The following is a 72,089-nucleotide window of genomic DNA, read 5'->3' as shown; positions in this document are numbered from 1 at the left end:
TGTTGTGCTCATGCCATTGTAGCCATTCTCAGGCCTTTGAAGCCTTTTTCTAGCGTTGTCATCCCAATTTGCACGTTTCTTCCACCTTGTGCTCAATTCACATCCAATCAATCCGGTCTTTCAATGTCATTTTCAAGGTATCATTCAATGCATATTCGAGAGATCTTCATAAACTTTTATTCCAAAGTAAATGCTCTATCAAGCTTTTACCTTGAGTTTTGAGAGAAAGTTTTAAAAATAATATTTTCTTTGGGTTTATATTAGTTAATTATGTAATGGTCCAAGAGTCTTAATTCTGGGCTTGGCCTATGTACCTAATCCTAACTCCTTTCATCTCTATATATACCTATCATAGTTTATTGTCAACACACTTGAGCATATAATAAAAGATGTAGTTGCTAATAGCACTAGCATTGGGGGTTGTAAACACCCCCCCAATTGCTATTTCACAAGCAAAACCACTAAAAACATGCTCCATTCGGGTTGGTATATGTAAAAAATTATACAATCCGTGAACAGTAAGTTTCTACATATACAACCCAATGTTCATAGGTTATAAACTTAAAATTTAATATTTTATTCTCTCTCCCCCTCTTTTCTCTCTTCTCTCTTCTCTAACTCTCCCCCACTTCTCTCTTCTTCATTTTCTCTTCTTTCTTACTCTCATTATCTCTTTTTCCTTTTCTCTTCTCTTTGGATTTGTGTTGTGGGTTTGTGTGGTGGTGGGTTTGTGTGTTTTGTGGTGATGGTGGTGGCATGGGCTGCAGATGGATTTTGTGTAGGTGCTATGGTTGCGACTAGGGTTGGTGTGGTGGAGGCTTGAAGGCAATGGCGACCGTGGGTCGTGGATCGTTGTTGGCTGGGTTTCAATCCCTAGGTCATTTCAGTCGTGGATGGTCATAGGTTATGGATTGTGGAGGCTTGGTGGTTGTTGGGTTCGGTGTTGGCTGGGTTTTAGATCCGATTTTGAATCAACGTGGGTCCTTTCGATGGTGGCTAGGTTTGAATTGGTAGTGGTCAATTGGATGTTGGTTGGGTTTGAATCAATGGTGGGTTTTGCTTCAGTGTGGGTTTTACTTCGATTGGGTTTTGGCGAGGATGGAGTTTTTTAGTGGTGGGTTTTGCTTTGGTGGTGGTTGTTGGCTTCTTGCTTCGGTGGTGGGTGTTGGGTACTTGGGTTAGGTTGTGGGTGTTGAGTTTGGTTTTGGATTGGACTGATAGTGAGGATGGAGTTTTTCAATGGTGGGTTTTGCTTCAATGATGGTTGTTGGCTTGTTGCTTCGATGGTGGGTGTTGGGTACTTAGGTCGGATTGTGGGTGTTGGTTCAGTGGTAGGTTTGTGGTTCAGTGGTGGCTAGCATTTTTGGTGGCAATTTATTTTGGTAATTTTGGTGGTGATTTTGGTGAAGAAATGATGGTGGAAGGGGGAGTGAGTTCACTAGAGAGAAAAAGGAAGAGGGGAAAGAGAATTGAATTTTTTATATTATTTAATGTTGTAGTTTATATTATTTTAATGAGTTAGATGTAAAAATAGAAACTAAAATGTGAAATGAATTGTAAAATAAGATGATAAAATAAATAAAGTAGATTTTAAAAATGTAAAATATATATTATTTTACATCCTCTAGGCTTTATCTCTCTTTAACATATGTCTGGTCCTCGTGTTTTCTCTCTCATTATGGGCCTCCACATCTTCTACAATATTTTCAATTTCTCCTTTAATTTCAACCATTCAAATACTGACTATCGTAAATAGAGATGTTCAGTGTGAACCATTTGTATCTAAATGGTCAATTAAAAATAAACTGGCGCTTCTGACATTGAAATAGTTTCTCATCTGACCTATAGTCCTCCAATGCAAAGGACTAGTTCTGCAAATTCAAATCCACGAGTTAGATAATCCTAAAGTTTCTGTCAGATGGCTAATATAAAATTTTAATTTGTAGAAATTGTTGTTGACTTGCAAGAAAAGTGGGTAAATCATGTGGTCTCATTTTCGTGGGATTTTAGGTGAGTTCTGGACCTGTTTTTCTCCTCTCATCCATGGCAGAATAATGTTATTATCAACTGTGGTCAACATCTCCAAGACTTTGGTGAACAATTAAACTTAACCAACATCCTACTCCTTTTGTCTTCACTTTTCTTTCCATTCTTTTTTATTTTGGAGGGTTGCATTTACTTCAATTTTTTTCCCACATGATTCCTCTCTTCACTCACTTTGTTTATTTCGTAATTTACCGTCTCTCTCTTCAATTATTAGATCTCAATTTATTTTATAGGTTATGTTAACGGGTGCCGTTAGGAAAATTGTTAACAAACTATTTTAGGAAAGTTTTAACACAACTTTTATGGGAAATAGAAAAAATTGTCAAAATATTAATTTTTTTTTCCCTTATTCTATAGAACCTTTTCTAAAATGATTTATTAACAAATGCCCTTAGGGCATCTGTTAACATTTTATTTTTTATTTTTTATATAGAAGCAATAGAATTTTAATTTATGAAGTTCACTTTATAATAATTGCTCTTTATTATCAGGTCCAAGATACCAATTATTCTTTAATGTAGGCAAGGTTAAAAGTTAGAAGTTAGAACCACAGATCTCATTAAGGGTCCGTTTAAAAATTGTTTATTTTGTCGAAATTGAAAATTTTTTGCTAAAAGTAGATAGACAAAAAAAAAAAAAAGCTAAAAACTGATTTTTAGAGGAGTGAGACCCATCTAATAGTGCAATGAAACTCTAATTATAAGAAAAAATAAGTTAAAAAGTAAAATAAACTAACTTTTTTTCAAATTTTAAAGGCACCCTAAGTCTGAAACTTAAAGATATAAAAGCTACGCACGCATACAAGGCTCAGCTAGGAGACCAGTGTATTTACTATTTAGTATTTACTCATTATGAATTATATGATGTAGACTTTAAATAAGCATAATATAAAACTCCAATTGGCTGTAGTTCTCCCATTTAATTTTTTCGAAATTCACCCCTCCCATTTAAAAAAAAGAAGACTTTTTAAGGGCTTAGCACAAAAAAAAAAGAAAAAAAAAGAAAAAAGAAGACTTTTTAAGGTCTGAATACAAGTAATCCCATCCCATTGGAAAAAAAAAAAAAGAAAAAAAGAAAAAAAGGTAATAATAAAATGAAATGAATTAAATTAATAAACCAACGGAATCAACTTGCTTGAATTTGTGCATTCCATCAAAATTAGGCTTTATATGTATAAATTATGGGTGGTGTATTGTTTGACACTTCAAAGTTACCGGGATTGCAGATCGCTACTGATAATGACTTCAGCATTAATGATGGTATTTTGGCCAAATAGCATTTTAAAACAACAATTTTCTGGTCTTTTTAATATCAAATAGCTGGGCAAGGACCGGTGAAATAATCTGATCTCTCTCTCTCTCTCTCTCTCTCTCTCTCTCTATATATATATATGTATATATCAGGTATATGAATGTCAAAGAAACAGTAGAACACGACTTTAAATATACTACTTTTTAAATCTAATTGATTTCATAAACAGTTCAAGGAGAAAGTTGACAAATGGTGCAAACAAGAATCATCAGTGGTCCGAACCTCACCTAGTTATTACTTAATTATCACACGAAACCATCATATCACTAAATCAATATAATCATATTTGCTAGAAAATGAAAGACTCTTAAACTTGTGTTGTGTGTGTGTATTTGGTGCATAAGATTTTGTAACATTACCATTTCCTACCGTATGTCCGTATGTTGATGGACAGTTCAACAAATTAACGCCATATAATAAAATAAAAGAAATCTGTTGTAAGGAATTAAGGATTAATTTGAATGCTTTTGGATTTCACTTTTCAGCAATAGCATCGCAACAAGGACCAACAGCTCATTCATTTTGAGCAATGTAAACAATTTGAGCCGTATTTTTAAAACTAAGGGAAACTAAATTCAGAAAAGAATAGAGGGAAATATATATTAATCTGTATAGCCATTTTCAGGCAAACATTTTCCATTCTTGTATAATTAAGCGCCGTAAAACTTGGGTTTAAATTGGATTTATGACTGCAAAAGCACTCAGCTTAGTTTACAAGTTCAAGTTGGATATATTGGCCACTAGGCCCCAACTTTGCGTGACAAAAAATATTCCAACCATGAGAAAGTACATGTTGAAAGAGAGAAGAGAATTATTCTAGTGGGACCGATGATTTATAATATCTGCATCACTAGTTTCCATCGCCAACTAAAAAGGTAAACATATGAAATAAATGCTCGGAGATATCGTAGCAGTGTTTGCGGTGGAGAAGCTTCTTGATCTCGATCCTCTCGTTGGTTTGGCTGTGCTATGCAAGTATGCAACACAGTGCAATTAAATTCTATTTAGCCTGTACACAGAGTCACATGGAACCCGAGTGTGTGTGAGAGGGGCTCTCAATGATAAGCCTCCAAACTTCATAAATGTAAGGGTGGCTTATTGTCTCCTATTGTGAATAAGAGCAACCAAAGCTTGACAGCACCAAGCTACGTAAGTTAGCCCAAATGTGGTGGTGGCGCATTGTCTCCTAGTTATAGGAATCTGATGATGGAGTACACAGGGCAGACCATAGTAGGGATTCTAACCACACACATATATCAAACGTAATTGCATGGGAGAAGGGTTATTAACTGGGGAAAAACTTAGGTACAATACTTAGGTGTAATACTTAGATGTTGTTCTTTAAGTTCCCTTTTTAAAATTCTGTCATGTGGATTTTTCCTCATAAATGGAAGTGTATTTTTTCAGTTAAATAGCCACATGGCTGACTCTTAAGAGGGGAACTTAAGAAATAGCACTTAAGGTACTGTACCTAAGTTTTGTTCTATTAACAATTGTGTTTTACATTACCAAATACAATTTGTATATATGGGCTTTGATTCAATAACTATAACTTTATATAAGTTTAATTAATTACAAAGACATATAAGGACATTAATTATATAGGCATACATTTGGCCTTGATTCAAACTTAAGCACTTTGCAAGCAGATTAATGCTATTGCATGTTAGCCTCTAGGTACAAACATTTTTTTAACACTGTGAGAAATACTAGATGAATATTATTGTATTTTTTAAATAATAAAATATACATGAGTGTCTTTATATAGGAGGTAGAGTGTGTAATATAAGTATATGTGTCATACAAGTAAATAAGGTGGGCCTAAAGCCCACAACCTATTACACATTAATAGCCCCCCTCAAACTCAAGGTGGGTGTGAGACTAACTTGAGGTTGTCAACCAAAGCACAAAGGCGTCCCTTAGGATGTGACTTTGTGAAGATATCTGCAAATTGATCTTTAGATGAGACAGAGAACAACTTGAGAGTACCATGGACAAAATGATAACGGATAAAATGACAATCGATCTCAATGTGTTTAGTCCGTTCATGGAAGACATTATTGTGAGCAACATGAATGGCACTCTGGTTATCACAATAAAGATGAGTAGTAGAGGATGTGGACACACCTAAGTCCTTAAGAAGTTATTGAAGCCAAAGGAGTTCAGATGTGGTACCAGCAAGGGCATGATATTCTGCTTCAGTACTGGAGCAGGCCACAAGGGTTTGTTTTTTGCTTCGCCAAGAAATCAGAGAAGAACCAAGAAGAAAGCAATAACTAGTGGTGGACTTGCGATCAGTGGGATCTCCTGCCCAATCAATATTAGAGAATGCACGGAGAACAAGAGGAGACTGAGTAGAGTAGAAAAGACCATTGAAGAGAGTGTCTTTTAGGTATTAAAGAATGCGTAGAACAACAGTATAGTGAGTTGATCGTAGAAAAGACAAATACTGGCTTACCTGATGAACAACATAGGAAATGTCTAGATAAGTAATAGTGAGATAAACTAGGCTGCCAACCAAGCATCTATAAAGAGAGGGATTAGACAATAATTTCTCCCCTAAGGGAGTCAGATGCATATTAAATTCAACTAGAGTGTCAACAGTCTTGCTATCAGTGAGTCCAATTCGAGATAAAAGTTCAGAAGCTTACTTGGCTTGAGTAATATAAAGTCCATCTATAGAATGAGTGATTTCAAGACCCACAAAGTAGCCGAGATGTCTAAGATCTTTCATCGTAAATTGCTGATTAAGAAAGTCCTTGAGTTTTTGAATGCCACTGAGGTCATCACTAGTTATGATCATATCCTCCACATATAGGAGAAACAAAATAGTGTCTTTGTCAGTGTAATGAAGAAATAAGGTAGAATCATAATGACTAACAATGTAACCCAAGTGAGAGATAGTAGAGTTGAACTTGGCAAGCCAAGTTCGTAGAGTTTGTTTAAGGCCATAAAGTGCACGTTGAAGGTAACAAACCTTGTTTAGTTCAATAGAGAGATCAGGAGGAGGTTGCATATAAACTTCTTCACTTAAATTCCCATTAAGAAAGACATTTTTGACATCCATCTAAAAAATGTCCAATTTACTGGCAGTAGCAACAATTGAGAGGGCATGAATAGATGAGATTTGAGCAACCGGAGCAAAGGTCTCTTCATAATCAATTCCATACTCTCGTGTAAAATCTTTTACAACAAGATGAGCTTTATATCGCTCAATGGACCCATCAGAGCAAGTCTTGATCTTGTAGATCCACTTACAACCAACCACAGATTTCCTAGGGAGGAGAGTCACCAAATCCCAAGTATAGTTTTTAGATAATGTATCAAGTTCTTCTTTCATTGTAATCTGCCATGAAGGGTTAATGAAGGCCTTACGATAGGCGTGAGGTTCGTGCAGTGTAGAAAGGGCAGTGTAACAATGATAGTCAAGTAAATGTGCAGGAATGGATTTTACCCGAGTTGAGTGATGAGGTTGAATGTCTTGTGCAAGATTTTCAGACGGAGCAGGAGCAGGGGACCTAAGTTCAGGGTTGGGTGGCTCATCTTTGACCTGTTCATTAGATGGTGATCTAGGAGAGGTATCAAAAATATCTTGTGGTTGGACAAAGAAGTCTATAAGAGGATCAGGAGTAAGGAATATGTGGCTCATCTGGAAAAAAGATCTAAGACAAAGGAGGTAGATAGGGAGGCACGAAAGTGAGATAGCTCGACAAAGGAGTGATGCTCCCAAAAAACAACATTGCAGGAGATACAAAGACGATGAGAGATCATAACAGCGATACCCCTTTTTGAGTTTCGCCATAGCCAAGAAAACAACAAAGTTTAGACCGAGACTTAAGTTTGTTATGCTCATGCAGTTGAAGAAGAACGAAACAGGCAGAACCGGAGGAGTGAAGGTGGTGATAGTTTGAAGATGACCCAAAAAGGCGCATATTTGGAGCTTGATTTTGGATGATAGGACTGGGAATGCGATTAATAGCATGAACAGCATGAAGAGCAGCTTTGCCCCAAAAATGAGTAAGAACTTTGGTAGAGAGAAGGAGAGCACGAATTGTGTCAAGATTATGGCGAAGTTTTCATTCGACTTAACCATTTTGTTGAAAGGTACTTGGACAAGTTAGTTAATGAATAGTTCCATAGGAATGCTAAATATTTTGGAAAGCATATTGAGTGTATTCAAGAGCATTATCAAATCGAAAATTTTTGATTCATTTGGAAAATTGAGTTTCAACCATTTTTGCAAAATTAGAATATACTTTCAATAATTCAGAATGATGTTTCATACGAAAAATCCAGCTATAGTGGGAATAATCATCAACAAAGACAATAAAATATTAAGATCCACCAATACTAGAGACAGAGGAAGGCCCTAGATATTAGAATGAATTAGGTCAAAGATATCAGTGGACATTGATTCATTAGTATTAAAAGGCAAAGCTGATTGTTTTCCTAACTGACATGAAACACAATCAAAATTTTCTGTTGACATTGAACCTAACAAACCTTAAAAAGCCAAGTGTTGTACCCGAAGGGAAGATGCGTGACCAAGTCGGGAATGCCAAAGTGTAAGGGAAGGAATAAAAGAAACTGTAGCAGCTACAACAGTAACAGAAATAAGAGCAATAGGTGGAAGATGAAGGTTGTCCACGAGAAACATACGCCCAACTCTGGGACCGGTTCTAAACTCATGTCCCGTCTTCGGATCTTACATAATACACCCAGAATAATCAAAGGTAATGCGATAACCCAACTTAGCTAATTGTCCCATAGAAAATAAATTGTAAAAAAGGTTAGGAACATTAAAGACCCTAGGAACTGAAGGGTTAGAGGTTGAGATAGAACCTATATTATGACCAAACATTGTGGAACCATTAACTGTGTTAATATTAAGAGAGTGTGGTGCAAGTTCAAGTTGAGAAAATAAGGATAAGTGAGGTGTCATGTGGTTTCAACAAGCAGAATCCATAAGCCAAGAAGAAGGAGACATACCAGATGAAACTAAAAGAGAAAAGGAATAAGATGCATTATCAACCATACAAATGGTATTAGCGATGATGTTTTGAAGGTCAACTGTGGAAATGGTGATAGTGGATCTAGAAGACTTAAACTTTGCGGAGGCAGGAGCCGTTAGTTGGATACTCTCAGTGTTAGCAACGGTAGCAGCAGAAATGGAAATAACTGATTTGTTGCGTTGATAGCAAGTCTCAATATTATGGCCAAGACATTTGCAAAAATTGCAAAAATGTTTGTTGGATTGTCGAGGATGATTGTTGCAATAAAAAGTTGACATGTCCTTATTCTTTATTTAGAAGCAAAATATGTAAAAATGGACTAAAAAAATGAAATTTACACGAAAAACTGGGTAAAGAGCACTTGGATTGCAAAAAGTCAACTTTAGAAAAAGTTAACGGTCAACGGCGTGGTCAACTAAGTTAATGGTGATGACGTGAGCAAGATGATGCAAGTAGTTGATTGATGCTGACGTAAGCAGCTGACTGGGTGCTGACATGGCAGTGATGACGTGGCGGTAATGACGTCAACTAGGGCTAACATGGCATAGATAACGTAATCGATGACGTCAACAGATGCAGTTCTGGTGCATGGAAGCGTGTGAAGGAGAGTGGTGGCACGTGATGATACTACTAAGACTTATAGTGGCACGTGAGGCCGCGTGAATGGTCCAAAGAAGACAATTTTTCACAGGCAAGTAAATCGAAGAGAGTCCTTTTTGATGTTGCAACTAGTGGTTCGATTAGAGAAGCGAAAGTGATGGTGGCGGTAAGGAAGTGGACTTTGATGTACTATAGTCGCGGTAGAGGCAGCAGTGATACTAATAATGACGGTTGCAGTCATGGTTGTCAAAATCGTGATTTGAATCGTAAGATCGCACAATTTTATGATCCCACCTCACCATCACACAATTTTATGATCCCACCTCACCAAAATGTTTAGGATCGCACTAGGATCGTATGAGATCCTACCAAAAACATAAATTTTTGGTTTTTTTTTTTTATTTTTATTTTTTTTATGGGATAAATTTTTTGTTTTAACAAAGCTTTAAGGGATTTTTTTTTAATTTTTTTTTTTTTAATGTTGTGATGGCATAACTTTTTATTTTATTTTTATAAAATTATATTAACCTAAGCAAATGTTTTCTAATTTCTAGTTCACTTGCAATCAAAATGAAGGAATGCTTCTTCATTTCTTAATGAAGAATTTGATGTTTGCTTTGTTGCCTTTTAAGCTATAATGTTGTTAAATTTTTTTGATCAATATACTAATTTGTGTTTTAGTATTACTAAAATATTTTTTTTTATATATAATTTTATAAATTATGCTTATACAGTTGTATTTGTATATTGATTGATTGATTTTTTTGAGCATGCTCTTTAATTGTTGCTGAGTGGTATAACTTGAATAGTTGAGTGTGAAATTGTATTTTAATGTCTTTTGCAACTCTAGTATACAAATATATAATGTTTATATAAATGATGAAATGGATGATGATAATTAGGCACTTAGGACGGTAGTTATAAGAACCTTAGAATAAGAATAATTAAATGTTCACTTCACCTTAATATTCATCATGCTTTTGGATTTCATATTATAGTTAGCTAGTTTCCATTTACTAACTTATTTTGAATTTTAAACTTAAAACTTAGAACTTGGAAAATATTTTCCATATGTTGTGCTAAATATTTTGGTATTTGGTTGCTAATTATACATTTATTGAACTTTTTAGATACATTGTGTAAGGTTGAATTTATTCAACCATCTAATTGGCTTTATTCCGTGCCAAATTTGCTTGTAATTCAGCATTTAGTAACCCTGTATTTAGGTGGGTTTGTTGTAAGGGTAGTGACTGAGATAGAGTGAATTTTGCTCAAGAGTGTGCAAGAAAACAGAGACTCGCGGCTGGGACTCGCGGGTGGACTCGCGGCTGCAAGCCGCCAGAAGCAGCACACGTGCCAAGCATGCTGGAAGATGAACAGTCATGCTAGTTGGAGCACTACAGGACAAAACAGGACAACTGGCCATACGGTTAACTCGCGACTGGATCTCGCGACTTGGTCAAGCCGCGAGGTCAAGCCGTGAGCCACCCCTGTTTTGTAAAACCTGACGTTTCACATTCCTCTCCCACTCCAGTATAAATACCCCTTTTACCCACGATTGAAAGAGAGCTTCCAGAGAGAATTTTGAGAGAGGAACTCTAAAGAAAAACCAGATTGCTTCACCCACAATCTCTACCTTAGAGTCTCTTCAAATTCCTCAACTCTCTTCCTCTCCATTGTCAAATCCTTGAGAGGCATTATACCAAACCTGGTTCTCACCATCATCTTCACTGTGAGACAGTTGTTTGGATTTCTGGGAAGCAGTTAGGAAGGAGTCAATCTTCATTGGTTGATGCTACGGTCTAGTAGCGGAATCCGGAAAGTTAGAAAAGAAAAAGGTTCGGCGCAACCTCGTTGGAGCAAGAAGCTTGGAGGGCTTAGGTGCACTGGGTAGATTAGGCTTGGAGGGTCTATTGCTGTCCTTGTATCCCAACTGTATTTTCTAGTGGATTGATTACCGCTTAGAGGGCGGCGGAGAGGTTTTTCGCCGAGGACTTCGGTTTCCTCTTCGATAACACATCGCGTGTTGTCTTTGTGTTTGCATCTTCCTTCCTCTCTATCTTTGCCTTTATATTTATCTGCTGTGGATTTTATTTTGTTATGGCTTAGATAGTTTATAACCAATTTCATATTATAGCATGTGTTAAGTTTCCGCACACTAGTTGTTTGACATATTGCTTGAATTGGTTAAGTTGTATTTTGGGGGTCTAAACGTTCAAAGGTGTTTTGTACACGTTTTTTGAACTTTCAATTGGTATTAGAGCCGGTACACTGCTGTTGGTTTCATTACCATTGTGTGATCCTTGACTCCCTTTTGAGATGGATAGGTCTCAATCCCTAAATGCACCTCCATATTTTGATGGTAGTAATAATGCTTTTTGGAAGGTTCGTATGAGAGCTTTTCTGTGTTCTATTGTTGAATCCGTTTGGGATGCTGTTGAGATTGGTTGGACCAAACCTGAGGCAGCCAAATCCACATGGGATAAGGCAGCACTTGCTGCATATAATGCTAACAGTAAAGCACTCAATGCTATTTTCTGTGGTGTGTCTCCAGATGAATTTCATAGGATTTCTCACATTACCATTGCCAAAGAAGCATGGGAGATTTTGGAAACCACTTATGAAGGCACGAAGAAAGTGAAAGACACCAAGTTACAAATGCTGACCACTCGGTTTGAGGAGCTCAAAATGAGTGAGGATGAGTCTTTTGACTCTTTCTATGGAAAACTAAATGAGGTGGTTGTCAGTAAGTTCAACTTGGGGGAGAAAACGGAGGACTCAAAGATTGTAAGGAAGATCCTTCGATCATTGCCGGAAAGTTTTCGTGCTAAAGTGACAGCAATTGAAGAGAGCAAGGACCTTGATGACATCGAAGTACAGGAGCTGGTTGGTTCTCTGCAGACTTATGAGATGTCGCTGGCAAATCAACGGAAGAGTAAATCCCTTGCTCTAAAGACCATTAATGAGAAGGTGGAAGATCAAGACTCATCGGGAGAAGATGTGGTTGACAAAGATGTAGCCTACCTTGTCAAAAATTTCAGAAAGTTCTTGAAATTCAAAAATAATGGCAAATTTGATGATAAAAGAAAATTCCAAAGTTCTGGAAGGGAGAGGAGGGATTTCAAAAAGAAAGATGGAAAGGAATCCCAGCCCACACAAGGTGTCACTTGTTTCGAATGTAACGGGCATGGACACTTTAAGAAGGAATGTTCGAATTATTTGAAATCGAAAGGTAAAGTGTATGCCACGACCTTGAGTGACTCGGATTCGTCTGACTCAGAATCTGAAGAGAGCTGTGATGGAGAGGGAAACTATTCAGCTTTTATGACTATTGCTCATGTTGAGTCTTCGGATGAGTTGAATCTGCTTGTAAGAGACCTTGGAGAACATAGTGATGATGAATCACTAGGAATTGTTGAAGAATCGGATGCTGAAGAAGATGAAAGCACAGTGAATCTTCAAAAGAATTATAACTCACTCTTAGAGAAGTCGGGTGAGTATACAAGGGTAGCCAAGGCTGCTGTTAGAAAAATGAAGAAGGCTGAGGAGGACTACAAAAGTCTCCTAATCCGATATAGGAAGGCCAAATGTGAGATAGAAACACTGAATGGTGAGTTGTTCGAAGCTTACACAAAAGTGAGATTTCTTGAGAATGAGGTTGTTCAAGTGAATGCTAAAATAGAGAGGGTCACCACCAAGAAGCTAGATGATGTTATATCATCTCAAAAGAGCTTTTCAGACAAATCCGGATTGGGATATACCGGAGGAAGTAGTTCATCTGGAAATATCACTAAAGAAGTGAAGTTTGTAAAGGCCAAAGATCCAGTTGTAGCTGACCTTACTGGTGAGAAGCTCGAGGTGGAGGAGAAGAAGAATGTGGTGAACCAACGGATGCTGAATCCCTGTAATCAGTCTGTGGGCAGGTCTGAATCTCGTGCCAGGTCACGTCCACGACCATAAAGAGGTCCTAGAGGAACTTATGTGTGCCATTATTGCGGACTTCAAGGGCATACTCGACCAAATTGCCAAAAGCTGAGAGCAAAGAACAGTGCAACTCCTCAAAGGTCAGGAGGATCCAGAAATGATAGGAGAATTTGGGCAGGTGATCAATCTAGAGATCAAAATGGAGATCCCGAAATGATGAACGTGATGAAGATGATTGGTGCATTCACCAACTGCTTGGAAAGCTTCTCACGAAGGTTTGAAAGCCCTAACTCTCGTACCCAATCCAATAAGGAAATCACCCCAAACGCAAGTGACGTGTGGGTGAAAAAGGGTACTCATGCATAAGCATTACAACATGTCCATGCATTAATACTTCCTATGCTTTGCGATATTGTTTGTTTGGTTTGTTTGCTGTTTTTGATGTTGGTTGTTTGCTTGTCTACTTGTGAATATTTTTAATTTTGTTTTATCAATCTTTTTGTTTCTTGTTTCAAAAATCCAAAAATCACATAAAAATTAGAAAATCAAAAAGCTTGATTGACTTTGTTGAGTTTTGTCTTAAAACTTGTTTTGCTTTGTACCTTTGTGCTAATGGCTTTGTGCATTTTCGAGCATTACTTGTTTTCATGCACTCATATCACTGTGGGAAAAATCTTGAAATCTATGTGATTGTTGTAAATAGATCTTCAAACTTGTCATGAATGATTAGTGAATGGTTATGTTGATCTTGAGACATGCATAGACTTGTGTCTATATATCTTCCCACTCTTTATTTTTGTTTTGCTAAAAAGAGCTCACCAAATGTAAATCTCCAAATGAAAAGAGATATTGAGCTGCAAAAGCCTGTCGCACATTCTAGTATTCGACTAGGAAAAAGGGTAAGCGACCTTATATTAAAGTGATTGTTTATTCAAAAAGCCAAAGGCTTGATCATTAAAGTGAAATGTCAAATATCACTCTCACAATGAGAGATGATTGCCTCAAAAAGATCAAAAAGATCAAATGTTATGACTAAAAGTGGAGTAAAATGTATAGCTCCAAGTTATGTTATCAAGTTGTGTGGGAGGTCATATATACATATTTCTATAATTGAGATAGGTCACATGATCTAGTGCTAATTGTGTATGCCTTGGTTGAATCGATCATTGAAGTTTCACATTAGACGAAGGACTATCTCATTGTTGATATCCACACACAACACACAAGTTTATGTTCATTAAATGCCATATTCATTTGTGTGATTGTACTTGATGAAATGTGTTTTCACATGCTCAATCTTTGTTAATTCAAGCACAAAAAGATTTTTGAATGTTTTAGGTGTTTTTGGAAAGTATTTTGTTTGAAAAATCTGAAAATTTCAAAAATACAGTTTTGCCCTGTTTTGGCGGCTCAGTCGCGGGTATGTCAAGTCGCGAGCCTCAGTCGCATCTTCGCTGGTCATTTTTGGCGACTTGTTCTTGAGTGGAAGGTCCAGTCGCGAGGTTCACTCAGAGATTTTCGCGGTTTAGCTCGCGACTCACTCGCGGGTAGACCTTCCAGTCGCGAAAAACACTTAGAAAAATTTTCAAATTTTTGTTCTTGAGTGCTTTGGCGGCTTGATCTGGCGACTGTGTGGCGACTTAATCAAGTCGCGAAAATCGCGTGTTTTGCAGAAACAGGAGCAGTTTTTAAACCTCTTTTCAGTTTTTCCCTCGAACTTTTGGAACTGTTCATCTTCTCTCTAAACTATCTCCCTCCCAAACACTCCGTGCTCCCATTTCCAATCTCCATTGTTGCATTCTTGTAGCTCAAAATCGTCAAGTTACAGGTATGGGTTTTCAGTTTTGCACCCTTTTATACTTGATTTTGTGCTTTTCCCTTTGATTTTTCGCATATGTTTGTGATTTAGAAATGGGTTTGTGTTTCGGTTTTTACTCCTTGTTCATGCTTAGCTTGCGAATGTTGCTGCTAGTATTTGATGTGATCTTAGTTGTTTCCTTATTGCTCTTCATCTTGTGCTTAGCTAAGTGTTTCTTTTATTTTAATCTGAACTTTGAGCTGTTGAGTTGTTTCTATTTGTTCATTTTGAGGTTGTGAGTTTTACTGTGCTAAATATGCATGTTTTATTGTGTTAATCTGTTGGGAGCTTCTGTTAGTCTCAAAATTCTGATTGTGTGTCATGTCATTTTTTTCATTATATGTCTCAATGACATATATCTACCTTTAGGATAGTTTTCTCCATGTTGTTCATGTGTTTCCTATCTTAGGCTTGGTCTATCCATGTGTTTGATTAAGTAGCTTATTGTTTCAGTGCTCAAAGTTAATTTGTATGAATGATATCTCTTTGTTAATTACATGGTACTGACTGGTTCTGCACATATATTGTTCTATGCTGTTGTGGCCTTTTCTGATTGTTCACAGATGGCTCCCTCACCTCAGAAGAAGAAATCTACTGCAAAGAAGGCTGACAAAAGATTAAAAATGGAGGACTTTCAGAGATACAAGGATAACTTCTTGAATGCAGGAATCATTCAAGAAAGATTTGTAGATTTAGAGGACTTAAGACAAACCTTTATTCCCAGCTGTTTTGAAGGAAGAGGATGGGAAAAGCTTCTGAGTGGTTTCCCTGTTGTGTGTGAACCCCTAATTAGGGAATTTTACTCAAATGCTGTGATAAAGGAGAATGAATTAAGTTGCTGGGTGAGAGGTAAAGAATTCGTTTTGGATGCTCATGTCATAGATGATGCATTAGGGCTTGAAGGATTAGATGATGAGGAATTTGTCAATTACAAGGATAGAAGTGTTTCTATTGAAACTGTTCAACAAAGGATAGGTGGGCAGAGAGAAGGGAAATGTTTGAATACCACTGCCTTTCCAGTGGATATGAGGTGTCTAACAATAATCATGATGTTTAACCTCTATCCCATTAAGAAATTGACTACAATCAATTGTGTTAGAGCTGTTTTTCTGATGGATCTCAAAGAAAAGAATTTCATAGACATAAGTTCCCATATATATGACACCATTGTGGATGAGACAAGAACAACCTCTAGGCCTAAATTGATATTTCCCAGTTTGCTAATGAGGATTTTTAGAAGGAAGGGTGTTCCAATCCCTCAAGACATCAGTCCCATGTCCACACCCTCTGCAATTAACAAGCTTACCTGCAAAAGGATAAGTGTTAGGCTTCCAGGAGAAGAAGATGAAGGTGATGAAGGAGAGGGTGTCCCAATGGAGACTGAAGCAGAGGCAGCAGGACATGCATCAACCTCTACACCTAGGAGGAGTGGCAAAAGACACAGAGCTTCAACTTCTGCAGATACACATCCAGATGCTTTCCAAATCATTCTGGAAAGACTTGATGGGATCATGGCAGTTTAAACTGAGCACTCTGACAGGATGAGAGCCATGCAAGACCAGATTGATGTCCTGTCTGCAAAACTTGACAGCTTCACAACTCAGCATGACCAGTGACCCTTTGGCCATTTCGGTCAAAAAGGGGGAGAAATTATGTCATTGATGATGTAAAGCAGAAAAGCAAATCCTAAGGGGGAGTAATGTGTTGAGGGGGAGTTGTCAAAGTTATCAAATTCAGAAACTTTGTTTATATATGCTTATGTTTTTGGGTATTTTGGTGTATAGCTGTTTCTAACTCTTAACTTATACTCTTGGTTTAAACTTTAATATATTTTGATGATGTTATTCAGAATGCTTTTGTTTTGTACCCATGTGCTTTTGTAAGCTTTTAGGGTTAATGTTTTATGCATAGTTTGTAGGCTTTATGGTATGTACTTTGCTTAGTGCAGCCTTTATGCTATGTTGAAATCAGTACTTTAATCTAAATGTTCTGCATTTTGGTTTATGTACTGTCACTCTTGTGCCCTTGTAGGATTGTTCCTAGATGCATATGCCTTGTGTGTTATGCATTGGTTGAGTGTTGAGCATACAAGTGTCTTGCCTTGTGCTTGTTAACTTGTATGTCCTTGTGTTCATTCCAAGTGTGAATGAGCACTGTGATCACTACCTTGTGGTGTTCACTTGGTTGATCTAGCCATGGTTTGTTTTTTTAACTCCATCTTAGCTTGATCAAATTATTGCCTGTTTCATATGCATTTATAATTTTCTGCTTACAATGATCATGGTGTATTGTTGTGTTTCAGGAGTATTATGTTCATATGATTCAAGTGCTTCACAGCTTCTAGAGTTAGGTGTGAGTGAGTTTTGTTCAACTGTTCCCAACTCACATGTTAAGTCTAGAGTCTGTTTTAGGGTTTTCTCACGGAATAGCCAAAGGGGGAGATTGTAAGGTTGAATTTATTCAACCATCTAATTGGCTTTATTCCGTGCCAAATTTGCTTGTAATTCAGCATTTAGTAACCCTGTATTTAGGTGGGTTTGTTGTAAGGGTAGTGAGTGAGATAGAGTGAAGTTTGCTCAAGAGTGTGCAAGAAAACAGAGACTCGCGGCTGGGACTCGCGGGTGGACTCGCGGCTGCAAGCCGCCAGAAGCAGCACACGTGCCAAGCATGCTGGAAGATGAACAGTCATGCTAGCTGGAGCACTACAGGACAAAACAGGACAATTGGCCATACGGTTAACTCGCGACTGGATCTCGCGACTTGGTCAAGCCGCGAGGTCAAGCCGCGAGCCACCCCTGTTTTGTAAAACCTGACGTTTCACATTCCTCTCCCACTCCAGTATAAATACCCCTTTTACCCACGATTGAAAGAGAAACCCTAAAGAAAAACCAGATTGCTTCACCCACAATCTCTACCTTAGATTCTCTTCAAATTCCTCAACTCTCTTCCTCTCTATTGTCAAATCCTTGAGAGGCATTATACCAAACCTGGTTCTCACCATCATCTTCACTGTGAGACAGTTGTTTGGATTTCTGGGAAGCAGTTAGGAAGGAGCCAATCTTCATTGGTTGATGCTACGGTCTAGTAGCAGAATCCGGAAAGCTAGAAAAGAAAAAGGTTCGGCGCAACCTCGTTGAAGCAAGAAGCTTGGAGGGCTTAGGTGCACTGGGTAGATTAGGCTTGGAGGGTCTATTGCTATCCTTGTATCCCAACTGTATTTTCTAGTGGATTGATTACCGCTTGGAGGGCGGCGGAGAGGTTTTTCGCCGAGGACTTCGGTTTCCTCTTCGATAACACATCGCGTGTTGTCTTTGTGTTTCCATCTTCCTTCCTCTTTATCTTTGCCTTTATATTTATCTGCTGTGGATTTTATTTTGTTATGGCTTAGATAGTTTATAACCAATTTCATATTATAGCATGTGTTAAGTTTCCGCACACTAGTTGTTTGACATATTGCTTGAATTGGTTAAGTTGTATTTTGGGGGTCTAAACGTTCAAAGGTGTTTTGTACACGTTTTTTGAACTTTCACATTGGGTCAAAACAAAAATATATTTGTTTCGTTAGTATAGACTTTGAGATATATGACATGCAAATTACATCATATGATGTAAATCTTAGTTTTTTTTTTTATTTTTTTATTTTTTGTTTTTTATTTTTTATTTTTTATGGATGAATGTATAATTTACGTGATTATTCAACTTACCAAGTTATTATCAATGTGTTTTTTGCTTTAAATCTAAAAATATGTAGGATTTTACGATTCATGATCTGATCCTACGATTTACGATCCCACCTACCTTTAACAATCCTATGTAAGATCCTAATTTTGACAACCTTGGTTGTAGTGGATGACACCTAAGAGGACAAGACTGCTTAAGAGCGGCACACCAGAGGATTAAAGTAGTGACTCTAATACCATGTTAAATATTAGCATTGATACACCATGTTGAATATGCTAGTATGGATGCGGAAGCAAAAGCATAAAGTGTAGAATAAAATAACACACGAGAGTTATGTGGTTTAGCCTAACAACTTACATCCACAGAGAAAACCTTAAAGGGCTACATCAATAATATATTAAAGCGTAGTATAAATCATGTGTTATAATGAACCATAACATGTATATATATATAATAGAGTAAATCTTAGACTAATGAACTTCTAGTACAAGTAGGGGACTTGGCTTGCACACAAAGTAGAATTAGGTTTGGGCTTATGCTAATGAGTTAATATATCTCTAACACCTCCTCTCAAACTCAAGATGGAATTTCTAGATGAAACCTTGAAATTTGATAAGGTCGAGAAGATCCCTTGAATGAAGTTTGGCTCTGTGATAGTGATTTGAGGAAGTAAATAGTCTTGCAGTGTTGATGCAATTTCTAATAATGACATGACTATACCAGAGAGTTTTTATGGCAACAATGCTAAGAAATACTGAGGAAGACAAAGATTGCTGTTAATACACCGTAATGATAGAAAACCATGGCTATGGGAAGGTGGCTTTGATACCATGTTCGAAATACTAAATGAATATTATTGTATTTCTCAAATAATAAAATATATATGAGTGTATATAGGAGGCAGAGTGTGTGCTGTACAAGTAAACAAAGTGGGCCTAAAGTCCACAACCTATTACACGTCAACAAACATAATATTTACATACCTAGATTACTAATTCTAAGAAGATCATTACTCCAAATAGATCAAAAATGAGGTTGGTGCATGTGCCTTGAATTACAGAAACAATCCATGGGCTATTGTTCAACCAATGAAAGAATCTATCCAATGCTCTATATTAATGATATTTTGTTTTCATATTGCACTACTGGTTTGGCACATATGGAAAATTACAAGCTTTAGGAGACGAAACCAAAACAAGTTAACAATATACACCTAAAGAAAAAGTCATCACTATTTCATTTGGTGAATTACATCACATGGAAAAAAGATGAGTTAGCCCATCCAACATCAGCAGACAGGGGAAGAAAATGGCTGTCCCAAGAGTAGCCCTGTTTTAATTTAATTTTTGTAACAAATTAGTACATAGTCTTTTTCGATATGTGATGAAGTGTAAATCTAGCGAAGGCCACCTCTCTACCATTTCCATAGTATGGAGTACTTTGAAAAGATGACTAAGTACAAACAGGAAGGGGTTTGAGGCCCAACTCTAGGTCAGGGCCTTGCTGTAACATGTTGGGCCCTTGTTCACCTCCTAACGTTTTGTTTTGTTTTGTTTTTTTTTTTTTTTTTTTTGGTTTTTTTTTTTTTAAATAATATAGTTTTTTTTTTCTATTTTTTTTTTTTAAAGAATCTTAATCTATGATGTCCGCTTCTAATGATTGTGCTCTTTATCATCAGACCACGACAATAATCGGTTTTTAGTGTAGGTAGAGATTGAACCCCAAATCTCTTATTCAACTATTACAGACTTTACCAATTGAACTAACTAGAACTAAAAAAAAAAAAAAAAAGTTAAACCAATAGATCTTAAGTTGTAAACATTAATAGATCACTAATTTGTTGTGCTCAAGTATACAGCCAAGCATCCAAGAAGGCATGTCCACCATTAGCCCAATGCCCCTTTTTTTTTTTAATTTGTTTAGAAATACATCATTACTAATTACTAAATATACCCCGTTCTAGTAAGAATATTTTGTAGTTATGGGAACAGACTTTTTCTTCTCCTCTTGGTAGGAGTTTTCTTTCTCACGTAGAGTGAGACTTTCTTCTTCCTATCCTACAGTGTGGGCCACAGAAACAAAACTCTCCTCCACTGCTAGGTGTAGGCTTTGTCTTTCATCATCCTTTCTTACTTTTCTTTTCTCAACATGGACTCGGAGTTTATTGCACGTTTACAAAAGATTAAGTTGACAGCAGATGAAGGCGAGGTGATTACAGTACGTGCAGAAAATCGGGAGAAAACATTAGAGGACTGTTCACTTAGTCTAGTGGGAAGATTCCATACGACTAAAAACATAAATTTTAGAGCTGCAAAAAACCTTCTCAGGACAGTATGGAAGATGGGGAAGGATATGACGATTACAGAGGTGGGGGATGGGCTGTTCCAATTTAAGTTTGCAATGGAGAGCCAACTGAAGTGGGTTCTGAATAACGGACCCTGGAGTTTCGAAAATCACATCCTACTGTTGCGAAGGTGGGAAAAGGGAATGACTGCCTTCTCGGTGAGTTTTGAAACACTTCCCATTTGGGTGCAAGTATGGGGATTGCCTTTCGACTTGATCAATGAGGAAGCGGGGAGAGACATTGGAAGGGGAGTTGGGAGAGTCATTGAGGTAGACTGCAAAGCCATGGCAGCAGACCAAGCTAAGTTCCTACATATCAGAGTCGACATGCCGCTGGACAAACCGATTCGCCGTGGGGCGCCAGTCCTTAGCCCGGAGGGAGATACGGTGTGGGTGGCTTTTCAATATGAAAGGCTGCTGGGGTTATGTTTTCGGTGTGGTCTGTTGGGGCATGAAGCAAGGGTGTGTTCAGCGTCCATTGGCAGAGAGGGTGAAGAGCTGTCCTATGGAGATTGGCTACGGGCTGGGTTTCGAAGGCAGAGAGAGCAGTCACGAAAGGAGACACCAAGCCCACCACGCCGGCAGCCAACAGACCACCAACCTCCACGGACGACTAAGTCACCGGTTGTAGATCCTATTGGGTCCGTTACAAGCAAGGCTAGGGACATTAATGAAGGGGTAACGGACTCAATAAAGGCTTTCACTGCACAAAACAGTCATGGCAAGGTCAAACAAACAGTTATGGGGAATATTACTCAGGATTTTATGGAGGAAATAATTCCAGGAGTTATGATAGAAGGAAACTCGGATAATAAAGAGTTTCCTAACGGCAAGGAATTAAAAAGGAAGGAGAAAAACGTGGGAGTGAATGCGGAGGAGTTTATTAACATTCCAATAATGTACGTGGGCAATATGGGAAACTCAGGAATTAATTCTCAAAGTGAAACCCTAGTTCCACACGTTTCTGAGGGGGCACCATGTGCTACACTTCCAGCCCCACGACCAAAGACTCCTAAGTGGACTAAAATTCCTAGGGTTGACTCAACAAACACTACACCACCCACGGGAACAATAGAAACAGGGAAGAAAAGATCTCATGAGGGGGAAGCACAGGATGGGGCAAGGAAAAAGTCAAGGGCAGTGGCAAAAACTGTTGAAAGCAAAACGGTGGAGGCTGAAATTCAGCCCCGCCGAGCACAATGATCGTCCTAAGCTGGAACTGCCGGGGGCTTGGGAACCTTCGTGCAGGAACTGTACTCTCTCATTTGGTGAGAGAAAAGGCTCCCGATATTTTGTTTCTTATGGAGACAAAACAGACAGTTGATGAGATGAAACTTATTCAAGCAGATTTACACTATGCTTCTATGCTAGCAGTCCCATGTGTCCATAGAGCGGGTGGACTCGCAATGATGTGGAAGGCAGGTGTTGATTTACACGTGCAAACTTTTTCTTTGAATCATATAGACGCTCGAATCATGAATAATCAACCTACACCTTGGAGAATAACAGGTTTCTATGGAAGACCGGAGGCACATCGAAAACATGAGTCTTGGGAACTATTAAGGCATCTGCACTCTAGAGACTCCATGCCGTGGCTGTGTGTGGGTGACTACAATGAGATACTGTCATCAGAAGAAAAGCAAGGGTGCCTCCCACGACCACACAGACCAATGGAGGATTTTAGACAAGCACTATTACACTGTGGGTTGAGTGATCTTGGTTTCATTGGGAACATATTTACCTGGAGGAATGGGAGACCGGGAAGGGCTTTTGTTCAAGAGAGGTTGGACCGGGCATGTGCAAACACTAAATGGAGGGAGATTTATCCTTTTGCAAGAGTGCATCATCTTCATGCGGCATACTCCGATCATGAGCCAATCTTAATTAAAACACAGGAAGTCACACAGGTTACAAGTAGAAGACGAAAGCCAAAGAGGTTTGAAGAAAGGTGGGCTTCGGATCCAGCTTGTGAGGGGGTGATCCGTGAGGCATGGGAGGGAGTGAACCTCACGGGTAGTCCTATGTACCAATTATTTGAAAAAATAAAAGCTTGCCGCATGGCCTTGGTGAGGTGGAGCCGAACTTTAGGCAATTCTAAGGAGCAAATTGAATCGAAGTACACTGAATTGGAAGCACTAACCTCTATGAACCTAGCCGAAAACCAAGACCAGATTCACAAAGTTCGGGATGAGATTAATTGTTTGCTCTTAAAAGATGAAATGTTTTGGAGGCAGCGATCTAGGGCTATTTGGCTACTTGCAGGAGACAAAAATACAAGATACTTTCATCAGAGAGCCAGCCAACGAAGAAGAAAGAACCATATCCAGGGATTCCTTGATGAGCATGAACAATGGTGTACATCGGATGCTGACATAGCCAGATTGGCTGAAAAGTATTTTCAGAATTTATTCACAACATCAAACCCAACAAATTTGGAGTCGGTCTTGGACTCGGTGGATAAGGTGGTCCATCCAGATATGAACCATGCACTCCTTCAGCCCTACACACCAGAAGAGGTTAGAAAGGCTTTGTTCAGCATGCACCCCTCAAAGTCTCCAGGTCCCGATGGTATGTCTCCTTTCTTTTTCCAAAAATTCTGGCATGTAGTAGGTGATGATGTCACGAGTGCTATTTTATCTGTTCTACATTCAGGCCATTTTCTGCATAAGATGAATTACACACACATTGTCCTTATTCCAAAAATAAATGAGCCAAAAAATGTATCTGATTACCGGCCTATTAGTCTAGGAAATGTTGTATCCAGAATTGTCTCTAAAGTGATAGCAAATCGCTTGAAATTAATTCTGCCCAATGTAATATCGGATTCACAAAGTGCTTTTGTTCCAAACCGATTGATAACTGATAATACAACTGTAGCTTTTGAGGTGTTACACAGGATGAGGAATAAAAGAACAGGAAAGAAAGGGCAGATGGCAATCAAGCTGGATATCAGCAAAGCCTATGACCGGGTTGAGTGGTCTTTCCTTCGGCAAATCATGCTAAAATTGGGGTTTGATGGAAGGTGGGTGCAAATGGCTATGGAGACAGTTCATACAGCAACATACTCGGTGCTCATTAATGGAGAACCAAAGGGGTATATCTCACCTTCAAGGGGCTTAAAACAAGGAGACCCACTATCTCCCTATCTATTTTTACTATGTGCGGAGGGCCTTTCTTCCCTTATACGAAAGGCTGTGGAGACAAAACACCTACATGGGATTTTATCTTGTAAAAATGGAGTATGCATCTCTCACTTGTTGTTTGCAGACGATAGTTTTATTTTTTGCCAAGCCACAAGGGAGGAGGGGCAACACCTTCTAGATATTCTTGGGAGGTATGCAACTGCTTCAGGACAAGCTATAAATAGTCACAAAACTTCCATCTTCTTTAGCAGAAATACAAGGGATTCGGTTAAGGCAGAAATACAGGCACTATTAGGGGGCAGAATTATGGAAGATTGTGAACCATACCTAGGCTTGCCCATGACCGGTGGAAGATCAAAGGTCAACACTTTCAGAGGCTTACAAGAGAAAATTACAAAGAAAGTGATGGGGTGGAAGGAGAAATTTATTTCAAAGGCTGGAAGGGAGATACTCATCAAAACGGTGGCCCAAGCCATCCCCGCATACACCATGGGAATTTTCAAAATCCCAAATGCCTTATGTGACACTCTAAACTCCACAATAGCTAAATATTGGTGGGGCCAGACGAAGGATGAAAAGAAAATTCATTGGATCAATTGGGAAAAGCTGTGCAGCCCAAAAGCAAGAGGAGGGATGGGGTTTCGAGACATACAAGCTTTCAATTTAGCCTTGCTAGCAAAACAAGCATGGCGACTTATCCATAACACACACTCACTGTTCTATCGGGTGTACAAATCAAGGTATTTCCCAAACTGCTCTTTCATGGATGCTGAGTTGGGAAATAATCCATCCTATGTATGGAGAAGCTTACTTGCAGCAAGAAACATCATACGGAGAGGGTCCAAGTGGAAGGTGGGAGATGGTCGAACTATCGGTGTCAGTACACACAACTGGCTATCTCATGAACCGGATTTTCTGGGTGAACAACAGCAGGGGATGATGGTTGAGGACCTGATAGACGGGCATACGAAACAATGGGATAGGGAGAAAGTTTTCAACCTCTTTGCACACAGGACAAGGATGGAGATTCTGGATACTGCACTGCCACAGGATGGAAGCCGAGACACCCTGATATGGAAGGAGACAAAATCAGGTGCTTTCTCGGTGAAGTCTGCCTATAAGCTAGCTATACGGATGAGGGACATTGTTCGGAGTGAGCACTCAGAAGCCAGAAGAGACGAATCAAGCTGGAGGAAGGTGTGGCGGTTGAACGTGCCACCAAAGGTCCGTATGTTCCTCTGGAGGGCATGCTCAAATATATTGCCAACCAGAGAGAACTTAAACAGGAGAAGAGTGCAGGTAGACCCCATGTGTGGTATGTGCTGCCAGAAGCCTGAATCAGTTGGACACCTTTTGTGGGAATGCCCCCTAGCAAGGAACGTATGGGCTCTCTGTAGTGGAAGAATTCAGAAATGCCCCAATACAGAAGGTGATTTCTTTATGCTTCTCCAAAGGATGGTGAGTAAATTAGAAGAGCATGATGTGGAGAAGTGGGCAGTCATAGCGTGGGCAATCTGGAACGCAAGAAACAAATATTACTTTGAACGGATCCAACTCCATCCAAGAGACATACTGAGGGGGGCTACCGGATTCTTGCAAGAATATCAGAGATTTATGCAGGCACAGCAGCAGAACAGAGAGGCCGAGAGTCAACAGTGAAGCTTATGAAGGGCTGACTGCTACGTAGCAATAGTGGAGTTTTTTATTATGTTTCCTTTTATCCCCTGTTTCTCGGACTTGAAAACAGGGCATATACTTCCCTTGTACTTACAATGTTTTTACTGAATAAAAGTTTCTACCTATTTACCTCAAAAAAAAAAAAAAAAAGAATATTTTGTAGTTGAATAAACAACACGAGGAGAGGAAATCAAGGACCCACAGTATCCCAAAACACTTCAAGAGATCAAGTTGAAAAAAAAAAATCTTAATAAAATTAAATTCTCAATTAATATTAGGGTGAGTTTCGTTCATCTTTTTGAAACCGTGCTTTTTGAAAAAAGTGGTGGTTTTAAAAAGTACAGTATAAAATTAGGTTTTTTTTAAAAAAAAGAATTTTTTAAAGAAAAATTAGAGTGTTTAGTAAAATCTGTCAAAAAGTGAATCTTTTTATTTTTAGAAGATTATTAATGGCTTCTTGTGACTCTTTTAATTTTAATTTTTTTTTGGTAATAGAATACATAATAATAACGTACTACCTAAAATTTGTTGAAAAATATTGTGAACATAGCATTATTCTAATATAATTTATTATATTTTTCATACGACTTACATTTTTTTTTCTTCATATTTTTATAAATTTTATTCACACCCTTGTCCCCACACCCAACCCAACACATTTCTTCCATTTTTTATTTTTTATTTTTGTTTTTTCTTAGCCATAATTACAACCAACCCTTCACCTTTTATCTTCTTTCTTTATTTTCCTCCACATAGTCAGCCATTGCCACACACTTCTCCACCTTGATCTTCTTTATTCTTTTCTTTTTCATTAAATTCCACTACTCACACGTGTCTTCTACGAAAAACAAGCAACTCCTCTCAGATTCCTAACCTCCTATCTTCCAATTGAAAAGCATTGAGACCTAAGGTAATTTCTCTTAATTTCACCCAAAATCTTCAACACCTCTCTCTCTCTCTCTCTCTCTCTCTGTGTAAACCCAAAATCAAATAGGAATTGAAGCTAGATTGGTGCATTAGAGCTCCTTATCATTACTCAACCTTAGCCATGTCGAAAGATTCATTTCGGGTTGTTGAGAGTGAAATTGGCAGTGGAGGTTTAGTTTTCTGTCGCTATGATTCTCTGTGTTTGTCTTTTTAGTTTTCTGTGTGTATTTTGTGGAGTGCATGAGAAAATAAAGGGTAATTTGGAGATAAAGGAAAAAAATATCTCAATGGTATTCTGTGCAATTTGAAATCGCATCTCTTGGGTTGGAATGCGAAAACACAAAAAATTGTGTTTATGGGACTGAAAAGCATAGTTTTAAAATTTTACCAAACACGTGTTTTGGGTTGGCAAACACATGTTTTGGGTCCCAAAAAACAGAATCAAATGGGCACTTAGATTAGTTCATTAATAAAATCTAATGTTCATTACTTGAAATTTTCAAAGAGAGACTATATATATCTCTAATAACAAAAGGTAGAAAATAAGAAAATTCTCTCTCTATCATCTTTCAATCTTAATTCTTGAAGAAATTAAATCCTTTTTTTTTTTTTTTTTAATCTCAATGCCAACTTTGTTTAGCCAGCAAGCATAGGAAAAAAAATCCCCCTGGGGAACATACCATTATTGCTAACCATTAGTTCTAACTTGAAGTTTGCCCTTAGTTGTCTCGAAGTTAGCTGCTTGGCATGAGTAGATTGGCTTGCTCACCTTATTTCTCTCAATCTTTTTTTAATGCAGTTTTCTTTATAACAAATGATTCAGTGTAGGTGTACTGCGCGTGATCCGACCCTATTTTGATATTCAGGTAAGCTTTTATCATTATTTTTTTGTTCTTATAATCATGTTGTTGTGCTTCTTTTAGTAATGCAAATTTACTCTTTTGTTATTGTTGTTAGCTTTCTCTACTTCTATTTATTTTTTTTAGAGATTTTTAATTTTATTTCAAAGACTCAAACTTATCTACACTACATATTATGCATTATCTGTTAACGTCGCGGAAGCTTGAAGAAAGCACACATGATACTCTTTTGATGCAACAGAAACTAAACTGTTAGTTTGCGTAGCAAACCTCGAATCCACAAGGGGTTCCTTGAATCCACAAGGTGATAAACTAGAATCTACCAGAGAAAGAATTTGACAAAAGTCAATATTTTATTACTAATCTCCTTTCCCTTTGACGGTTATAAAACATATAAATACTGAGAAAGTAAAACCCTAAGATGATTAGGAAACGTCTAAAACCCTAATTCGCACTAATTATGCAATTAGGTGACAAAATACCAAAATTTACCAAAATAGACAAAATTGAGTTAAATGCAAAATCATAAACTACTGACCTTAGGGGTTATCCCAAAACAAGTAGGACCTTATTCTGACTTTTGATTAAAATGTTATTAAGGAAACAAAAATTACTATAAACGGCAAAATTGCAGTTTTTAGGGTCAAAATGGAGAAATATGCCAATTTCAGGGGAGACCTTGTGGCAAAGTAATGACTATTGCTCAGAAGAAAGTTTTGCTTCAGCTTGCTAATTTTTATGCAATTCTAACTCCAAGGCCCATGATTTGCACTAGTGTTTTTTTGCCTTGCGCGATAACTTCAGGCATGGGTGAGAGTCTAGAAAGACCATTGCGGTGTATTCTACATCATCTGTAGCCTACACTTTAGTTCCTTCGTTATAGGTTGTGATTGACACGTTTACAGTTACAACTTATAACTAGATTAAGTGGATTAGCCATTTTAACAATTGAAAAGGAAATGTTAATGTAGCTGGAGTCTAAAAATTTATCAGTAATTTTGCATATCTATAATCAAGAAAAATAGAATTTAAATAAAGAATATATATATATATATATATATTAAAAGTTAAATAAATATTATTTAATTAATATTTACATAAAAGAAAATGCTATTCTTAAAGTTTTCTTTAGGCTCTAAAATTCTTTGAACCAATCATGCTTATACTAAAAATCAATTGGTATCTTGGCATCATAAAGCAAACATCATAATTTGAAATTTTATTGTGTGTATGTATGTAACCCACCCTAATCCGTGATGGGGTTCAAACTTCAAACTGGGTCCCCTTCATCCGGACTAAGGAGTCCGGTTGTTAGTCAGGGAAGACTTGGACATCGACATTGTCCAATTGCAAAGCAGTCCAGAGCAGGTCAATGCTACCTTTAATGGGCCTCATGTGAAAGGATCGGCTTAGTCCAATACTGGGGTCATTCAGTTGGGTCCCTAGACTTCGACTTCCACATTCACAACTGTCTTCAATTTTAAAGCGGACTAGAGCAGGTCAGTCCTATATTTAATGGGCCTCATGTGAAAGGAATGCCCAGCTTTTTATTTTATTTTATTTATTAGAATAGTAGAATTTTTTCATATGATTTAAAAAAAAAAAAAAAAATCTACGAAATCCGTGTATTACATCCATTTGGACAATCTCCCTTAAACCAAGAGGCGTTTCATCAATCCATATCCTGTCTTCAGCAACAGCTTATTAATGACAACTTGGCCAGCTATTAACTGAAATGCTAGAATTAGACAAATTTTACTAAATAAGATTTAAAAATTGATGTAGAAATAAATATAATTGATGGATTTCAAAAGCATTCATTTTATTATTATTATTATTATTATTATTATTATTATTATTAGTAGTAGTAGCAGCACATAAATTTGTTTGTATTCTAGCATCACAATTTTTTAATTCTTGAATGTTTTATAGTGGAAACCGATCGATGTGTTCTACTTTCTAGAAAAACATAGTTTCAAATCTAAGATATGGGTTAGTTAAGGGTTAATGTTTTTCTGTTAAGAGCACTCCATTGGATTAGTCAAAAGTTTCAAAAATTAATTATAGAAATCATATATATATATTTAACAAATATTTAACTACTTACTCTTCAAATATACTTTACAACAACTTTTCTATTTTCTCTACTCTATTACAATATTTGTTTTCTCAAAAATGGATATATATATATATATACCGTTGGATAAAATGTAACCCATTTCCTTCACTATTTTCCAGTGCTTTCCCTAAATCTTCTCGCATATCAAGATCTCTATCAATACAAAAGGTCACCGATAGCCACCCAAATTTCCATAAACACTAATTGTTGCTACACTACTCACCACCACCACCCAATTGTTCCTGAAATTCATTACAAAACAAACCCATTCAGTACATCGAACATGACCTGTTGGGTTGATAAAGGCGAATGATGCATAAAAATGAACAATAAAAGTCAAGGAAAATGTTCACAGAATAGGCTTCTTTGTCATAAATTTAAAACTAGAAGTGTTTAAACCCTATGTTCATTTTTTAGTAATTTGAGAGAAGCTGAGGAATTAAACAGCCTTAATTAGTTAAACATTTCATGAGACAGTAAACATGATGACCACTAATGATACAAATATAGTGTTTTCTCTCTCTTTTGTATATAGAAAAAATACAAATGTCCTTGGATTGATTACTATTTGCTTCAAAATATAATAGTTTTTTATTTTTATTTTTTTATACAAGATAGAATTATACTCAAACCTAATCTAAGTATATATGTGTGTGAAACTCCCTTCTGGAGACTTGAACCCTGGTCCTTGCCCCTTACACTCTGCAAGTACTTATACTTGTAGAGTAACCATCGTATCAAAGGTGTGCGTTGATTATAATAGTTTCTTAAATAACTACAAATTTAGAAAGTTCCCGCCAATTCCAATGGCCAAATCTCTGAATATAAGCTCTTAATTTATTATCTTCTTCTACAATCCATGCACCTTTCTTTAGTCCATTTTTATCATAGAAGGGAGATCTCATCATCTCTCTGTAAATAAAAATTTTGAGATCAAGTAATTCCCTAGCTCTAAGTAGCACATTTATACAAAAATTTTGAGTTGAAAAATGCTCATTATTGATACAATGATTACAACCTTGAAGGTGGACCTATCATATGTTCGGCAAACATAATAATATAAAAAACTAGGGCCCAATCTGAAGTTGCAACGAAAAGGGCTTTTGATAAAGTAATGATTCCATGGGTGAGTAGGTAATCCATACTCTTTAGAATGTGTTACATGCAGCAGCATAAGCTGAATTCTCATAGTACCATAAATGTTAACTAAGCTCTTATAAATGTTAACTAAGCTCTTATGTAGCCGTGAAGCTGGCAAAGTTTTATCCATAGATATTTGGAGATTATCAATGTAAGCATTGGATCCTAAGAGCATCCACATCAAGCTAGTCAAACTAGCAATTCGGTAAAGAAAAAAGGTAAATTATATATTTGGTCTCTATCCTATATACTATATTTCAATTGTGTCAAATTGGTCCCTAATCTTTTAGTACTATGTCAATTTTGTTTCTACTATTATCTTTTGGATGAAAATTAATGACATGTCTAATGACCAAAATAAAAAATTAGCTTCCATTAATGTGACAATAAATTAAAATTTTATTTTGGTTGTTTGTCATGTCAGCAATTTTCATCAAATATATAATGTCTGAGACTAAATTGACATGACACTAAAAAGTTAGGGACCAAATTGACACAATTGAAATGTTTGAGACCAAATTGAAATATGATGTAAAAGATAAAGACCAATACGTAGTTTAACCAAAATAAATAAATACCACTAAAACCAGCATGCAATAGGCTCAAGTATTTAACATTCCAAAATAAGAAATAAATAATAACTTAATACCGTAATTGAATTATTGTTCATCAAAAAAAAAAAAAAAAAATCTTTGCACTCTCTCTCTCTCTCTCTCTCTCTCTCTCTCTCTCTCTCTCTCTCTCTCTCTCTCTCTCTCTCTCTCTCTCTCTCTCTCTCTCTCTCTCTCTCTCTCTCTCTCAATTGATTTTATGTTGATTGTCCAATGTTTGACTTTGGAGTTCTTTGCACACACTCTCTCTCTTATCAAATCGAATGTATCGACTTTGTAGATCCCACTATGGAACCCAAACAAGCAACTGTTATTGTTGTTCCAATTGGACAGAGAATTGCAATCTTGTCACAGCATTTTTAGCGTGAAAATCAACAATGAGTGGGAGCTAGGAGAGGTGGTGGAGCTCATGGGGTGTCTAGTTTGGCAATTGTGGTGGCGGAACTTGCGGGTTTGCTGAAGACTGAGTTGAATATAACAAAGATGGCGTATTGAAATTGAAGTAGTTATTTGTGAACAGTAGTTAAACTAAAGTAACAAAAATGGCCAAATTTGACTAAGTGCTCGTTTGTTTAAGCTTTTATGAGCTAAAACATGCTTTTTGAAACCAAAATCACAAAATGTGCGTTTGGTAAATTTTTAAAAAGTTGCGTTTTCTAAAAGCTATGTTTTCATTTGTGAAGGAAAAGACCAAATTGCGAAAGCAGCAGCTTGCTCCATTGCAAAAAAGCACTGAAGCGCATTTCAATATTACCGTTGGAAGTTGCACAAATTTCCCAAATTGCCCACTAGTTTTTCTTAAAAACTCAATTTTATTCTTTTGTTCATAACATAATTTTACAAAGGAACCCAATAATGAAATCAAAACCAATAAAATAAAATAACTTATTTGACCCATTTCTATTGATGTTGTTGGCAACGAGGAAGAGATCAAGCAATGGTGGGGAGGAAGACAGGCGGCGGAGAAGGCAGAGCAAATCAACAAATGAGGAAGGCGAAAAATGCCAATGACGGAGGTGAAAGACGGAGACGACCGATCAGCAGACCCATCTCTCTATCTTCGTTTGATGAGAATCAAATGATGTGGTTGTGTGTAACCTTTAAGTTTGTGTGTTTTGATGGGATAGAGGGAAAGAAACTTGCAGATGAAGTGGCAAGGGAAAAGGGAGAAAGGAAGAAAGAAAATAAAAAAAAAAAAAAAAAAAAAAGAGGAAGAAGAGAGCTCTGTGGAGTGTGGAAGAAGTGCTACGGAAAAAAGGGGGAAAAAAAAGAAAGAAAGAAAAGAGAAGGGTATGTGTGTGGAGGAGAAAAAAAGAGGGAAAAAGAAAAGAAAAGAGAAGGGTACGTGTGTGGAAGAGAAAAAAAGAGGGGAAAAAAAAGGACATATGGATGAAAAAAAAAAGGTAAAGAAATAAGGGAAAAATAAAATAAAGAATGAGAAATTAAAATTGAGAAATACTATCATAATATTTTTACAATAAATTTTAAGTGGTAGATTATTATTAGTTAATATTGGTGAAAAAAATAATTTTTTTAGAAACTTTGAAAGTTCTTTTTAGAATAATTTTTTAAAAAGTATTTTCACAATACTTTATATATACATTGTCTTTTTTAGTAATTTATCACTCAAATCGTCACTTTTATAAGGGTTAGCCAAACACTCAATTTTTTTAAAAAGTACTTATTAACAGCTTTTACCAAATATTTAACTTTTTCAAAAAGTATTTTTTCATACCACACTTTTTAAAAATCTCACTTTTTCAAAAAGTTCAATTTTAAAAAGCTTAACCAAATTCATCCTAAAATTATGCAGAGCTTAGTGACTGGTAAGTGAGGTTGAGATCAAGCCTTGGCAAAGCTACGTTACCTCAAACATCAGTTCATGTCGAAGTAAGTTCCATCCAGTATTACTGGTGGTGGTCCCTCATCGACGTAATCGTTATACAAAGACAGAAAACAAAACCAACAGCGTACATCGATGCAACATCACCGATGGAAAATTTACAAACAAGCACATGCAGATTATAACATAGCCAGAGTCAGACAAAAATATTGATTAGAAATTGTGGTCAAATTGATTTAATATTGTGATCAATTTCCCACATTTTCATGTACTCTCTCTTTGAAAACGGGTGACCCAAACTGATATTGCGACGAAAGTGTGGTCATGGGTATAATAATTCCATTTTTTTAACGAGAAATACGGGATTTTTTATTAATAGGAAGATAAGGACAAATCCTAATAATTCCATTTGAATGTGAATAAGTACTCTTCACAATGTGTTACATGTTTCATTCGACATGTGCATTGTAAATAATTGTCTTCTTGATTAATTCTCAGTCACTGGCGGCTCCACATGCATGCCAGCGTGGTCATAGGACCACCCTGACCTGTATCTAACTTACAAAAAAAATGTATATATACAATTGCTAAAAAAAATTATATGCTAAACTAGCTTATTGTGATTACCCTTATAAAAATGTTGAACATCCTGACTTTAGAATTACAAAAATTTGGGTTCAACAAAAATAATAGTAATATTACCTTTATAACATTTTTACAACAATTTCACAACAAATTCAATGTAGTAAGCTAATACTAATTCTAATTTGACCCAAATACTGATATTATTTTTTTACCCACCAATAATAATTTTTTGCATAAGATTTATTGTAAAAATGTTGTAGACGTAGCATTACTCCAAAATTAATTCTCTCTCCCCCCTCCCCCCCCCCCCCCCAAACATAATCCTTAGTCCATTTTATAAATTAAAAAAAAAACCTTAAATAACAATAATAAATATTAGCCCAAATAAGAACCAACACAAACTAAACAAAAACAAAACAAGACAAAACAACAAGTGACCACCTTCAAAAAAATTCCTAGCAGAGCCGCCACTACTTACACTCATTAATAGAGAATAAAAGTTAAAATAAGCTCCTATTCTTTCTAGCCCTAACATATATAGGAAAACATTACTTAAGGCATTTGGGAAATTACCAACTGACAACAATGCAAGAATCAATTTTTGTAAAAAAAAAAAAAAAAAAAAAGAAGAAAGAATGATTACACTAATCTATAAGTACTAGCTATGGTATGATACGAACCATAAAATATATGGTCTTGAGGAGGTCCGGCTTTCACTGGACACATTGGATCTTGGATACGTGTCCAAATCTTGCCGTGTCCAGTGAAATTCTTACCCTGTCTTGAGTTCATGGTTACATGGTCAGATGAAATGAATTTGAGACCAATTAATTTCTGACACTCCGATAATTCTGTCATGCTAAGATTGATTTAAGAATTAGTCAATTCGCTTTTGAAATTTGAACCAAGAATTCGCATCCTTAATAAATCACTTGAAGCTCAGAGAGGCCAGCCGAAAGTACTCCATCGCGTTACTATTAGCTTAAAAAATATATATGTGCAAAACTAAGTTGGCGGAAAAACTTCAGCATCCAAATTTTTATGTGCATTTGCGTCAAGAATATGTTGCGCACGTTTGACAAGGCATGCCAACCTTTTATGCCTCATCATAAAATATTGACTAAAAACAGTTTTTTTTTTGAGACTTTTGTAATTCAAAATCTAAATGATTTGTTTCAAATGGGATACATGACTTATGAAGGTAAAAATTACTCTAGTATGTTTTTATTTTAATGCGGAAGTTTATATTGAAAGTTCAATTATGTGTATAAAACACCATTGAACGTTTAGACCCCCAATTACAAAATAACCAATTCAAACTTTATGTCAAACAACTAGTGTGCAGAAAATGAACAAAAGCTATAAATAGAATTGGTAAACAATCTAAGTCAATTAAAAACACATCCACAGCAGAAAATAAAAGGTAAAGATAAAGGGAAGAGAGATGTAAATACAAGGACAACACACGATGTGTTATCGAAGAGGAAACCGAAGCCCTCGGCGTAAAACCTCTCCACCGCCCTCCAAGCGGTCAATAATCCACTAGAAAATGTAGTTGGGATACATGAACAGCAATAGACCCTCCAAGCCTAATCTACCCGATGTACCTAAGGCCTCCAAGCTTCTTGCTCCAATCAGGTTGCGCTGAATCTTTTTCTTTTCTAACTTACCGGATTCCGCTACTTGACCATAGCATCCGTCATCCTTGGCATCTTCCAATGCTTCCCAAAACTCCAAAAACACTTAACACTCTAAATGGGTGTGGGTAGTGTTTGGATAGAAATCTCCTCTCAATAGGTCTGATAATGAGAGAGGGAATGAGAAGAGACTACAAAGATTTCTCTCTAAGAATGAGTAGCTCTCTCTAATTGGGTGGGTGTTTTGAAGAAACCTCTTTTAGGGTTTTTCTTTTTGAATGGCCACACATATTTTGTGGGAATGAAAGGTATTTATATTGGTGTGAGAATGGAATGTGAAGAGTCAGTTTTTCCAAAACAGGGCTGGCTGGCGACTTGACCTCGCAACTTGACTGAGTCGTGAGTTCAAGCCGCGAGCTAACTGAGTGGCCAGTCTGGATTTTTGTCCTGTAATGCTCCAGCTAGCATGACTGTTCAACTCCCTGCATGCTCTGCGCGTGTGCAACTTTTGGCGGCTTGCAAGCCGCGAGCCTCCCGCGAGATCCAGCCGCGAGTCCCTGCTTCACTGCACTGTCTTGAGCATTTCTTCACACTCTCTCACACACTACCCTTACATGATTCCCACCTAAATATAGGGTTTCTAAGTACTATATTACAATCAAATTTGTCATGGAATAAAGCCAACACATGGTTGATTAAATTCAACCTTACATATATGTATCATTGTCCTCTTTTGGTCGTTTCTTCTAATACATTATTTTTTGGAATTAACTTGCATAGTTGAGAATACAATCTCTCTCTAGCTACTCGCACTGAAATAAGTTTAGAAATCTCGCTCTGCTTTGTCAACCTTGCAAATGAAAATATCCACACTTTGACAAATAAAAATAATGCATAATCGTGAATGGACAGATATATACCATGTGAATTTAATTTTATAAAGATTGCCGGTAAAACTCAATATTATTATCCTGTTCTGTTATCTTTTGTGACATTACATTTTAATAAAGTAAAGAATGGGCTGTTTTGCAATAAATACAGCCTAATTACAGTAAAATAAATAGCAAATAAAAAAAAATAAAAGAGACAAAATTTTCTAAAGAAAGAGACAAGACAATCCCAATAAAAAAAGGATTAACGCTCAAGTTCAACATCTTTGCTTGACAAAGGCTACATTGAAAGGAAAAATGACGATTAAAAAAAAACAAGTCGAATTAATATTTGAATCTTATACACTAAATTTCCTGTGAAAGCAGTTGAGACACTCAAGGCCGATCTGTTATAGTCGTAACGGGTCTCTCTTTTTGTTTTTTTGTTGGCAATACATTTCAATTGTACAATTTTCAATTTTGTGCAGATAATAAAAACCATTTTTCAAATTTAAATAACACAGACATTATTTTTTTACTTGCAACCAAAAATTTGCTACATCAGTTGGATGTGAAATTTTTTGACTTTGTATCCATAGACTTTCTCAAATAATGTCACTTGTGGAAAACCTAGACGGAATGATTCGAAGGATAGATTCGCCATTTACCACTGAGGTGTTAAATCATCCTCTCCCACCAAAATTTCACCTTCCCCAACTGGAGTCGTATGACAATTCAAGGGATCCTTTGGACCATATCGAATCATTCAAAACTCCGATGCTCTTGCAGATGACCCCTGGTGAAGTAATGTGTAGGGCCTTCCTGATGACACTAATGGGTGTAGCTAGAGTTTGGTTTGGCAAAGTACTCCCAAGCACCATTGCCAAATTTGAGCAACTTGGCAAGGGCTTCGTCCATCATTTCATTGGAGGACAGAGATACAAGAAGCCAACTGGGCATCTTCTCAACATTCGTCAAGTGGAAGGAGAGTTGTTAAGACAGTACATGACTTGTTTCAATAAAGAGTTGCTGCAGGTGGACGAAGCGAAGGATCAGGTCATCCTGACAACCTTCAAAGTAGGGCTGTTGCCCGGAGATTTCTTCTTCTTAATCACCAACAGCCTGCTGAGGATAGTGGTGGAGCTACTCTATAAAGGCAGAAGATGCAGTGACCATGAAAGAGATGACAAGCAAAAGGAAGAGAGACGAAGGAACCAGCACCAAGCCCGATAGAAAGAAAGAAACACGAAGCATAGGGCATACCACAGATAAAAAGAAAAACCTCCCAGATTAAAGATCAAAGTTTACTAACTTTACTCCGCTAGTAATGCCCATTGAACAAGTATTGATATAGATAAAAGATGAACCTTCTTTGCAATGACCCAGGCCTATTTATGCTTCAGTAGAAGTAAGGGACAATAACAAGTATTGCAAATTTCACCAAGACCACAAACATCGCACTGATGAATGCAAACATTTGAAGGACCAAATGGTGTCTTTGATTCATCAAGGAAAACTACAGAAATTTATATGAAAGATGGAGCCATGTAGACAAAAACAGAAAGATGAGAAAGATAAAGAACAAGAGATGGGTGGCAAAAAAGCTCCCATAGGCGAAATAAGGATGATAACAAGAGAACTAGTAACAGTAGGATCTTCCAAGTCACTAAAGAAGGCATACGCAAGAGAAGTGAACAACGTTCATTCATGATTCCCATCATCAAAGATGCCAAGGAGTAACGAGCCAGACATTATCTTCTCAAAAGAGATGCCCATGGCATTAGGCAACCTCATGATGATCCCTTAGTGATATTGCTAAGAATGGTGGAATTCAACATTCACAGAGTATTGGTTTACAAAGGGAGTTCAGTGGACATCATCTATTTGCCCGCATTTCAATAGATGAAGTTAAGTCAAGAGAGGCTTTGACCTTTCACTTCTCCTTTGGTGAGTTTTATTAGAGATAGGATTACTCATAAAGGCGTCATCAAATTAACTGTGATTGCAGGGACGTATTCAGCCTAAGTCTCCAAAGAGATTGATTTCCTTGTGGTAGAATGATTGTCGACATACAACGTCATCTTGGGATGACCAACACCCAACAAGTTGAAAGCGGCAATATCAACATACTACCTACAGGTAAAATTCTCTACAGCCCATGGTATAGGAGAAATTCGCGGAGATTAAGTCCTCGCAAGGAAGTGTTACCATGCCGCCCCAGTGCCAGGAGAAAATCATACATAAATATAGACGAGTTGAAGCCTATTCTGAACCATCAGAAGCGTCACAAGACATCGAAGTCATCCCAGGAGATCCATCTAGAGTTCTGAAGATACAGAGAAGACGAAGATAACTACCCTCTTAAGAGAAAACCAAGATGTTTTTGCTTGGAAACACGAGGATATGCCAGGAATTGATAGGGAGATCATTCAGCATTGTCTCAACGTAAATCCAGAGTATAAGCTGGTGCAATAAAGATGAAGGATATTTGCACTAGAACGTAATAGGGTAGTGACAGAAGAGGTGGAAAAGCTTTTAGAAGTAGGCTTTATAAGGGAGGTTTTTTACCCAGATTGGCTAGCTAATGTAGTGATGGTGAAGAAGAATAATGGCAAATGGAGGATATGCGTCGATTTCACAATCCTTAACAAGGCTTGCCCGAAGGACAGCTTCCCCTTACCCAGGATCGACCAATTGGTGGATTCACTTGCTGGACACAAGCTCTTGAGTTTCATGGATGCTTTCTCCAGATACAACTAGATCCTGATGGACGAAGAGGATCAAGAGAAGATTGTGTTTATCACTAGCCAAGGGTTATACTATTACAAAGTAATGCCCTTTGGACTAAAGAATGCAGGGGCCACATACGAAAGGTTGGTGAATCGCATGTTCTATTAGCAGATAGGAAGAAATGTGGAAGTATATGTAGACGATATGCTAGTGAAGAGTGGAGACAAAGTATATCATCTGGATGACCTGAAAGAAAACTTTGACACACTTCGTAAGTACAAAATGAAATTGAACCCAACGAAATATGTTTTTGTTGTCTCCTCAGGAAAATTATTGAGTTTCTTGGTGTCTCAACGAGGCATAGAGGCAAATCCTGATAAGGTAAAGGCAATAATGGAGATAAAATCTCTAAGAACTGTGAAGGAAGTACAGAGTTTGAAAGGAAAAGTGCTTACTGTTCTTTAAAGTCCTTAAGAAGGCCCTCCAATGGATCGACGAGTGCGAAGATGCATTGATGAAGTTGAAGTAATACTTGGCACAACCCCCACTACTGAGCCTGTCGGTAATAGGCGAAAAGTTGTTTCTCTATTAAGCAATATCTAACACAACGGTAAGCTCGACACTAATCAGAGAAGAAAGAGAAATACAGAAGCTAGTGTATTACACTAGCCAAGCTTTTCAAGGAGTTGAAGGTAATTATCCAAGACTAGAGAAGATTTCCTTCGCCTAAATAATCGCCTCCAAAAAACTCTGCCCCTACTTTCGGGCACACTCTATCATCATCATAACAGACCAACTAATAAGAAAGACGATGAACAAGATAGATGTAGCAGAACGACTCGTCCAATGGGCCATAGAGCTAGGCTAGTTCGATATAGAATACCAGCCTCGGGTAGCATTCAAGGCCCAAGTCCTAGTAGATTTCATTGCAGAGTTCACTTACACCCTAGATGAGGAAGAACCCCCAAAGAGAACTTGAATGGTTCAAACGGACAGGTCCGCCACCAAGAAAGCTAGAGGAGTAGGTGTGGTCCTCAAATTGCCGGAAGGAGAGATCTTGAAGTACGCAATTAGGTTGTAGTTCCTGGCAATAAATAACGAAGCTGAGTACGAAGCGCTGCTAACAAGCTTAAAAATGGCAAAAGTATTAGAAGCAAAATCTCTCATCGTCCAAGTCGATTCTTAGCTTGTAATTGGCCAAGTAAGAGGAGACTACAAAGCAAAGGAAGAAAGGATGCAGAAGTATCTAAAGATCATCCAGTAGCTCCTGCTGCATTTTGACAGTGTCGATTTCCAGCAAATTCTCCAAGAAAAAAATGCAGAAGTTGATTTTCTAGCACGACTAGCTTTATCGGACGACCATAACATATCCCCTAAGTTATGTATTGAAATAAGGGAACAGCTTAGCACAGAAGGAGAACAAGTGCCGACTGTACAGAAGCAGGATGATTGGATGAGCCCCATCGTCCATTTCTAAAAGAAGGGCGACTCCCAGTGAACAAGACAGAAGCACGAAACGTCCAGATCAGAGCTGCTCACTTCATCATTATCGATGATGTCTTATACCAATAGGGACACTCCCTCCGATATCTCCGTTGTGCTAACTCAGAAGAAGCCAACTACATATTGCAAGAAATATACGAAGGGATCTATGGTAACCACGTAGGAGCTAGATCTCTAGCAGGAAAAGCACTTAGAGTAGGCTACTATTGGCCAAAACTACAGAAGGGTGAACATGACCTCTTCAAAACATGCAATAGATGGAACGTTTTGCTAATGTTTAGGCACGACTAGGGGAGCCAATGACACCAATAAACACACCCTGGCCATTTACCCTGTGGGGGATCGACATCATGGGACCGTTTCTGGTGGGAAGAAAGTAGTTCAGATTCTTGATTGTCACAATCAACTACTTTACTAAATGGGTGGAAGTTGAGCCAGTAGCGACGATCATTAAGGCCAAAATCACTAGCTTTGTATGGAAGAACATGCTCTACAAGTTCAGGATCCCTAACGTGATAATATTGGATAATGGGAAATAGTTTGACAACCCCAAGTTTTGAAAATTTTGTCAAGATTTAGCAATCAAGAACCTCTATTTTTCTCCATGACACCCTCAAGCTAATGGTCAAATAGAAGTGACAAATAGAAGCTTGTTAAAAATTATCAAAACTCAGCTTAAAGGGGCAAAGAGTGTATGGCCTGAGGAACTGCCAAACATCCTATGGGCATAGAGGACAACCACAAGAGTGCCAATGGGATAAACTCCATCCAAACTGACATTTGGTATTGAAGTCATCATACAAGTGGAAGTAGGACTGACAAGCATTTGGGTCAACGCCTATAAAGATTGAAGGAATCGGCAGGAGATTAGCAACAATCTAGACTTAATTGACAAAGTTAGAGGTGAAGCTATGAAACAAATGATGAAGTACAAGGGAGCAATGGCCAGATACTACAACAAGAAGGTGAAGGTAAGAAGATTCAACACAGGCGACCTCGTCCTCAAGAATGTTTCACAAGCAACAGATGACCCATCTCAAGGGAAATTAGGACCAACATGGGAAGGACCCGACGAATTTATTCGTCATTCCAAACAAAGGTCATACTACCTGAAAACACTGGACGGTCAAGAACTACCTCGTCCACGGAACGTAGAGCACCTAGAGAAATATTATTAGTAAGAACCCCAATTATTCAAAAGTCATTATTGCAAATATTTCTATTATAAAGCTATTAACTACATCGTCATATATACGTGACTTTGAAAAAGTTATTAATACGTAACGAAATTGTCATTTATACATGACTTAGAACAAAGTTTTTAATACATAATGAAATCACCATTTAAAAATGACTTAGAACAAAGTTATTAATACATATTGAAATCATCATTTACAAATGACTTAGAAAAAAGTTAGTAATACATAACTCAAACATCAGTTAAACATGACTTAGAACAAGATTATTAATACATAATGAAAATTGTCATTTACACATGACTTAGAAAAGAGTTATTAATACATAACACAATCGTCACTTATACATGACTTAGAAAAATGTTATTTACACATAATGAAATCGTCATTGATGCATGACTTAGAAAATGTTGTTAATACATAACGAGGTTGCTGAAAGTTCCATGAAAAGATAGAACTGAACCTCAAACTCGAGGCAGAATATAGCAGAGTATCAATAGAAATAAGCTTGCCCAAAACAATTGGGCCCAAAAATACTGTTTCAAAGAAGCAAGAAAATAAACATGCTCAAACAACGAGCCCATGGAATAGTGTTTTTTTATAAAAATGCTCAAAGCAACAAGCCCAAGGAACAGTGTTTTGTCTTACAAAAAAAATATAGGTAAAAAAAAAAAAAAGGCTCTAAGAAAACTTAGAAGAAGACGGGTCTACTGGAGCCTTGGTAGCTTCTTCTATCACATCCACATTCTCCATTGTGGCCTCGGAAGAACGGTCTGTCAGGATCTCCTTCTCCATCTCTTCCACGTCAAGCTTGGAAAAGTCTAGCTCTGGATGATGCTTGGCCAAGTATATGTGAAAGAGGTTAAAGCCCTCCACATAGTAGTCGCATAGCTTATCAGAATACTCATTAAAGCCCTTGAACTTCTCTACTGTCATGGCCCCAGCCTTCGAAATCTTAGCCAAAGCTTCCTCAATCTGCTTATCTTTTAGTTTGGAGAAGGCTTTCTCAGTACTTATATCCTTCTCTAGAACCTTGAGATGATCTTGGGTTTTCATCGCCTCACTCTCAAGAGAGGAAAATTTCTCCTTAAATAGGGCATTCTCCGAAGAGAGGGACTCCATTTGAGGAACAAGAGATGCGAGCTTCTTCTCATAAGCCAAGTACTTCCCCGAGAGGTGCAAAGATTCACCCAACACCTGGAAACAGAGAGAAGGATATATATATATATATATATATATATAGGAGAAAAGAGAAAGAAGTCTAACTACATAACCTTGTGAACGTGAGATGACATCAACTCTTGAGATGATTTTGTCGTCAAAGGCTCAAGGTTGTCTACGTTGATGGCATCGTAAGCCTTTTTTATCGTGGAATTGGCATTATCCCAGAAGGTACCAAGGACAAATATAGCTTTTCCGCGCGTCTTAAGAACCTCGTCAGTAGGAGTTATCAATTCTAGAGACCAAGTAGGAGAAGCCAGGCACTGGATCGTAGGCTTAGGAACCAAAGAAACGACCGCAGTCTCCTCCTGAAGAGGTTGACTGTCCTTTTTCCGCTTCCTCGTTAAAAGACCCTTCTTCAATCCAGTTTTAACCTTTTTCTCCTGCACCTCAGAAAGTTTTCCCTTATTGAATTTGGTAGCCATCCCTAAAGATAAGCAAGTCCACACATGTTACTTCCCTGAAAGTTAAAAAGAAACAAATATAAATCCGAGCCACTTACTTTTTTTGACAACATCAACATTTTTTTGGAATTGACTAGACGGCTTTGGGTCGAGAAAATGAAAGAAAAGAGATTGAGGGGAGATTAGTTCGTCAAAATCTTGAACGGTCTCCAAATACCCTCTAACCCTGTCCAAGCTATCGTGATATCATCTCTTAAGACGAGGATGTAGAAAAGCTACAAAAGAAGAACGCATGACAAGTCAGGATACACTCGGAAAATTATACAAACACAAAAATATATGACCACATATATGATAAAAGGACACACCAAACACGGGGGTACCCAACTATGAAGCAACCTAGGAGTGTCATCAGGATTCTCACAATGAACAGTTTCCCAACCTTCACCAAAGATGAAGAAAAAGCTCATCTTCTAGTTTCGAAGAGAAGATAAGGAATCAATAATTAACCTTGAACTCCTATCCCATGGTTTAAACTCCCAATACCTTGAGATTTTGGATCGTCTTAAACAGTAAAAATGCAAGAACTCATCTACCCTAATGATGTCTCTGTCATTAGCAGACATCCACACCACCATACAAGAAATCACTATCCTCCAAGAATTTGGGACTAATTGAGCAAGAGTGACTAAACGATGATAAAAAAGTTCCCTAATGAAAGGATGAAGGGGGAAACGAAGATCGTTGGCAAAGTCAACTTTGTAGTGATAGACTTTGTTAGCATATGAATGACACACTTTATCGTCACAATTAGGAATCCTAACCTTATTGGAGGGAGGGAACTTGAATCTATTTCTAATCCACCTGTCGTCCTTCTCTTTTAAAGCACAATGGATACTCCAAGCTTTGTAAGGAGTAGAAAGGAAAGAAACCTCTAGAGCTCCATGGCCCTCGGAAGAGGATAAGAACGTTTTGAGCTCACTCGACCTAACCTCCTCTCCAAACATTGCTAAAGTCTAGGCAATCTATATCGAATGATGTAACAAAGGGAAGAGGACAAGCAAAATGGGGCGGTACGAACAATCTCTCCCTACAAAAAGACTAACCCTAGGACGCTTTCTAACCATGGACTCAAGCAAACCACACAAACGAGCAAAGAGAAAGGAGACAGAAGGGCAACCTAGCCTAACTTGTGAGTAGTCTACCATAAGAGAATGAAAATGGAGAAGGAGAAGAAAGGACTTACTAGGAATGGAGGAGGAATTGGTGAGAAAAAGAAAGCTCCAGGCAGGCAAAATGGCAAAATGAGTGTGAAAAGGAAAAAGAGGGAAAAACATTGTGTGTGAGAAAACCGAGAAAAAAACTGACATGAAGAGAAAATCCTGATCGTGCATGTGTCACCAGAAAGACGAATGTCTACTTACAATAAATGCCCCATGCATGGAAAACGAAGCGATGAATCTCTCTTGGAACCATCTCACATTCAATGATAAAGCTAAGGTACGTTACACATTTATTAAAAGCATTCAAGCCAAAGAGTAACGCACAAAGCAATGATAACAGAATTATATCCATCAAGACATCAACTTGTAATGCACTAGCCATTGCAAAGTAAATACAGAGACCCGTTGCTCATCAATGCAGAATTAGCTATAAAACGAGAGAAAGATCAAAGCATTAAGGTACACACAAAATTCCACCCAAAAACTACTCTTAAGCTAAACCTTTTCTCTAAACTCTTTTTCTAACTTAATCATTGGAGGGTTTTTGGCAAACACCACACCTGTGTACTCCATTTCTAGTTTGAATCTTATAGCAGGTTCCTAAGTCAAAGACGTGCTCAACTACTTTCTTCTATCAACATAGATGAGGAACTTAATTGCTAATTTCTACATCATCAATTGCTATGGTTGAATTGTTAGGATATGTGCCTTTAAATCCTATTGTATGATGCTACGTATGACTTAATGTTATGATTAATAAAGTTGTTTTATTATTATCTAAAATAATGATAACATGAATATTTGGATATTATCATATAGTCCATGAGATGCATAGTATGTGATTTATGTGAAAAGTCACAAAAGATATAAATTACAAGTTTTTTGTAAACTCAGAATTATAGTTTGTAGTTGGTGATGAAATTGGGCATTTCATCTACAAAGACTATAATATATTAACTAAGATGATTTGTCTTGATCATGGAAGTGAAGACTTTGGTATGTTGATATGTTTTAAGAGTTAAGACATACTGAACTGGACCGCTATGAGATTTATTATTCTCCTAACGATTATCAAATGAATAATAAATCTCACGACTTCTATTTGCATGAACTCTTAATCCTAAGAGAATAATAGACTCGATCATGAACTATAGGTTGCTTTGATATATCAGGAGAGAGATCTAGAGTAACGGTTAAAACCTCATTATATTGGGCAACCACATTTAGTGTTGATAGAACATATATTCTCAAGATGGAATTCATAGTCTCTTAACGGAGACATAAAACATTCCCTTAAAATAAGTTTAATGGGTTCAGTTATTCAGAGAGTTAGGTCTACCCACTTTAGTAAGAAATTACTGAAGTATATATTTATGAAATTGGATTTCATAAATATATGATGAATAACTTGAAGGATTAAACCGGGTACTCAAGGATTAAGATATAGTAATCTTCAAAGTAGTAGTCTACATTCATGACTTTGTATTACTACGAATATTTTATGAATAGGTTGCATGTATAATAAAGTCTTGGGATATAATTTATTAATAAGGTCTAGAGTGCAATTATATTTATATAGTGGTATTAAATATAATTAATGGTAACTTTGGACTTGTCAAGAGTTGACAGAAAAGCCCAAGGCCCATTGAAACTAGTGTCTTATTGGTCCCTTTTGGTCCCACTCCAAGACACACACTAAAGCCCAATTGGAAAGGCCCAATAGGCTAGTTCAATTAGATAATCAGTTAGTTATAAAAGGAGAAACATACATAATTTTTAAAAAAATAGAAAAAAGAAAAAGAAAAAAGAGAGAGACATCATTGTGAAATGGTGTGTATGTGTGAGTGAAGCCACTCGATTATTCTCCATAGGAAACTAATTGAGAGACCACACTTCTTGGGCGTAAAGTGGAATTGGAGTGAAGATTAAATGTTTCCATGTACTTCTAATATTTTGTTTTGAATTTCACCGCACCAAGGTATGCTGTCTTGTTCTTAAATTCTGAAATTTACATAGTGCATGTTATCAATCATGGATGAAATAAATCCATGTTTATTGCTTCCGCTATGTGTTTTGTATGAGATACAAAACCAGATTTTCCAACAATTGGTATCAGAGCTAGGTTTCCATCTCATGCTTGTATAACATGTGATTGAATTTTAGAATCAAAGAATATAATTTTCTTTGTGTTATGGGATTTTTGAATCTGCCGTGATTGTTCTATATAATCACGTTTATAGGATTTTTGATTTCATAATTTATTTTTGGAGATTGACTTTTCGTTGATATGAAGTGAATTCCTTTTAATATGGAATTCTGTCTTCAAAAGGATTTATGTTGGCCCACGGTTGCATTTTGTTATCTTAAAGGATTTATTTATTTATTTTGGTGGAAAACAGGAGGTCTTATTTATATTATATAACGTTTATACATCACCAACATCTGAGCTTGGGGCACATAGTCTAGTCATGCCCAGGCTAGCCAAATCCCTTACATAGTAAACATATACAAAACTAGGACAAGTACTATAGATAGTCAAAAGGTTCCGTTGGTGAGTTCCCCGCTTTGCCAGAGCGTCTGCACATGCATTTGCTTCACGGTAAATGTGTTGCATGCACACTTCCCAGTCCTGCTCTAACACTTCCCAGTCCTGCTCTAAGAGGTTCCTGCAATCATAAATTAAATGCATCATATTAGTAGGGTAACTCGTATTGGGATTTGTTAACCAAATTAATACCACTTTAGAATCAAGTTCTAGGTGAATATACTTAAAACCCATAGTTCATGCCATGGCGAAGCCCTGCCTGACTGCAGCTAATTCAACCATATTATTTGTTGCTAGACCCACGTGGAGAGAAAAACCTGATATCCATTGTCCCAAGTGATCCCACAAAATTCCCCCATCACCGGCTATACCCAGATTACCTAGGGAACTTCCATTAGTATTGATTTTAATAAAGGGGTTAGGGGACACATGCCAATGTATATTCCGGGGGAGTTTGACCTGGGTCCGCCTGGCGGTGCTAGCTAGCTAGTAAAATTCCATAGTCGCTTGTACGGAGGAGTAGATAATACTATGTTGGGATCGAGATTGATCCCTAAAAATCCGCCCATTACGAGCTAACCAAATATTCCAACAAAGGAAAGGAAAATACACATGCGAAGGAATTTGATGGGGTAGGATCACAACATTCTTCATTGCATTGCACCGTAACCAATCTTGCAACGTCATTCGGAAGAAGATTGGGGGCAAGATTCTTGGGGATTGTCTCCAGATCTCTGTCACCCAGGGGCAATTGCGTAAGATGTGTATGGTTGTTTCCGGGGTAGGACACTGGGGACAGTGAGTATCCACATGTGGACGCCTAAAAGCAAGGAATTGTTTAGTGGGTAACCGGTTGTGCATAGCCTTCTAGAAGAAAATTTGGATCGTTTTGGGGCATGTTAAAGCCCAAATTCAATTCCATAGTGGTTTATTCCATGGTGCGTGTTGTTGTTGAAAAAGAAATTTGGAAGCGGATTTTACTAAACAAGTACCATTATTGTGGGGCCATAAGAAAGTATCAGTAAGTTGAGCAAACTGTGCCATAGGAATACCCTGAATGAGGTTTTGAAGTTGGGGGGGAAGAGAGATATTAAGAGATTCAAAAGACCAAGACTGATTGGTCCGCAGTGAGTTAACCCTACAGTTTTCATCATGAGGGAGGAGGGGCCCCTCTATATAGTTACAAAGAGAGTCGTGAGGAAGCCAAGGGTCCTTCCAAATACGAATAGTTTGCCCATCTCCTACTATCCAACTCATGCTTTGAAGAAGCAATTTTGCTCCTAGCAAGAAACCAGTCCAAATATGAGACCCTCTTGAATTACGCGGACTAGTAAACAAAGTTGCCTGTGGAAAGTATTTAGCTTTTAGCACCTGGGCCCAAAGCATAGTAGGTTTGGTATAGAGGCTCCATGCCTGATTCATGAGAATCGCATGGTTTCTATGCCAGGTGGATGGGATACCGAACCCCTCAACCTCCTTGGGTAATGTGACAATCTCCCATTTAACTATGTGACAGCCTCTATGATGATCAGTATCCCCCCAATGGAAGTTACAACTCAATTTGTCTATTTGGTGACTAATTTTTTGAGGAAGGAGCGTGGTTTGCATGGTGTAGATCGAGATGGAAGTCACAGAGGCTTTGACGAGGGTGGCCCCGCCAGCCATCAATAAATATTTGGCTTGCTAGCCTTCAATTCGCGATTGTATATTATCCACTAAATATTGGTAAGATTGTGTAGTATGGCAGGAGGTGAAAATGAGCGTGCCTAGGTAGGTACCAATGCGGTCAGTGGTGGGAATCCCAAATATGCCAGCCACTTGCTCTTTTATACGCCTAGGGGTACTAGGAGAAAACCATAATCTCAATTTGGTAACACTCATGAGCTGGCCAGAAAAATCACAATTTTTTTGTAAAATTTGGCATAAATTTTTGCAATCCCTAGTCATGGCCTTTGTGAAGAGAAAGATATCATCGACGAAAAATAAATGGAAGAGGTGTACCTTAGCCCTAAAATTTATAGGGTGAATGAGTTTACCACGAACAACTTCTTCCAATTGGAGAGACAACTGTTCCATGCAAAGGATAAACAAATACGGAGATAGAGGGTCGCCCTGTCTTACACCCCGACTTGGCGCCACTTCCGGGAGAGGAGTCTCGTTCCCCAGAATATGGAACTGAGTTGAAGAGATCATATTCATTATAAGAGTAATAAGGGTTGGTGGCATCTGAAAAAATTCTAGGGTTTCCCGAATAAAAGGCCATTCTAACCGATCATAAGCTTTTTCAAGATCCAATTTAAGAGCCACATACCCAGCCCTACCTCACCTAGATTTTAAAGTTTGAATCACTTCCTAGACGAGGATAATATTATCACTTGTTCAACGTCCTGGCACAAACCTAGCTTGGCAGGGATTGATAACCTCTGCAATATAAGGTTTGAGCCGTTGCACAATGATTCAAGAAAGAAAATTATAAAGGGTATTGCAAAGGCTGATTGGACGAAACTGAGTGATTAGTTCAGGATGAGCAACTTTTGGAATAAGCACCAAGTTTGTGAGACCCCAGTTTGGAGGTATAGTAAGCTGTTCAAAAATTTCCTGAATAACTTGAATTATGCTCGAGCCCAAACTAGACCAATTTTGTTGGAAGAAAAGCGCATGATAGCCATCTGGCCCCAGCTCCTTTAAAGGAAGGAGTTCCCTAAGGTTCCAAAGGATTTCCGTAGGAGGGGGAATACAGGCTAAAGATTGGGCATGAGTAAGAAAAGGACTACAGTGACTGCTTTGCCTCATATTCCTAAATGTAGGGCGCAAATGAGCAGACGTAGCCTGAAAAAATTTTTAAAAGCATTATTAATATGTTAGGTTAAGGGCTCTTCAGTCAGCCAAAATCCCGTGTCATCTTTTAAAGTAGCCACCCGCAAATGGCTTCGTCATTGAATGGTTTTTAGGTGAAAGTACTTTGTATTGGCATCACCATAGTTTAGCCACAAGATTTGAGATTTGAGTTGCCAATATAAATATTCTTGATGGAAAATAGTGTTATATTCCTAAGCCAGGTGTTGCTCAAGAGAATTTAAAAAGGCCGAGGGTTTCCTGGTTAAAGCCAGTTGGAGGCCCCGAATTCTAGCTAAAATATGATTTTTGCGCTGGAATAAATTGCTAAAATGGTTAGTGTTTTAGGTACGGATGTTGTCTGTTAAGAAATCAAGGCGTTGAGGGAACCTAGATAAGGGGGAGGAAGCAGAAGGGAGTGTTTCGGATGCTTTCAAGCTATGCTCCACAAGGGAAGGGAAGGTAGGATTAGTAAGCCACATTTATTCAAACCTAAAAGGCTTGGGGGATTTCAGTGTTAAGGGGTCAATGATAAGCAAAATGGGATAGTGGTCGGACTTAACCCTAGGTAGATGGTGAATTTCAGCAGCAAGGAAGAGCAGATTCCAGTTGGCATTGCCCAACCCTCTATCCAACCATCCCTTAATATTATTTTGCCATATTGGGCTTTTTGTAGTCCATGTGAAATGAGGACCGTGAAAACCTAGATCCATGAGACCACACTTATCCATGCAATTTCTATAAGTGGTTATACGAGTTCTATTGACAGGTAAGCCTCCCATTTTTTCATCATTCGAAAGCATATCATTAAAGTTGCCTAAGAGAACCCACAGTAAAGAGACAGTCATAACTAGATTTTGCAAATAATCCCAGAAAAATTTACGCTTAGTAAAATTAGGAGAGGCATAAAAGGAAGTGAGTAAAAAAGAAAGAGAGGGAGAGGATATCTTCACAACTGCATGGATGCTATATTCACTATGAGTGATAATTTTGATCTGGAGGGAGGGACTTTCATTCCATAATAGCCAAATGCCACCAAAGAAGCCAGTAGGATCCACACGGCAAGAATGAGTGTAAGGAAGCATGTTAATCACCACTTGAGCCATTGCTTTGGCAATGCAGGGCTCGATAATGACAAGAATATTAGGGCGATGCCTACGATGGAGTTCATAGGCATGGTTACGAAAAGTCTCACTACCTGCTCCTTGACAGTTCCAAGCAATCATCTTCATTGATGAAGTATTAGGATTAAGATAGTCGTTCGGGACTCCCCCTATCATCGAGGTCCTCGCTGCAGATGGAGTGAGGCACTGATGCCTTGCTGTGGTGGTTTGGATGCGATACATTGGTGCCACTTCGCCGAGCCTGACTCAGTGCGTGTCGGACACGACAAATGGAAGGCTTTGGCTTGAGAACATGATTATGTACAAGTTAGGTTCGTCTTCCCTTATTGCTATGTTTATTTCACCAAGATCCAAGAAGCAAAAAATGGCTACGGGCAGTGGGTCTGGAAGGTCCACACTGGTTGAGCTCGCTTGAGTGCTCCGCTACCGTACTGGTGGAGCTCGAGAATGTCCTGCTGGGGCTTGGTATGGGTGCATTGAGCGGCGCATTCGGACATGGGTCCGTGGTATATGGTAAGGAGTATTCTAGGGTGGTGGTTTGAGCCACATTGGCAGACTTGGAGTCTGTGTCACCTGATTCCATACCAGTGCAGTCTGTGGGTGAACCGGTATCCAGACATATGTCACCATTTTGTCATTGGAACGGCCTAGAGAGAGGCCGTTCCATATCTGTTCGAGGTTTGCCATCTCTTGGTCTTGGTCGTGGGGGAAAGATGAAGGTGTGTTCATGGTGGGAGTGGCAGTGAGAGTCGAGGTGCTGTGGGGAGTGGGGGTGAGACGCAAGTCGGGGTCTGTTTGAATGGGAGTCAAGGAGCTTTGGTCCGATGAGGGGGCATTCTGCAAGAGGTGCTCTGGCTGTGTGGGTGCGGAATAAAGAGCAGCTTTGGTTTTCTCCACAGAGTGCATGGCTTGAAAGGATGGTGGGTTTTGTTCAGCGCTGGGACAGGTGTTCATGCAAGTAGCTTGCATGCAGTCCGTGTCCACCTCACATGGCTATAGTAAAAGCTGATATTTACCCTGTGATGCCGCCTCATCGCGGTGAAATCTAGCTGGCTGTTTCAACCCATCAAGTGTTTGTCCCATTGCTGAACCAACCTGAGGATTGCGCATCACATGGACCTGAGGTGCAACAAGTTGGACACGTGATTTAACTGGGGTGTGCACATCACGTTGGTATAGCTTACCTCATGTAGAAGTCTCTGGAGGTGGACCTCGAGCTCTAGCATGCCGAGTTTGCACCGTTTTCCAGGGAGTTGTCTCATGGGTCGATGTTGAAGTCCCCTGGTCAACACGTGGGTCAGGTTCTAGAGGGGCCATGGTTGGAGTTTCAGTAAGGCCCTCGAAGCAGTGAGTTTTGTGGTGGCCAATCCTCCCACACCGGTAACAAATCATGGGAAGATTTTCATAGACTATGTCTTGCCAAAAGGATCCAATTTTAACACATTTCAGTAGTGGGTTAGTCATGTGTATTTGGACACACAACCGAGCATATCTCCCTTGAATGGCGGCACTAGTTATGGCATCCACCTTTAGAAGTTTTCCTAGTTTATTTCCCACGTGTTTGAGGAACTCTGGATGATAGTATTCTATAGGTAATTGTTCCAAATGGATCCAAACTACCATAGTTGATATTTTGGCAATATGCGGGTGGAAATCCACTTCCTATGCCTGCACGTGTAGGTATTGGTCGCCCACAAACCATGGCCCATCCATGAGTGCATGGTAGTAGTCCTTTACCTCGTCAAAACACATAATAAAAAATACATATCCAATATCAATTAAATGCGTCATACCTGAGGGTCGCCAAATACCCGCTAACCTGGTTTAGAGCGCCCAGTATCCAAGAGGTCGTCCCATGAGTTTGAGAATGATGCTCGTTTACCATGGCCTAGCAAGTTTACGCTTCAGTTCTGAAGTCACCTGAATTTCCCAAGTCTTTGCATTCAACTCGTCGTCATCGCTGTGGTGGAGTTCGTTGTTGCGTGAGCAGTCTTCATCAGCGTTTCCATGCATGGGCGTTCCAGTATCATCTATAACATCCTCTTCTCCTAAGTCCTAGCTCAAGTCTGGCATGCAGATATCCCGAGTTTGGGAAGTATCTCTTAGAAAGTTGCTTTTAGGGTCATCAGTGTCATGGGGCAGTTCCGGAGTGGTCATGGTTTTTTTTTTTTTTCTTTTTATTATTTCTACCATTGTAAGTGGCTAATCATTCTTTGATTCTATGATTCATCTCCTTTTCTTTTTAAACACTGTAGTGCCACCAAAATTTAAAGGATTTATTTGAATCCTTCTTATATAACAATGATTTAAGACTATTCGGTTAAATAGATTGCACAGTTTGCTTTCTATGTTATTAGTGTACACTGAATGTAAACTTCTAGATGATATATATGGCTTGGCGCATATATATATATCCTTGGCCATAAACTTCTAGATGAATTGTTGTTTGGATATAGTTATTGAAATAACTGTCATGTGCGTGCACTTTGATATTGCACCGGTTGGATATAGATGTATATATTGGCTTGATTTGTTGCATGATTTCGTGGACCCATGTGGCTAATTCCATCCGTCATTAACATGCTTCCATTTATATATTGTATCAAGCGGCGTTTGACTTTTGGCTAGAGATACATGTATGATTGTATGGAAAACGTGTAATATTGTTAGTCTTGCTTGATATGATTTATATGCTATCTTGTTAATGCTAGGATTATGAAATTTATTCCTAATGAGATTAGGATTATGTTTTCAAGAGTCTCTAGCATTATTATGGTTCTTGATCTTAAAAACCTTTAATTTAAAATATCTAGTGGGAGAGAGATACAAGGGTTGGATCTCACAGCCTCCATTGTCGGTTTATAGTAGTGTGATTAAGCACCTTGCCTTGGTGTGTATGCCTTGCTCCCTTCGAAGGATGCTTAATTCATGGTACTACAGAGTAAACTTCTTAATGATGAATGATATGTGTTTTTACATTAAGAACGACCATGTTACTGTGGAGTTACTTAATGACTCACATAGAATTCAATTAATGGTGTACACTAGACTAAGTTTAATGTTAACCTCCATTTGAAGCTATGTCATTATTACTTAGAGGCTAAAGAAAATACAACATATTATTAGTGTTTGATAAGAGTTATCATGATAGCACTAATAATGAGAATAGTTCTCAATCAGTCATAGAGTTTATAATTTACTTGCTTCCAAGTAATTTTAAACATGGGATTGTGTTGTCGTTGCATATTTTATATTATGGTTTTATTAAGGTTCCATACTATATGTTTATATGCTAAATTGATAATGTCTAGTTTACTTATTATATTCATGTTTCTTATTTTCAGATTTAAAATCATGGCATCATTTAGCCCATTTGTTGCTATTCTTAATCAAAACAAACTGACTGGATCCAACTATGTTGACTGGAAAAGAAATTTGGACATTATTCATATTGCTAAAGAGCACAAATATGTGCTTACTCAACCATGTCCTAACTTTCCATCATTAGATGCTCCTTTTGAGGAGAAACAGCGATATGATCATTGGCAGAAATCTTATGGGATGGCTAAGTGCTATATCCTAGCATCTATTTCAAATGTTCTACAACATCAAATGTAAGATGTAGAACTAGCTTCGAACATAATACTAAGTCTGAAGGAGATGTTTGGTGAGCAAGGTCATACTGTAAGGCAAGAAACTATGAGGCAAATTTATAATACTAAAATGACTGAAGGTACTTCAGTGAGAGAGCATTGTCTTAGGATGATCTCTAATTTGAATACATTTGAAGTTTTAGGTGCCAATATTGATGGAGAATCTCAAGTGGATATGACACTCTAGTCACTACTAGAATCATTCAAGGAATTCGGACTTAACTATAATATGAACAAAAAGGTTTATTCATTGTCTAAATTGATGGATGAGTTGGTAGCGGTGGAAGGCATCCTTGGTACTTCTAGTGTTGATGCCAATATGGCTGAAGCTTCTATTTCTTAACTTAAGTCGAAAGGTAAAGATAAAAAGAAGAAGAAGAAGAAGAAGGACTTCGCCAAGAAAGATGGTAAACAAGTTGCCTTAGGAGTTGCCAACAAAGGAAAGAAAACCAAAGGAAAGTGTTTCCATTGTGGTGAGAAAGGACATTGGAAGAGGAATTGTCCAATATTTAAGGCTGCCAAGTAAAGGTATGAAAAGTACATTCCTTCTTAAAACATGTTTGGTACAGAATCCCACAGATTCCTGATGTGTGGATTTAGGTTGCACTAATCATATCTACAATTCTATGCAGGGGTTCCAAGAGACCAAAAAGCTTAATGAGGGGGAATTGTTTCTTACTTTGGCTGATGGGAGCAGGATTCCAGTTGTAGCTATTGGAGTGTTTAATTTATGTTTTGAATCTAAAGTTTTAATATTGGAAGACTGTTTGTAGGTACCTAATGTTCGTAGGAATTTAATTTCTGCAACTTATTTAGGTAAACTGGATATTATGTTATCCTAAAAGACAATGTAGTAATAAAGAAGGATAAAATGTTTATCTGTTCTGACAATATTATGGATGGTCTTTAAATTTTAACTCTTGATAAGCATGAATTATTAATTTTGAATTAGATAATGAATCTCATGTAAAATCATTAAAGATAAAGTTTCCTTCTATTAATGAATCATATCTTTGGCACTTGCATTTGGCTCATATTAATCCAAATAGAATTCAAAGACTGATCAAAGATGGACTCTTAGAGCCATTGGACTTTGATGAATTTCCAGTTTGTGAATCTTGTTTGGAAGGCAAAATGACCAAATGACCTTTTAATGCAAAAGGTAGAAGAACCCAATAGTTGCTTGAATTGGTTCATACGGATGTATTTGGTCCTATGTCAACCCAAGCAAAAGGAGGTTATGAGTACTTCATCACTTTTACCGATGATTACTCAAGATATGGTTATGTGTACCTAATGAAACAGAAGTCGGAAGCCTTTGAAAAGTTCAAAGAGTTTAGGGCTGAAGTTGAGAATCAAGTAGGTAAACGCATAAAGGCCATTCGATCTGATCATGGTGGCGAATACCTACTTGGGGATTTCAAGGATTACTTAACTTAAAATGAGATTTTATCCCAATTGACTGCACTTGGAACTCCACAACAGAATGGTGTAGCAGAAAGAAGGAATAGGACTCTTTTAGAAATGGTTAGGTCCATGATGAGTTACTCAACTTCACCGATTTCTTTTTTGGGGTTATGCCTTAAATACAGCAATACATCTTTTAAATTTAGTTCCATCAAAATCTGTTCCCAAAACACCCATGAAATTGTGGAGTGGGCATAAGCCTAGTATGAAATATCTCCACATTTGGGGTTGTCCAGCACATGTGTTAAAAGGGAAGCCTGATAAATTGGAACCAAAATCAAAAGTGTGTTTGCTTGTTGGTTATCCAAAAGAAACTAGGGGTTATTTATTCTATAGTCGTAAGGATAACAAAGTGTTTGTTAGTATAAATGCCAAATTCTTGGAAAATGACTATATGAATAACTATACTCCTAGAAGTAAAGTTGTGTTGGCTGAAATGACTGAATTTGTAAATGAACAACCAATAGATGAAACTAGGGATGATGTGGCTGTATTAGATACACCACAAGATACTATTCATGAGATGTCTAGTACACAGGTGCCTCGTCGTAGTGGGAGAATTGTTCGGCCTCCTATAAGATTTATAGGTTTGGGAGAAACTTATGAAGCTATCCCAGAAGAAGCTAAATCGAACCCCTACACTTATGAAAGGCAATGAATTATATAGATGCACATCATTGGGTCCAAGCTATGAAATTTGAATTAGATTCAATGTATTCAAGTCATGTTTGGGATCTTGTAAAGGCGCCTAACAGCATTAAACCTATTGGTTGTAAATGGGTTTATAAGAGGAAGAGAGTGATAGATAGAAAGGTTGAAACCTTTAAAGCAAGACTAATGGCGAAAGGGTATACACAAAAAGAAGGTATTGACTATGATGAAACTTTTTCACCAGTAGCCATGCTTAAATCTATCAAAATTCTCTTATCCATTGCTGCTCATTATGATTATGAGATTTGGCAAATGGATGTCAAGATTGCATTTCTTAATGGCAATCTTAAAGAAGAAATCTATATGATGCAACCGGAAGGTTTCATAGCAAAGAACCAAGGGCATATGGTATGGAAGTTGAAAAGGTTCATTTATGGACTTAAGCAAGCATCTAGGTCATGGAACATCAGATTTGATCAAGCAATTAAATCATTTGATTTTGAACAAAATCTTGATGAACCATGTGTGTATAAAAGACATCGAGATAAAGTAGTAATGTTCCTAGTGCTTTATGTTGATGATATTCTACTCATTGGAAATGATGTAGGGGTAATGTCATCAGTAAAGGTTTGGTTGTTAAGTCAATATGATATGAAGGACTTAGGTGAGGCTAACTATATTCTAGGGATCAAGCTTTGGCGAGATCGTGAGAATAAGATGTTAGGCTTGTCACAAGTTGGATATATAGATAAAGTTCTAGAACGGTTTAGCATTCAAAACTCCAAGAAATGATTACTTCCTTTTAGACATGGAGTTCCTCTGTCTGATGACCAAAGACCTAAGACTTAAGAGGAAGAAAATATGATGAGACAAGTTCCTTATGCTTCTACAGTGAGAAGTCTCATGTATGCCATGCTTTGTACTAGACCAAATATCTGCTATTCGGTTGGCATGGTCAGCCGATATCAATCAAATCCAAGACCAAAACATTGGCAAGCTGTAAAGCATATTCTCAAGTATCTACGGAGAATGAGAGATTATATGCTTATTTACTGGTGTGAGGATTTGATTCCCATTGGCTATACAGATTCAAACTTTCAATCATATCTAGATTTCAAAAAATTCACTTCAGGATGTGTATTCATCTTGGGAGGTAGTGCCATAAGTTGGAGAAGTACTAAGCAATCTTTTATTGCGGACTCCACCATGGAAGCTGAATATGTTGCTGCTTATGAAGTGGCAAAAAAAGCTGTATTGCTCAAGAGATTCCTTTCTAATCTTGGTGTAATGAGAATGGAGTAAGTTCCCATCACATTGTTTTACGACAATAGTGGAGCAGTTTCACAATCCAAAGATCCAAGAAATCATAAGAAAGGAAAGTACATTGAGAGAAAGTACCACATCATTCGAGACATTGTTGCTCGTGGAGATGTAGTGGTTGCAAAGATTGAAAGTGCAAATAATCTAGTAGATCCTTTTACCAAAACCTTACCTCAAAGGACTTTCGAGTCACATTTGGAGGAAATGAGAGTTAGATTAGTGCACAATAATCTTTAGGGAAAGTGGGAGATTGTTAGGATACGTGCCCTTAAATCCTATTATATGATGCTATGTATGACATTATGTATGACTTAATGTTATGATTAATAAAGTTGTTTTATTATTATCTAAAATAATGATAATATGAATATTTGGACATTATCATATAGTCCATGAGATGCATAGTATGTGATTTATGTGAAAAGTCACAAAAGATATAAATCACAAGTTCTTTGTAAACTCAGAATTATAGTTCATAGTCGGTAATGAAATTGGACATTTCATCTGCGAAAACTATAACATATCAACTAAGATGATTTGTCTTGATCATGGAAGTGGAGACTTTTAGTTGGTATGTTGATATATTTTAAGAGTTAAGACATATTGAACTGGACTGCTGTGAGATTTATTATTCTCTTAACGACTGTTAAATGAATAATGAATCTCATGACTTCTATTTGCATGAACTCTTAATCCTGAGAGAATAATGGACTTGATCATGGACTGTAGGTTGTTTTGATATATCAAGAGTGAGATCTAAAGTAACGGTCAAAACCTCATTATATTGAGCAGCCACATTTGGTGTTGATATAACATATTCTCAAGATAGAATTTATAGTCTTTTAACGGAGATATAAAATATTCCATTGAGATAAGTTTAATGGGTTTAATTATTCAGAGAGTTAGGCCTAATTACTTTAGTAAGGAATTACTAAAGTATATATTTATGAAATTAGATTTCATAAATATATGATAAATAACTTAAAGGATTAAATTGGGTACTCAAGGATTAAGATATAATAATCTTCAAAGTGGCAGTTTACATTCATGACTTTGTATTACTACGAATATTTTATGAAGGGGTTGCATGTATAATAAAGTATTGGGATATAATTTATTAATAAGGTCTAGAGTGCAATTATATTTATGTAGTGGTATTAAATATAATTAATGGTAACTTTGGACTTTTTAAGAGTTGACAGAAAAGCCCAAGGCCCATTGGAGCTAGTGTCTTATTGGTCCATTTGGGTCCTACTTCAAGCCACACACTAAAACCCAATTGGAAAAGCCCAATAGGCCAATCCAATTAGATAATCAGTTAGTTATAAAGAGAGAAACATACAGATTTTTAAAAGAAGAAAAAAAAGAGAGACATCATTGTGAAATGGTGTGTATGTGTGAGTGAAGTCACTCGATTATTCTCCCTTGAAAACTGATTGAGAGACCACACATCTTAGGCATAAAGTGAAGTTGGAGTGAAGATTAAAAGTGTTTCCAAGTACTTCTAATATTTTGTTTTGAATTTCATTGCACCAAGGTACGCTATCTTATTCTTAAATTCTGAAATTTACATAGTGCATGTTATCACTCATGAATAAAATAGATCCATGTTTGTTGCTTCTGCTATGTGTTTTGTATGAGATACAAAACCAGATTTTCCAACATAAATAACTATAACTAGAATACACATAAATTGTTCAACTAATATCAACTAATCTTTTGCATAAATAATTTTGGGTCAAAATAGGATTTTCGAAAAATGTTTTCCTAATAAGCAAAAATGGTGAATGGCATTTTCTACTTTTGAGAATTGGGAGAAGTTTTCTACAATTTCCTTATATCCTCCCTCCATTCATTTCTTTATGCTCCTAACACCATTACCACTACCACCATCACCTTGACCACCACTGCCATTATCTTTGAGGCCACTACAAATAGTACTCCCACCTATACCAGTATGGTGTCTACATGAAATATTAATGATTTTTTAAGCATATTAAATGATGTATATAAAAGGTTTTCAAGATCATATTCAGAGTCACAACAATACATATAAAATTAGTCACTTTTTTTGGAAAACATTTTCCCCAAACAATGTGTTTTCAAGGAAACTATTTTCCACCCAAACAAAAGGAATTTGAGACAATACAATTATAATATCTTGTCAATAGAAATACAAAAAAATTAATTTGAAATTACAAAGGAAAATGGAATTGGATTGGAAACTCCAATGTTTCACCTCCCCTTGTGTGGATTGTGCCTATTTCATGGGTCATGTACTTAAGCTAATAACATCATCAATTATAACTTAATGTAAATTCACTCTTTGTTAATGTAGGAACCAATTTTCTTGACATGATACCTCATGAAAATTCTCATTTTCTCATAACTTTTCTTTGCTTATTTTTGGTAGCTTATTTATTCGATAAATATGAGAGAAAAAAGTAAAAGTTAGTTTATTTTCAAAACAAAAAATAACGCGAAACTCACAAATAATAGATAACTTAAGAAAAAAGTTAGCTTTTAATCGGTTTTGAAACGCACACCGATAAATATTTCATTTATTCAGTTAAATATGAAAATGTGCCAACACACTAGTTCAGCAAATATGGATCTTCATTAATTCCCTGGTAGTTCTTTGCTTCTTGCATGGCCATGAAGATGGAATCTATGCCTTCATTGTAGCATGGTTGAGATGTACAAAATCCTCCCTTTGCCAAGGATACTGGATACTTATTCTGGATGTAGGTATTGTCCATTATAAAGGGCTCAGTCCAAAAGTCACTAAACGATTGTTGAAGTGTTTCCAATGTAGTGAGATTATCTTCTGCAATCCAATTTATGCCGAATAAAGGAGCATTATCAAAACTCAAGGAGGGGAATTCATTGGAAGACGTTTCTAAGGATAATTGGGAGCTCTCCATAACTTGGTAAGAAGGAGAACTGCTTACAAAATTGTCAATTTCCGTTTTCCTAGCTATATCAGCATCATACTGGTAAGCTTCATTGGACAAGGTTTTCATCTTGGATATTGTAGGATTATTCTTGGTGCACTTCTTCAGGTGAGCGTGCCAATGGTTTTTTATATCATTATCTGTTCTTCCTGTCAAGCTTGCCGCAATCATAGACCATCTACAAAGAAAAATACATGGAGTTTATATGGAGGGTTTTTTTTTTTTTTTTTGGATGAATGAGAAGATTGAATTGCATCAAGTGAATAGAGTGCAAAGATCAAGTACAACACCTATTAGCAAAACTGGAACACCAGTATATACATTAAATCTAACTCAAATACAAGGGTTTATATATAAGTTCATTGATGAATTAATTTTGAAACATTTCAAAGAAAAGCTGACCAATTATGGTCACATATCTTTGTTACTTACAGAAAAATTTAATGCAAACATAAGATGCTTATGTGTTTCGCCATGCCTACATGTTTATGCTAAATTCTTCAAAATGACTGGCATGCGTGAAGTAGGTTAGCTCATAAATATTTGTTATCAAGTATGAAAACATGCAAACAAGCAAAAGCACATGGAAAGATGGGGAGATTTTGTATATAAACTTATGTTCATCTACAAAGTCTTCCCAAATTCTTGTTGAAGAATTTGAAAGTTTTAAGTTCGTACTTATTGCCTAGTTCTTCATGCAATTTGATGATCATACGCTCTTCTTCTTCGGTGTAGTTTCCTCGTTTTACACCTGGCCGGAGGTAGTTCATCCATCGCAGTCTGCAACTCTTCCCACACCTCGATAAACCTGTAAACCAATGTATAACCAAAAAGGTTGATTAGCATGAAGTACAATACCACAAGATTCCCTTTAATTTATGTATATATATATATATATATATATATTTATATTTATATATTTGGATTTTCTCAGGAAGGAAAAGTATTACAGAAAATGGAAGACAATGATAGTTGATAAAGTTGAATCATGCATAAAAATGAACAATAAAAGTCAAGGAAAATGTTCACAGAATAGTTTTCTTTGTCATAAAATTAAAACTAGAAGTGCTTAAACACTATGTTCATTTTTATTAATTTGAGAGAAGCTGAGTAATTAGACAGCCTTAATTTGTTAAACATTTCATGAGACAGTAAACATGATGACCACTAATGATACAAAATACAGTGTTTTCTCTCTTTTTCTTATATAGAAAAAAATACAAATGTGCTTGGATTGATTCCTATCAGCTTCAAAATATAATAGTTTCTTAAATACCTGCAAATTTGGGAAGTTCCCGCCAGTTCCAATGGCCAAATCTCTGGATATAAGCTCTTAATTTATTATCTTCTTCTACACTCCATGCACCTTTCTTTAGTCCATTTTTATCATAGAAGGGAGCTCTCACCATCTCTGTCTCTCTCAGAATAAAAATTGAGGTCAAGTAATTCCCTTGCACTAAGTAGCACATTTATACAAAAATTTTGAGTTGGAAAATGTACATTATTTATACAACGATTACTAGGGGCCAATCTGAAGTTGCAACGAAAAGGGCTTTTGATAAAGTAATGGGTGAATAGGAAGTCCGTACTCCTTAGAACGTGTTACATGCAGCAGCATAAGCCTAATTTCTATAGTACCATAAATTTGTGACTGGTAAGTGAGGTTGAGATCAAGTTTTGGCAAAGCTACGTTACCTCAAACATCAGTTCATGTCCAAGCAAGTTCCATCCAGTATTCCTGTTGGTGGTCCCTCATCGACGTCAATACAAAGACAAAACAAAACCATCACCGATGGAAAATTTACAAACAAGCACATGCAGATTATAACATAGCCAGAGTCAGTCAAACATATTGATTCGAAATAGTGTCAAATGGAAGTTGATAATATTATTAAATCAATTTCCCACATTTTCATGTACGGCAAGGGGGACTAAACTGATGTTGCGACGAAAGTGCGGTCATGGGTTTAATAAGTACTATTCACAATGTGTTACATGCTTCATTCGACATGTGCATTATAAATAATTGTCTTCTTCATGAATTCTCAAAGTAGTCATTACTACGAAGCAGTGGCAGTGTCACGTTCAGTCCAGAATGTTCCTAGGATCATCCTGACCTAAAAAAAAAATTATATATAATAATTAAATTTTTTTATTTGTTTACCCTTAAAAAAAAATTAAGAACACCCTCAACCAAAATTAGGAACACTCTCAAATAAATAATTATTTGTTCTACTTTCAAGAAAAAAAAAAAAGCCCAAAAAAAATTTTTGAACTAAAATCTTAAAAAAAAAAAAAAAAATTGTAATAAAGCAAGCCCATTAGGAAAAAAAAGCCTAACATCAATCCTAAACAACAAATTACAAACTCAATCTAAAGAATAAAACAAAGTAAAGCAGTAGCAAACTGACGGATTCTCGAAATAATAATAATAATAATAATAAACCAAAACCCAATATAAGCGATTACAACCTAAGCTTAGAGAATCTCCAATGGCTTCTTTAAAGCCAATTTTAGAGATAAAACACTTCAAAAACCCACTCCAACAGCTTCTCCATCTCCCTTTTTTTTAGAATTCCTACACTGCTTCTCTACAAGTAGAGAACACTGTAGCATTTCCTGTTCACACTTCTCTTGGGCGAAGCAAGCTTTAAGTTCTGCCACTGCCATTTTCAACATCATAGCTTTAACTTCTGGCTTTGTTCTTCGCCAGTATGGTGTGTGTGACAAGGTGAGAGTATGAGAGAAAGAGAATGAGAAAGAGAGAGCTAGAGATGAAGAAAGAAAAATAAAAGCAGAGAGGACACGTTGTGTGGAGGAAGAGTTCTAGAAAAATAAAAACAAGATGAGAAGAGTGGGGATGGGGATATGTGTGTGGAGGAGAAAAAACAAGAAAAATAAAATAAAAAAAGAAACTTAAGGATGCAAGGAAAGAAAGGAAAAATAATAAAAAGAATAAAAAATCACAATCGATAAATGTTACCATAATATTTTCACAATATTTCACAAAAAATTTTAAAACAGATTGTTATTAGTTAATATTGGTGAGTAAAAAAATAAACAATAAAATTTTAATTTGGGGAAACAACTAATAAATAATAATTAATAATTTAATTAACCAATATATTATAAAAAATAAACAAATTAAATTATGTTAGTCTAAACAATAATTAATAATTTTATAATTAATGAAACGATAATATAACAAATTATAGTTTATAAAAGACTAACAAATTAATGAAACAACTAAACAATAATAATTAATAATTTTATTAATATTTCAAATGAACTTATAGTTTATTGTTTATTCTTTTGCTAAAATTAAAGATAAATATTTGATAAGAAAACTATGTAAAAGACAATTGTAAACTTTATATATTTCCATTTTTTTTATTGTTATTGTTGTCAATATGAGAAATTTTCTTTTTATTAAATTGTGTAATTTATACCTCTCAAAGGACATTTAAAAAAAAAAAAAAAAATCTAAAACAGCCACTGTTATGAAGTACAAGTTAAAATAAGCTTTAATTCTTCCAAAAAAAAAAAGTCAAAATAAGCTCCTATTCTTTCTAGCCCTGACATATATAGGAAAACATTACTTAATGCATTTGGGAAAACTAAATGCAAGAATCACGTTTTGTATAAAAAAAAAAAAAGACAAAAAGAAATGATTACTAACCATTAAGTACTTGCAGGTGCGGTACAGTACGAACAGTCAACAATATCGTTTTGAATTCATGGTCAAATGAAATGAATTTGAGACCAATTTCTGACACTCCAATTTGCTTTTGAACCAAGAATTTCGCAACCTTAATAAATCACTTGAAGCTCAGATAGGACATCGCATTACTAATAGCTTCAGCATCCAAATTTTTATGTGCATTTGCGTCAAGAATATGTTGCGCCCGTTTGATAAAGCAAGCCAACCTTTTACGCCTCATCATAAAATATTGACTAAAAACAATTTTTTTTTTTTTTTTTAGACTTTGTAATTCAAATTTCAAAATCTAAATTATTCATGTCATTGTTTGAAATGGAGTACATGACTTATGAAGGTAATAATTACCTTAGTATTTTTTTATTTTAATGAAGTTTATATGTATCAGTGTCCTCTTTTGGTTGGTTCTTTTTAATATATTATTTTTCGGAATTATCTTGCATAGTTGAGTATACAATTTCTCTCTAGTTACTAGCACTGAAATAAGTTTAGAAATCTCGCTCAGCTTTGTCAACCTTGCAAATGAAAATATCCACACTTTGGCAAATAAAAATAATGCATAATTGTGAATGGACAGATATATACCATGTGAATTTAATTTTATAAAGATTGCCAGTAAAACTCAATATTATTATCCTGTTCTGTTATCTTTTGTGACATTACATTTTAATAAAGTAAAGAATGGGTTTTTTTCGCAATAAATACAGCCTAATTACAGTAAATAAAATTATTAAAAAAAAAAAAAAAAAAAAAAAAAGAGACAAAATTTTCTAAAGAAAGAGACAAGACAAGCCCAATAAAAAAAGGATTAACGCTCAAGTTCAACATCTTTGCTTGACAAAGGCTACATTGAAAGGAAAAATGACGATTAAAATAAAACAAGTCGAATTAATATTTGAATCTCTTACACTTAACCCCAAAAAAAAAAAAAATCTCTTTCACTTAATTTCATGTGAAAGTAGTTGAGACCCTCAATGCTGATCTGTTATAGTCGTAACGGGTCTCTCTTTTTGTTTTGTGTTGGCGATACATTTCAAGTGTACAATTTTCAGTAAAATTGTAAATTGTGTCTAGATAATAGAAAGCATTTTTCAAATTCAAATATAATTTTTTTTTTTTTTTTATAATAGTTGAATTGGCAAGGTTTTACAAGTTTTTATCTAAATCCATCACTGATATTATTTTTTTACTTACAACTAATATTTTGCTACATCAGCTAGATGTGAAATTTTTTGTCAAATTCTTTGTATCCATAGACTTTCTCAAATAATAAAGTCTCTTAAGAAAAAATATATATTTTCAAGTCAATTGACCCTTGGATTCAAAACCAATCCAAAACCCCAATTGAATTGGCCATACAAGCAACAAACCAGTGTAAGCTAGGTTAGTCAAATGGATAGGTTTGGGTTGGGCATAAGTGAGTTGGGCACATAAAACTCATTTAACCAATTAATTATAACCCAAACTTGACTCAACCCAATTATAATAGGTTAAAACCAACCCACCAAATTATACCCAATATTCAATGAATATATACAAAAATGGGTAATTACACTCTCCTCCAAAATTAAAAAGAAAAAAACACTTTCTCTCCCTTAAAATTCGATTAACCAAACTTTGTTAGATTAATATTAAAAATGTTATATACTAACCTGCCCTTTTATTAAAGGCTTGTTTCAAAAATTATCCTCCATTTCAGAATTAAAATTTATTGTTTAAAACTTTTAATTAAAGTGTATTTTAAAATATTAAGTATGAATTTTGTTTAATATTTTTTTTTCTCATTTTTCAACGGGTTATGGAGAGATTTGTTGTAGAAAGTAATTTTGGTGCTTGAAATATTTTGCATATTTATTTTAAATTTATTAGTTATTTTTTTACTAATCATGATTAAACTTTTGTAAAGAGATTCTTATAGAAATTTAGAATATTTACTAATATAAACAAAAAGGATGGGAGTGTTAATTTCTTTAAATCTCAAGGGAATGAAGCATTTTTTTTCCCCCTTCAAGTTTGGGGTGGAGTGTAATTCTATTAAACCTCAAGGGAGGGGACTGTAATTACCCCTAACAAAAATATAGCTAAAACTTGTAAAATGACCAAAATACCCCAAAAAACTCAAAAATAACCAAAATACTCATAAACCTCAAAAACAATCAAAATACAACTTAAAACTTGAAAAAGGCCAAAATACCCACAGAACCCCCAATTGACCAAAATACCCCTAAAAATGACTGAAATACCCCCTAAAACCCCCAAAAGGACAAAAATACCTCTGAAACTTAGAAATACCCCTAAAACCTAAGAAATGATTGAAATAGTCTAAAACCTTGAAAATGATGATAGTAACTTTGAAACCTTTAGAAAGACAATAAAAAAGAAAACACTGAAATCTCTAAAATGACCAAAGTACCCCCCGAAAACCTTAAAATGACAAAAAATACTCACAAAACTTCTATAATGAAAAAAATATCTTGAAATCTCCAAATTACTGAAGTACCCTCTAAAACCTCAAACAAAAAAAACAAAAAAAAAAAAAAAAAAAAAAAAGAATACCCATGAAACCTCTAAAATGACAGAAAACCCTTGAAACCTCTAAAATGACCAAAGTACCCCCCTTCTCCCAAACTTCAAACTAACAAAAAATACCCATGAAACTCTAAAATGACCAAAATAGCCCAAAAACCTCAAAATGATCCCCCCCCCCCCCCCCCAAAAAAAAAAAAACCCCACAAAACCTCTAAAATGTCCGAAATACCTTAAAATCTCTAAAATGACCAAAAATCCCCTAAAACCTCAAAAATGACCAAACTTTTTCCTAAAATCTATAAAATGACGAAAAATACAACTTACTGGTCATTTTTGAGGTTTTGAGAGTATCTAGGTCATTTTTAAGTTTCATGGGCATATTGGTCATTTGGAGAAGGTTTGTGTTTGTGTGTGTGGTGTGTGTTTCCTCATTTTAGTGGTTTCTAGTGTGTTTTGGTCATTTTAGATTTTTTCAAGTTTATTTTGTTCATTTTAGAAGTTTCGGGGGGTGTTTTGGTCAGTTTGTAGGTATAACTTTTTTTTTTTTTTTGGTCATTCTAGTTTTTTTGGGGTATTTTTTTGGTCATTCTAGGTAAAGATTTCAGGTGTGTTTTAGTCATCTTAGTGGTTTAGGAGTATTTTGGTCATTTTAGAAGTTTGAGGATATTTTGGGCACTTTAAAGGTTTCGAGGGTATTTGGTCGTTTTAGATATTTTGAGGGTATTTTTGGTTGTTTTGGAGGTTTGGGAGTATTTTTGGTCGTTTTAGAGGTTTTTGGTTATTATGTTCATTTTGGAGACTTTGGGGTTTTTAGTCATTGTATAGGTTATGAGTGTATTATAATTATCTTAAAGATTTAGGGGTGTTTTGATCATTTTATAGGTTTAGGGATATTTTGATAATTTTAAAGGTTTCAAGGGTATTTTCATCGTTTTTGATATTTTCGGGGTAGTTCGGCCATTTTAGAAGTTTCGGGGGTATTTTTGGTCATTTTATATTTTTCGAGGGTATTTTGTTCGTTTTAGAGATTTTTGGGTATTTTAGTCATTTTAAATATTTTAGGGTATTTTTGGTCATTTTGGAGATTTGGGATGTATTTTGGTTATTTTAGAAGTTTAAGGGGTATTTTGGTCATTTTAAAGTTTTTTTGGGTATTTTGGCTCATCTATATATATATATATATATATATATAATCGAAGCCTCTGGAGCTCTCACAATTTTCTAAGTCACCATTATTTATTTTTCTTTTTATTTTAGGTTTTATATCTTATATATTTATTATTTCTCTTCAAGTTGTAATTATCTTATCAAGTGTTACAATAGTTTAGTTTAAGTAAAACTCTATTAGATATATGTTTCAAGAGCTTGAAAATTCTACTTTAACTAAAATTCTATAACAAAAATTTCAACAACTATAAACCCCTACCAAGGTCAAAACCCTTCATACTCACTCAAATTTTCACAAAGAAAACACGCACAGCAAATTGAAGATTTTGTAAAGAGGGTACGGGACTTCATGAGACCACTTTGTAACGATGTATCCATGGAGTTGCTCAAAGTAAATGCAGAGGTAAGGACATGTTGCCATCTTTCATGCTCTAACACTCTATGATCACTACTTTATAATATTGCTATTGTTGTGACTTGTGACTTGTGAGTGAGTTTATTAGTATGAAAAATCTACATGTGAAAATTTTAATTGTAATTTTTTTTTTTTTACAATTAAAACATTAGATTTAATTGTAATTTTGATTTAATAATTAACAATTTCATCAATCAAATTTTCTCTAACGTTGGTGTAATTTGTACTACTATGTTATATATTGAACCCTCATTTAATCTTGGAAAAACCACTCTATAAAAAAAATTGTCATCAATAATAAGAAGAAGAGCTTATTCTTGACCATCAAAACCACAAATTTCCTGTCATCAATAATCAATTTTATATTAATGTTGTGATATAGTCCATAGGTATTTAAAAAAGAATTTAAAAAAAAAAAAGTATAGTCCATATGGGAATGGTTTAGATGTTTCCTACTTGATTTTGGAATCTCAAATTGATTAGTAGAATAATATCGAGTGAGGATGTGCATTATTCATTTAAAAGTGGCAATTCACATTGGTAAGAAACTAAACAATGGCGTGTAATAACTTCTATACATATGATGGTGGTGTAGCGTTGGTGCATGTGAGAGTTAGAAGGCAAAGTTTTGCCTTATTTATTTATTTAAAATATGCATCCTACTTTGTTGATACATATACAATACCTATGAGAAACTATTCAAATTCTACTATAATTTATTTGCTCATATCCTATCAAATTTTTTTTATGATAAATAATAAAACGAAAGTAGCCACTACCCACCATTACGGTTTTTCGGTTTTTTTTTTTTTTTTTTTTAAACATATGTGATTTTAAATTTAACTATCCCATGCATCGTACGAGTTAGCGACTATTTTTAGATATTTTGGAGGTATTTTAGTTTTTTTAGAGGTTTTAGGGTATTTTTGGCAATTTTATAAAATATAAGGGTAATTTCGTCATTTTTTGTTGCTATTTTGGCTCATTTTAGATATTTTGGGGTATTTTGGTTTGTTTATTGGTTTTTGGATATTTTTGGTCATTTTCGAGATTTTAGGAGTATTTGTCATATATTATGTTTAAGGGTATATTTTGTTATTTTGAGTGTATTTTAGTCATTTAGCAGTTTCAATGGTATTTTGATCTTCTTAGTGATTTAAGAGGTATTTAAGAGTTAAGTAATTTGGGTAAATGATACTTTGTTCATACTTAAGTCTAATTACATTCCTATTTAAAACCCAATTAATACTTATGTTTATTGGGTTTAACTGGGTCAATACCCATTTGACCCAATTAATAATTGAGTGGGTTTGAGTCTTATTTTAGTTGGTGGGTAAATGGGTTTGAGTTGATTTTGTTACCCCTAGTGTAAGCCCAATAACAATTAACCAAACTCACATATACCCAAGCTACCACATTAAATCACCAACCAAACATTAATAAGTCTATCATTTCATATGATAAAATCTTCACCCGTTTCCTTACCCTTTCTCTTCTAGGGATTCTCTCTCACACAACGTGAAAAGGGGTAAATGAAATCCTTTTGTGGTGCCCCACATCAATTAGGACATTAAATTAAACTAAAAGACCATAATGGTTAGTAATGGAGGGTTAAATCTTAACTAGAATGAATTATTACACTAAGATTGTTACTTATACATATACACACATATATATAAGCAAGGGAACTAGTGATCATAGATTAGATTAAACCTAAAAGCTAAGCTTTAGTTGATATGCACAATTGACTACATATATGTATAAGTGAGTAAATGGCTAATTGTATTATGATCATATACTAAGTACAAAGCAATATACGTGTGTGAGTAAATGGCTAATTGTATTATGATCATATACTAAGTACAAAGCAATATACGTGTGTGAGAGACTGTAAGGGTGCTCTCAAAAAAGAGATTGGGTTCTTTTGGCACCTTTCTTTTTGGGTAACTATGTGAAGTCACCACTTATATTTTATACAAAAAAAAAAAAAAAAAAGTAAATACAATTGCATATCCAAAATACCTCAAATGTCATTAATTGATAAAAAAGGTGCAAGTTCATAGAATAACCTTACAAGGTTTTGGTCCTAGTTACAATCTATGCAAAAGTTATAAAACTTTGATCCTAGTTACAATCTACCAAAACTAAAGACAAAACACTAATCTACTAAACAAAATCCTAAGTTCGGGGGCTAGGTTACCGAATGGGAAGGTGACTTATCCCTCCTAAATAAAGTTTGGTCTTCTAGAACTCAAAGAAATTTTCACTTCTTTGAGGTATAAAATACTTTACTTACGAAAAGGAAGTTCTTAAAACCAAGGCTTCTAGAACAACTTTAACATAAGGGAAGCAGAAATGTCAAAAAAAGAGCAGCCCCAAAATATGATCTTCTTCCTCTATTTATAAAGGTTGGGATGCTTAAAAAATAAGCTGAAAGAGATCAGGTATGAATTGGAAAGCGTCCTTATCTCTAAAAATCCAAAAAGATAAGTTTTATCTCAATCAGGAGGTTCCTGGGCCAAGCCACACATTTAGGCCAATTGGCACTACAGAAGTGCCGACAGGCCCTCTTGGGTGCTAGGCTCACTTTTCAGTTTTGGTTCAATTTGGACTCCTTTTTTGAGGATTTTTGAGCCAGGAATTACACCTAGACACGTTTTGAATCCGTATTCTAAATGAAATTTCAAGATAATTGGACTCCTCTTAGTAGGCCAAATGAAATTTAGAAGAGGGTTGACTTGCAAGGAACAAATTTACAGTAATCTGTAAATGATGGAACATTAGATAATTTATTCTTGAAGTAGGATAATTGGGTTAAGTTCGAATTATGTATGCTAGATAAATGGCATGTGTATTGTATGGATGTTCTATATGCATTTGGGATGCTTGGAACATATTGCGTGGGGTTTAGTAAAGGCTTAGAACAGCTAGTTAACTTGGAGTTAAATCAAAAGCTAAGGCTTTTATGTTAAGTATTAATTAGCTCTTATTATTTATTTTTGAAAAGCACTCCTTATATTTCGTGGGTAATGAGGGTATTTATAGTGTGGGTAAAGAATTTGGTAAAGCACTTTTTCTTTTTACCAAACAGAGAGTTTTGCGGGTACCTCGCGAGATGCCCCTTCTCATGAAGTACTCATGAATTTGACAGCCTGGCATGACTCTTCAACTTCTAGTCATGTGCTTCACACGTGGCCTTTCACGGGTCACTTTCTCCTGAGCTAGTTGCAAATTGTACTAATTCTTCT

General features: G+C 36.3%; 2 protein-coding genes across 3 annotated transcripts; one reads left to right on the top strand and one right to left on the bottom strand.

Annotated features, from left to right (window-relative positions):
* The first annotated feature begins 21,974 nt into the window (after nucleotides 1-21,974).
* On the top strand, nucleotides 21,975-25,577 carry LOC126696263 (uncharacterized). The gene has a single exon (XM_050393031.1). The coding sequence runs from the start codon at nucleotides 21,975-21,977 to the stop codon at nucleotides 25,575-25,577; it is 3,603 nt and encodes a 1,200-aa protein (XP_050248988.1).
* A 34,997-nt stretch (nucleotides 25,578-60,574) lies between these two features.
* LOC126695443 (transcription factor WER-like) lies at nucleotides 60,575-63,287 on the bottom strand. Of its 2 annotated transcripts, XM_050392201.1 has the most exons (4): nucleotides 62,708-63,286; nucleotides 62,289-62,423; nucleotides 61,691-61,820; nucleotides 60,575-61,190 (listed from the first exon to the last, which is right to left on the bottom strand). In XM_050392201.1, the coding sequence occupies exons 2-4, from the start codon at nucleotides 62,419-62,421 to the stop codon at nucleotides 60,653-60,655; spliced, it is 801 nt and encodes a 266-aa protein (XP_050248158.1). In that variant the 5' UTR covers nucleotides 62,422-62,423; nucleotides 62,708-63,286; the 3' UTR covers nucleotides 60,575-60,652. The 2 variants fall into 2 exon arrangements, with proteins under 2 accessions (XP_050248158.1, XP_050248156.1); XM_050392199.1 differs by having other exon boundaries at nucleotides 62,289-63,287.
* Between the last annotated feature and the right edge of the window lie 8,802 nt (nucleotides 63,288-72,089).

Source organism: Quercus robur, chromosome 8 (assembly GCF_932294415.1).
Source record: "Quercus robur chromosome 8, dhQueRobu3.1, whole genome shotgun sequence".
Classification (NCBI taxonomy): domain Eukaryota; kingdom Viridiplantae; phylum Streptophyta; class Magnoliopsida; order Fagales; family Fagaceae; genus Quercus; species Quercus robur.
Note: the sequence above shows the minus strand (reverse complement) of the source record. Positions and strands in the feature narration are given on the sequence as shown.

What these genes read in the sequence shown, in the direction of transcription:
- LOC126696263 (XM_050393031.1), top strand. Translation starts at nt 21,975, where the DNA reads ATGATCGTCCTAAGCTGGAACTGCCGGGGGCTTGGGAACCTTCGTGCA.
- LOC126695443 (XM_050392199.1), bottom strand. Translation starts at nt 62,481, where the DNA reads ATGTGCTACTTAGTGCAAGGGAATTACTTGACCTCAATTTTTATTCTG. An exon ending in GGAACTTCCCAAATTTGCAG is followed by an intron (nt 61,821 to 62,288) that starts GTATTTAAGAAA and finishes ATTGGTTTACAG; the next exon opens with GTTTATCGAGGTGTGGGAAG. An exon ending in CATGAAGAACTAGGCAATAA is followed by an intron (nt 61,191 to 61,690) that starts GTACGAACTTAA and finishes TTTTCTTTGTAG; the next exon opens with ATGGTCTATGATTGCGGCAA.